The sequence below is a fragment of the Akebia trifoliata genome, chromosome 13 (genome assembly GCF_017979445.1).
Source record: "Akebia trifoliata isolate Shusen 1 chromosome 13, ASM1797944v1, whole genome shotgun sequence".
NCBI lineage: Eukaryota > Viridiplantae > Streptophyta > Magnoliopsida > Ranunculales > Lardizabalaceae > Akebia > Akebia trifoliata.
This window is the reverse complement of record NC_141387.1, coordinates 29631597-29698764: the sequence shown is the minus strand read 5'-3', so window position 1 is coordinate 29698764 and position 67168 is coordinate 29631597. Positions and strand designations below refer to the sequence as shown.

Genomic DNA, 67168 nt, shown 5'->3' with positions numbered 1-67168 from the left:
AGATCATCCTCCCCAAAAATCAGCCCATTCCGAAATGTTTAGCCTTATGTTTACACGTTGAAAAATCGTGGACCGTCCATTTTTTGTAAACCATTTTTGATGGGGTTAGAAGTTTTGGAATGAGCTGATTTTTGGTGAGGATGATCTCCTCACCATAGAGATCATCCTCACCAAAAATCAGCCCATTCCAAAACTTCTAACCCATATAAGACAAAACAAGTTTGTTAAAGTGTGTGGTAAAACTTAGGGTGCTGAACGGGACCCTATATATATATATATATATATATATGGGGTGGCGTTATTACGACCCCCATTACGACCCCCTTTGCGACACACCTTTTTGTCTTATATGGGCAAAAATGTTTGGAATGGGCTGATTTTTTGTGAGGATGATCTCTATGGTGAGGAGATCATCCTGGCAAAAAATCATCCCATTCCAAAACTTCTAGACCGTCCGATTTTTGTTGAAAAATTATAGACCGTCTAATTTTTGTAAATCAATTTTGATGGGGTTAGAAGTTTTGGAATGGGATGATTTTTTGCCAGGATGATCCCCTAATCACAGAGATCATCCTCACAAAAAATCAGCCCATTCCAAACATTTTTTCCCATATAAGACAAAATGGTGTGTCGCAAAGGGGGTCGTAATAACCCGACCCTAATTTATCAAAACATGCACAACATTTCGAATATTTATCAAAACGGTACACTATAGCAATTAATTCTGAAAACGATAAATTTATCATTTCGGAATTAATTTTTTTTTTACCAAATCGGTAGAAATAGTATTAAAATAATAATAATAATAATTCGAAAATACCATTTTCTTAATTTTGATTGAAATTACGAATCAATCCTTTTCTCTTTCATAAATATATCTTTGGTTTCATTTGTAATGGGTTTTCCTTCGAATAACTTCCGCAAGAGGTCAAAGAGGTATGCAACATCCCTCCCTCTCTCTCTCTCTCTCTCTCCTCTCTCTCTCTCTCTCCATTGGATTTGAGAGATGGAGAAGACAAAGTGTTGTCAAGCAAGATCCTTATGTCAACAGAGAAGACAAGTAAATCCAAGTTCAAATTTTATGGATTTGAGAGATGGAGAAATGAAGTTCAGATTTTCCCCTATTTTTACCGTCGACCAAGAGAGTGAATCCTAAAATTTTGTTGGATTTTTTTATGGATTTGAGAGATGGAGAAAATAAAGTTTAGATTTTTCCTTATTTTTATCGTCGACCAAGAGAGTGAATCCTAAAATTTTGTTGGATTTTGAGTTATTGTGAAGGTTATAATTGTAAATGCATACTTAAAATAAAAAATAGTATTTTCGGTACAAAAATTTACTTTTTTACTGTTTTGGTAAAAAAAATTAATTTCAAAAACGGTAAATTTACCATTTTTAGAATTAATTGCTACAGTGTGCCGTTTTGGTAAATTATTCATTGTATTACTTATATAAAAAGAGAATTGTTGGTACAAAAAAAAATTTTAACCAAAATATCATTTTTTGAAAAAATGTTCCTTTTATGTCCTAGAAAACCTCTTAATCTTCATTTGTTTCAGTAACTTCTCTTGCAACTCATTAAAAGACCTTTTATCTATTACTTATCTTCAATGCGCATAGATGTATCATCAACTCACCTCTAAGAAGATTAATCGGCCTGAGTTCATCATCTCCAAAATGATTTGGACCTTTGGCCTAGGCGTTGATGTGTCAATCTATGATCTTGTGTCGATGGAGGTAGGAAAGACCACAAAAAATGCTATAAGAAGACAAGAAGTGATTGGCAAGCCAGTCACTGGAGGGTCCACCAGTAGACACCTTGTTTTCCATAGCATCTAGACTAGGAACTAATTATATAAACTACAACCAAACAAATTCAGCATAGAAATGCAATATATCACAAACTATAAACAGAGTCTTCGAGAAAACATATTCGAAGTTAACTAAAATAAAGTTCCTCTAATATTCTACCATCAATCTAAAACGTCAGTCACTCTCAACCCATAGAATCCGCTATGGTTTGTCTACCTGATCCGTGATAAAGCACCAAGGAGCTGTGCAACTAAGTCTAGAAGCAGTCCTCACAAATCAACCAATGAAGGATAGTCAACCTGGCTAACAACCCTATGATTAAATATTGAGTTAACAAACTTTAATAAATGAAAATCCTAAGCTTATGCAAGATATACTGCATGGTTTTCTAGCCAAAAAATTAATAAAAAAATTTCATAAGAGTTCAGAATTCCTTTATTTCTTATATCTCTTCATGGATTCATCTTTTATATATTAGGCTTGTTAATGGATAGTTATTGAATCGAATATACCTCTAGGGCTCTATCCAAATTCAAATCTGGAAAAAAAAAAAAAAAATCACTGGTCTCCGAATTTAAATCCAATTAGATACTTATATTCAATATTTAAATTCGCATTCGAATTTTTGATAATTCGATTCGAATCCAATGCCATTGTTTTCAACCTCAACCCAAACCATAGATTTTGCACTAAAAAAGAGAAATGGATCCAAAGCTAATAGAGGTTTCGTAGTTGCTTGAGCGATTCAAAGGAGTTTTTATAAATAAATAAATAAACGATTTCAATACTTCCACGATTTCACGACCGACTGAATGGATTTATAGAGAAAAGAAAAAAAAAGCCTAGAAAAAGTTTAATCTTTTGGTTTTAGAGAGAGAGAGAGAGATGCATCCATTTCATTCGTCTTAACTTGAATCCCTAACCTTCCCATATTCAGATCTACAGTGAATCCCAATAGCCTAAAGAGAGAGAGAAATAGAGATAACTACCTGGAACATTTGTGCTGGAGAAGATGGTGCCGAACCTCACCTGGTCTCGTAACATCTTTGGATGAGAACAAAAACTTGTTAAAAACCTTACGTTAGGAGTGAAAAAGAGAAGATCGCAAGCCCGAAACTCTAAATGTGAAAGAGGAAAACGTGAGAAGAGATTGAAAATCCCGAACCCTAGAATCATGATAGAGGAAATCGAAAAAAAAAAAAAGAGTAAATGGGATTTGTGGTTTGAGATTTGAGATTCTAGGATATTTTAGAGAAAGAACACAAATTAAGTTTTAACATATATAAATGGTTACTACTGAAAGCGCCCTCGATCCGCCGGGTGCGCGGATCCGCTTTTGACCCTAGATTAAAAAAATAATAAAAAAAACCTTACCTTCGATCTGCAAAAGCACTATTCCCTCAGATCTGAAAAACAGTTCCTTGCACTATACTCCTTGCTTCGTTCGGATCTGATTTCTGATCTTCGAGGCAAGGTGTCTCCTTCTTGGATCTGAATGCTTTGAATTTGTGGTGGATTTTTGGGATGTTTTTGGGAGGTTTTTGGGTGTTTTTTAGGCTAAAATAGGAGTAAGGGTGTTAGGGAAGGAATTGGGGCTCCAAAATTAGGGTTTTGGAGGGGTTGTGGAGGCTTCTTCACCTACTTTTTCTAGGATTTTTTCTTTGATACGAAAATAGGGTGTGGAGGCTCCTATTTATAAAGTTTTTAGAAGCATTTAGGGTTTGATTATGGTTTCTTTTAGGGTTTCAATTAGGGTTTTGACTTAGTCTTTAGGGTTTTAGGGTTTTAACTTTAGTCTTATGAGATTGACTTGATTAGTTTTAGATTAGGGTTTGGATTTAGGGTTTGGATTTAGGGTTTTGACCTTAGTCTTATGAGATTGACTTGATTAGTTTAGATTAGGGTTTTGATTTAGGGTTTTGACCTTAGTCTTATGAGATTGACTCGATTAGTACCTTGACTTCAGTCTTACTTGATTGACTTTAATTTTGACTTCAGTCTCACTTGATTGACTTTAATACCTTGACTTCAGTCTTGCTTGATTTACTTTTAATTTTTGGAGAACCCCCTTCTATTATATCTTTAATTCTTTGGCCCCCCAAATGGAGGGGTCCTTAAAGAAATATCCCACGAACCCTTAACAATTTTGCCTGAGAGTCCAATTAATCGATTTTTTAGGTTCAACTTTTTAAATTAATTTCATTAATGTTTCACTTGTTTTATTTACTAATTTCGAATTTTTTAATTATAAAAATTGTGAAATTACCGTTTTGCCCTCGGAGAGGATTTTTTACGTTTTAAGTCGTTTTTCAATGTTCCAAGATGTTTTGGAATCAGTTTTTCGTAAGGAATTCAATGGGAATGTTGGTTTTTGTCATTTATGAAGTTTTTTGTATGAAATGATCGTGAACTTTATGAGGGGTATTTTCGTAATTTTGTCAAATTTTGTGAAAATTGGCGAAGTGGTTTACTTGGTTTCGATTTGTTGTTTTATGTGTTTGAACGGATTTTCCTAAGCGTAATGTAGTCTCTAAGGTTGTTTTGAGGTTAGGGGTATTTTGGTAATTTAATTATTTTTAGTGATTTTTATCTTGAAGCTTCTTTTTGATTTGCAAGATGATGATTTCTATGTTTCTGGGGTCGTATTTTCCTAGCGTAGCGTGGTTTCTAAGTTTTGTCAGTTCGAGATACCTCATCCGGATTTCTGAAACATATCTGGTAACAAAATAAAGCATTGGAATAGACATCCATCATTGGGAACCTTTGCGATCGGGTCGACGACTTGATTAATCAGGCGGATGCAAAAATGGGGTGCCTACAACTACCACCAAATTTTTATTAACGTCACACCAATCGGTGCAACATTAGTAAAAGTTGGTGCAGTAATAGTGGCTCTCTTATTCATTTAATGCAGATTAAATTAGTTGTTTATAATCGACTATTATAGACGTCGTTAAGGGTTAAACAACTGATAAAAATTGTCATATATAAACAACGGCTTTAGTTGTTTGTTTTTTGCGTTATATTTAGTCGTTTTTAATTGTTTGTGATGTAGTGTGAGTTAGTGTTATCGAAATAGATTTTGATCATGCCGGACGATTTGATGTGAGGGATTATCGAGTTTCGTTTTGGGATGAGAGGAGTGAAGACTAAAGAAGATAAAAAGGATTTTCTCCAAGCCATACTCGAAAAGTAGGGGTTCAAGAAATGCCACCAGCTCTGAAATTTTTCAAGAAATACAATATTGTTTATAATAAATAATATAATATAAAAAAATAAAAAGAGATGACTCGGAAATCTCATCTGAGTCATCTCGATTGTCTCTCGATAAATTATGAAGCCTGAGACGCATTGCAAATCCGTCTTGTTGGTGAGTCATCTTTGTCTCAGACAAGATTTGAAACCTTAATTAGGATTTGAACCTTAACATGAAACAAAAATAAATTGGATAAAAGAAAGAAGCCTTCTATCTCTATTATTTTATAATTTTGTTGGTATACTCGAATATCGCAACATTTTTTAATGTTAATTGTCATCTTGTTTGAGAAAAGTAATGCAGTTTCAAAAAATTTATAGCAAAATGATGCAACCAAATAAATGGTTAGGAAGAGTTATACATGAACACGAAATGTTGTTTCATGAATATCATGTTCAAGTGTTTTAATTAACAGAAAAGAAAAAGGCTAATAGTATGATCTATGAGGAACTGTCTTAAAACTTGTCGAGTCAACTAGATTGGATTTTGAGGTGACTCAACCCAATTCTCGGTGGAACCAAGTCATCAAGTCAACATAGCATATTATTGAATCAACCCAGCCGAGTCAATTCAAAAACAGAATCAAGTCAGGTAAAAAACTCGATGAGTTATTAGGCTATATGCTATATAATCTTATGTGGAGAGCAAGAAAAGTGTTTTTGTATATTTTAAGACATTAAAATTGTTTTTTTTAGATATTTGTTTATTTAATATATTTTCATTTGACACATCTAAGTTGGGGATTGAAGAACTTGAAAGTGACTGATTTTGGGAGGAGAAAGTTCAAGGTTTTAGGTTAGAGGTTAAAAAAGGACATTTAAATCATTTTTTTTTTTATTTTTTATTTTTTTATTTTTTATAGTGAATGTGAAAAAGTGGAAGGACTTGGACCATTGCATCTCTTTCTTTGATGATGCAAGCAAGCGCTTGTGCGTATTTTGTAAACAACATTATCAGTCCATACAACCTACATTCGATAAGTTTCATTGATTAATAATGGATAACTTTGTATTGAAGTAGAAGAAATTAGTGTCAACTATCTAAATTAGTGCCTATAACATAATTTCCAATGATTAGGTAACTATCATTAAGAGACTCCATTTGACATATATTTAATAAGAAGCCCAAATAAATTCCTCAGTAAAGTTTGATGTAATTATAACGATATCAAACTATCAAATCACTTTCAAATGCATCACCGAATTGCTTACAAATCTCAACTTACAAATGGTTAGACTTGAACTTGATTTACTCTTTCGTCGTGACCGTAATATGGGGTTTCCTATTCAAACCACAACATTTTCAGCAACTTTGACTATTTCAACTTAATAGATATAGATCACTTTTGCAGAACACTTTTGAATAATTGATGACGACTTGCAAAATACAATAACATTTGCATATTTTACGTTCTATTATTTTCTTGTGAAACAAATTTATTTAATATTCTTAATTCTGTTAATTTTCATGATAAAATTCATCAATTATGAGAAAAAGAAAAAGGACATGAATTATTCATTAATTCCTTACCATAAAAAAAAGAAGGTGGGTTATTCATTGGAATGGGAAGAAGTTCCAATCTTGGAGCTACACACATGCCCAAGGATAGGGGGTTATGTTGCAAGATAATAAATCCTCATTTTTTTTAATCAAGAAAGCATAGATCAGTAGAAGATACGAATAGTTTGAAGTCTAAGTTTAAAAGAAAATGACATCTTCTATGTTTTATTTCTATTGATTGAGAGTTTCGCTGTGTATAAATAATATTGGTTAACCTAAAAGCAGAAACAAGAAAAAAGAACCCAACACTATACAATGAACATAGTTGTGTTGTTCAAAGAGTTGTTTCAAATTTTAATATAAAAAAATGAACAAGAAAGAGATTGTCACCTCATAAATATTGGCAAAGAATCATCACGTTAACCAGAGTTTGCTATGCAGTCACATGTTCGAGCATGCCATTATTTTTAGCATTAACTACCACTCTAGCAAAACAATCATCTTTATTTGCTTCTACCACACCCACACCCGCATTAATGACTATAGGGCGTCCACACATTTGTTGTCTTGTCTTTGTCCTCCTTTGTCAGGATTTCTATAAATCATGATGTTGTAACATTGGCATTGATTGACCAATTTTTTCTTAAATAAATTTAAGTGAGAATAGATAGAAAAAAAAAAAAAAAGGCAAATTTACCAAAACATGCACAAAAGATCGAATAATTCCCAAAATGGAGCACTTTTGAACCTATTTCCCAAAATGATAATGTAGACACCCCATTTTTGCTTAGGCCGAGTCCGAAAATATTAAAAACATTTCGAAAATTGGCTTGACCCAAGAAATTTTTCAAAAAGTTGTAAAACCCAACTTTCAAGAAGTCAAATAGTCCAAAAGCCATTGTCAGAAGATATTTCAAGCTGGGTTTACCTTCGTTCAAGCCATATTTAATCAAAAATTCAAAGGACATTTTAAACCTAGTCGAACCTTACATTCGGTCAGGCCATATTTAATCTTGGATCTTAAGTTTGGCCAGGATTGAATTTTGATTAAATTTGGCTTGGCCGAACCTTTGGTTCAGTCAATTCTGTTGGACAGTTAAGACCCATATGTGCTTGAATTGTTTTTAGGGAAAATGCCCCATAATCCCTCTCCTTAATGACTTTTCCCTCAAGAAATCTATTATTTTACTATTTTATCCTTGCATTAATTCTTTGATAATTTCATCATTTTGATTTTTAAGTATTTTTTCAAGATCTTCTAAAAAGACTCTAAGTCTTGCTTGATCCCCACTCAAGGATAATTACCTACCTAACCCAAGTTTCTTATGACTCATTAAGGTGGATTCTCACTTTTATGCTTATAATCTTCTTCAAAATTCATATGACTCCCATGACATTCGATGTAAATTGATTATCTTTCAAAGCCTATGACTACTTTGTCATCCATAGAGAATTCTCTAAAATTTATGCCAACTTGCAACGCTAGTTTGTTGGAAACTCTATCAAAGGAAGTGACTAAAGATACAAAAACCTATCATCTAATTACATGTCATTTGGCTTGGTTCCCTCACAATTGACTCAGAGCCAAGGTCTTAGGACCACTCTACCCCTCCCAAATAATTTTATTGATTGAGTTTTTACCATTTTACCCATTGATGATCATGATTGATGAGACCCATAAGTAAGTAAAAGACCATCAAGATCAAGGAGAAGAAGAGTAATTTGGTTTCCATAGAGATTTTAATACAATTATCGGGAACTTGAAGAATTATGACCAATTCATCCCCAAGGTCTTCCCAAAATCTTATAAATATTATTTATCGTGAATGATTCCATCATTAAATATAGTATGTCCGGTCTTAATCAACATTTTTTTTTACTCCCCACAACTCTTCCTTAGTCAGGCTTGGGCTGAATAGCAAATCAAGTACAAGTATTAGTAGTATAGCAAAAATGCATTAACATAATCTATTAAATTATGGGATCACCCTCAATCAGGTAGTTTTTGTTGAGACTTCATCAACAAAAAAGGAGTCAAGCTTGCTTATTTTACCTTGATTGATATTGAATAAACCCAAGATTTTTTTCTTCCGTATTGTTATTTTATTTTTTCATCCACACTTTTATTTATTTATGTGGATCATCTATGTAGTGCCAATCTAACACAGGTCCTTTTTTTTCTATATTATTAAATTACATTTCTTTTGGTTTCTTAATGTTCATATTGACTTCCAAGGCAAATGGGAAGAATTCATTTGGTAATCCAAAAATCTCCCTAACCTCTCTAGCCTCCCATTCTCTTAAAACTTCTATCAAAACCTCTAAAAGAAAATTTTAAGAAGAAGTAAAAGGAAAAAAAAGAAGACCAAGGTAGGATTAAACCCTCCATTCCCCTATCTAATTTCCCCCTTCTTACTACTCCCCCTGCATTAATTTCAAGCAATTTCACTTTATTTATATGATTTCTAGTTTAATAATTTAGATTTACATTTCCTTAATTAGAGGCTTGGGAGAGAGAAAATAATTTCTCTTTGAGGTAATCTCCCCCAATAAGTCCTCAATAAACTCCTTGAGGGCATTAGATTAAGTTGTTTTACATTCTTTATTTCTATGCAATTTAAATTTCATAGTGTAAATATTTTACTTTCTTTATTTTTCTTGCACTTTAAGTTTTCTAGAAAAATAGTTCTTTATTTTATTTTTTCCTTAGATGGCAATAGAGCTAGAGAGTAAACCCTTTTACGAGATAATATTTTCTTGCTTAGTACATCCCATGCATATACTTTGCACACACCCACCTTTAAAATGACTACAAGTTAGGATGTACGTCTTCATAGGCTTATATCCAACCTTTAGAACCAACAAAAACAATCTAAAAATGGACAAAATCTCATTCATGTAGTCTTGATTCCTACATAGTGTGATTCAAATCATGAACCTCATTAAAAGATTAAACCAATAAACAAAACCTCCCAAGAGAGCACACAAGATAGTTTTGAAGCTTTGCGACCCCAAATGATGAAATTCATGTGGATTTCCATCAAAGTCTCAATCTCACAAAAAATCTAACAAACATCTACTTTTAACAGTGGCTTGCTCATTGTTTTAATTTGATCATTTTCTAAAATAAAACTATAGTCAATTTTTCTTAACTCTCTCTATAATTTTCATTATTTTCAAAATCCAACACTACAAGAATACGGTGAATTAGAAACAACATTGTAAAACGGATTTTAGCGGTTTCGAATTAAAAAATGCTTTAATCTGCTTCACCCTTAAAGGTCGTTTTAATGTGCACTTATAGACAGAAAAAATTGAGAGAAACCTTTCAGGGCTCTCATTCTAACAAGAACGATAATCTCTCACATCTCTCCCCTCTTATATTTCTTCCATGGATTTCAAAGATTTTTTTTATTCAAATTGATTTCAGCCCTATCCTTCTTTGATTTTGAGAAGGTGAAGTTCATTTCAACCCTATTCATATTCGATTATGAGATAGTGAAGCTCGTTTTTACCCTCGTCATCTTCAATTTGGAAAATGTCAAGCTCATTTCAACCTTATTCATCTTCAATTTCAATAAGGAACTCGACTAGCAAACATGTAAGATCTTAAACAAAAACCCTAGAATTGACATTTATTTTTCTTTGAGTTTTTGTTCTGAATCGAGTTGATCAGGGATTTTTTTTTCAAAATCTGCTCCTTTCGAGATATTTTTTTCGATTTTTTTTCTTGAAGCCAAATGATTCTATGAGATCTGATTGGTTTTGATCTCAATCAGTGTGACCTTTTAATCTTTTTAAAGTTGATATTTTAAAGATGAGTGTGTAGACATCAAAATTGAAATGGGTCTTCGTCGTTTTTTTCAAATTAATGAAAATCCCTTCAATTAAAATTGGGCCCATAAATTTAAATTGGGGCCATTGGTTGGAACAACCCACATATGGTTTGGATTTGGGCTTTCGCAGATAAAGCCCATGATTCAAATAAAATCAAGTAATCCATATGTTAAGTATTGGGCCCTATACCCAAATAAATGAGTTTGGCCCAATAATTATCCATTAAATCCTTAAAATGGGATTTGGACAAATTTAGCCTTCTAACTAAATCAATTAAACCTCTTTAAGTTGGGGTATAATTGGAAAGCTAAATTACCTTTAAGTCTATAAATACAAGAGTCTCTCTCATTAAGAGCGGATCTGGATCACTTTCTCTCAGAAGACAGAAGCTCTCCCTTTAGAGAAGAAGAAGCTCTCAAGCCCTCCTCCAGAGACAAAAGCAAGGTTCTTCAGAGATCCGGACTCCGACTAAAGAGAAGATCAAGCATAAAGTCCTTCTCCGGAATCCAAGCAACCTTCTCAGCCGATAAAGCGCGAAGCCCGGATAGAAGAAGATCTACAAAAGCCTCTACAGAAGATCAAACACAAAGTAAAGCCACCGTTCAAGCAACCTTCTCAGTCGATAAAGCGCGAAGCACGGAGAGAAGAAAAGCTACATACGTCATCATCACTATTTTTGTACTTGACTGTTAATCAGAGGAAACATTGAGATCTGTATCTACTTTTCATCAAAAATCAATAAAATTATTTGCGATCATATTTCATGAATCTCGAGGTAGATCCGTTGAAATTTATTGTCGACAAATTTCTGGCACGCCCGGTGGGACCATCTCAACCTCTCATCTTTCAGTCAACTGCAAGAACATCACCTAAAGCATCAATGGCATCTCGCAACGTCAACGCTATCGCATCTGTAATTACTGAGAAAGGTAAGAAAACCCTTTCTTCCAATCTTGAATCTGATCAAGTTACTAGTCGCGATCATCATGTGACACGAACAAAGACAAAGACTGGTGGAATCAAGCTAATGGAGCCTCTCCAGCATCACTCCAAGAAACGTGCCACGAAAACGGCACTTACCACGAAAGAATCGTGGGCGGACATGGTAGAAGACGACTCGTCAGATTCTGGATCTGATTCGAAGTCAAGCGAGGGATCATCTAGATCTTTATCGATCACTTCTCCGTCACAAACTCACACATCCATCAGAGCAGTAATGACAGCTGGCGCACTAACGATGGAGGAACAAGTTGCTCAGATGGCAGACACCATCAACAAGTTAACAAAAGCAATGGAAGAAAAAGATATTCAAATAGCAACTCTCGCCAGCCGTTTGGAGCAGAAAGACAAAGAGAATGAGTCGAGTGCTGGACCCTCACGTCCTCCAGGATTCACCCCTGAAGCATACATGGCTCCACACGAAGAGGAACAACGAGCAGACTATTCTGGTTCACGAAAAGCTACTCGAGATCCACCACAAGGCTCTGTTGCTTCGCTTTCCGTTCAACAACTGCAAGCAATGATTACTGACACCATTCGTACTCAGTATGGGGGCATGCCACAATCCTCATTGGTTTACTCCAAACCCTACACTCAACGCATCGAACAAATGCGTCTTCCGGCAGGATATCAACCACCAAAATTCCAACAGTTCGAAGGAAAAGGCAATCCAAAGCAGCATATTGCCCACTTCATCGAAACTTGCAATAACGCCGGTACATTCGGTGACTTCATGGTAAAACAATTCGTTCGCTCCCTCCGCGGCAATGCGTTCGATTGGTACACTGACTTGGAACCCAATTCAATAGATAGTTGGGATCAACTTGAAAGAGTATTTCTCGGCCGCTTCTACAGCACTAGAAGAACAGTAAGTATGGTGGAGCTCGCTGCAGTCAAACAAAGGAAGGATGAACCAGTCATTGAATACATAGAGCGATGGAGAAATCTTTCCCTCAACTGTATGGATCGACTCTCGCAATCTTCTGCTATCGAGATGTGTGTTCAAGGGATGCACTGGCAACTCCTTTACATCTTGAAAGGAATCAAGTCACACACTTTCGAAGAGCTTGCTACTCGAGCCCACGACATGGAGCAGAGTATAGCTGTGCATCAGACTCCACGACCAAGCGAGCCTCGAAGGCAAGAAAAGAAGGATGGCAAGTCCTTCAAAACTAAGGAAGTCTTATCCACCACTACCAGCAAACTTGTCAAAATCACAGGTAAAAGAAGAGAAGATCAGCCACGAGCTGATTCAACACAAGAAAAAGGAAAAGCCTGAAAAACTCTCAAAGAGCTTGAGGCAAAAGAATACCCTTTTCCCGATGCTGATGTCTTGGGCATGTTCGAAGAGCTACTGAAGTTAAAGCTCATCGAACTTCCAATACCCAAACGACCCGAAGAAGCAGGTCGCGACAATGATCCGAGGTATTGTCGTTATCACAGGGTGATTAGTCACCCAATTGAAAAATGTTTCGTCTTCAAGGAGAAAATCATGGATTTGGCACGTCAAGGGAAAATTGAACTTGACTGTGCCGAAAATGTTGCTACTTCCAACATGACATCTGTCACATTTGGATCTTTTGATCCAATATTCTTGACAAGTCAGTATGCTACGCAGATTCCATCTCCTCAGATCACCAAAATATTACCTAAACCATCACAACTCATGTCCGTACATTTTGATGTTGAAAAGGCCCATCCCACGCTGGGGGCAAGGCCACATCAAAGAAAAATCATCACCTTTCCCACTTCACTTCAACAAGGACTACAATCTCATTCGGCTTCAAAATCAAAGTCAGACATCTCAGAGTCTGCTTCAGCTGATGATGAAGGGTGGACAGTTGTCACTCGTCGAAAAAGACGTCCTACATATGTGCCGACTCCTTCTATTTCGAAGCCAAAGGGAAAGAGAAGAAAGTCAAAACCAAGTACATGGTCAAAGAAACGAAAGAGAGCAACAAAGAAGAAGGCTTTCCGAGTTCTGCCCGCAGACCCTGAAGACATCTTTCAACAACCTCCCCGTGTGCCGGTTACTCTTTTAGAATTCTTACCAAGGAAGCTCTTAAAGGAAGTCTGCACGGTTTCATGTCATCAAGTGGAAGCGGAGGTGCTTGAAGATGATATCGATAGTAGATCAGAAGAACATCCTGGATCTTTCTGTGATGAAGACCAGAAACTGGAGAAAGACAATAACACCTCGAAAACAGATGATTCGCAGGTCGACTTAGATTTGTCCAGTAAATTTCAAAAAGTTCAACTTACTTCAAAGCAAAGCTCAACTGAATCAAAGTAAGAAGTTCAACCCAACATAGATCTACCAGAAGATGATCTGTGCATGGCCACAATCACCTTTACTGACGAGGATCTCCAATTGGGGTCTCGACCTCACAATAGGCCGCTTTATGTTACAGGTTATGTGAGGGAAATTAAAATTCAAAGAATCTTCCTGGATTGTGGTTCTGCGGTCAATATCATGCCAATTCGTACTATGAAACAAGTTGGCATCTCATCGGATCAACTTGCTCGCAGTAAGTTGATGATTCAAGGCTTCAACTTGGGAGGTCAAAGAGCGATAGGCATGATAAGAGTCAAGCTCTCTATTGCAGATTTGGAGTCAACAGCGCTTTTCCACGTGATTGATTGTAAAACTTCATATCACTTACTTCTCGGTCGATCATGGTTACATGAAACTGGAGTAGTACCATCCACATTACATCAATGCTTCAAGTATTACCAAGATGGTGTGCAGAAGCGTGTAATAGCTGAAGATCAACCGTTTGACAAGGCAGAAACGTATTTTACAGATGCGAAATTCTATTTTGAAGGGGATGTCATTCAAGAAGCACTTCCAGTTTCGGTACCTCCTTCGAGTAAGCAAAAACCTGACAAAGGAAAGCATACTATGAATGACGCCGATAAGATTTCTCCCGGTCCTCTGCTTCAAAAAGAACGAAGTAAGAAGCAAGAACCAGAAACTCGACAGATGAAAGTGAGTCAATCAATGGTGGACGCGTCATCCACAGTTGTATCGCCAACCCCAATGCTTCGCTACGTGCCACAATCGAGACGGAAGCCGGGACAATCACCTTTCGAAGAGATTTCTTCAAAGACCAAACCTTCTGTCTCTAAAATCGAATTGGAGACGTTGAAAGAAGAGTTAACCTTTCCGGTTACATCTCTCCAAAAATCTTACGTAGTAAGGACACCCATGAAAAGTATTATCCCAGCTACATCAATCACGAACAGCATCGCGAAGGTTGAGTCTGAAAGTTGGTTCGGTCCTAAAACTTTAAAGTTATTCGAAATTCCTAGTTATGGAAAAGGTGAACCCGTACGATTGGGCGAACTACTACCAACTGATCAAATTCATGGTTTGACTGCAACACAAGTCAAACTCGTTCGAGCTGGAGAAAAAGTTTCATTCACACGAGCGGGACTAGGTTATACGTCAGAGGCTCCAATCAAAATTTCTAAGATGAAGACGGCTTCTTCACAACATACTACAGTAGAGGTCATCGATGAGTCTGTAGAAGAAACACCAATTTCACGAATATCGGTCTTTGATCGAATTGGTGGCCACATCTCGACCACGTCGGTATTTGATCGATTGGGTGCTTTAGATGATCGTCATGATGTAAAAATTCATAAATCTCATGCGTCTGCTCTATCTAGACTTGGTCAAAAGGTTGGAGTAAAAATACGAAGAAAATCACGACATCAACCGAAGCAAATGAATAAACATATGGAGCATAAAGATAGTAGTGGCTTGCATAGCGCTATTCCATCTCGCATGAAACGACAAGCAGCTTTAGAAGTCTCGATATCAGATGCATTGGTTGTGAAACGACGCACCATCATCCTCACAAACCAAACGAGCAACAGCAGAACTTCAACTGTTGAAACAGACAATTCCGAAGATGTCGTTTTGGTAAATCATATTACCATTGAGGAATTCCCTGAAGAAGATTCTACGTCGTCAGATGAAGAACTCGAAGATACTCCACCAGTTTTTGAAGAAGGCGGACAAGCCACTGTAGACGACTTGAAAGAAATAAATCTTGGGACAATTGAAGAGCCGCGACCCACGTTCGTCAGCACTCTTCTAAACCAGCATGAAGAATCCGAGTACCTCAAGTTGCTACAAGAATACAGAGATGTATTTGCTTGGACTTACAAAGAAATGCCAGGACTTGACCCGAAGATCGCTGTTCATCAGCTCGCAGTTAAACACGAAGTTCGCCCAATAAAACAGGCACAACGTCGTTTTCGACCAGAGTTGATACCACAGATTGAGACAGAGGTCAACAAGTTGATAGAAGCTAGCTTCATCCGAGAAGTAAAGTATCCAACCTAGATTTCTAACATAGTTCCAGTAAGAAAGAAGAATGGACAAATTCGATTATGTGTCGATTTTCGCGACTTGAATAATGCATGTCCAAAAGACGATTTTCCGCTCCCCAGCACGAGCCTAAACTGTTTGACAATGCTCCTCGGCACAAGCGTAAACTGTTTAGCAATGCTCATTATCGTACGAGTTTAAACTACATGATACTCCTGACCCGCATGAGTTAAAACTGTGAACGGTCCAAAAAAAAAAAAGAATTAAGCTCGCTAGATTGAAAACCCGAGAGGGCGATCTAGGCAAAACTTAGAGCATCCATCTGAACTACGTTATGGTTTGATCCCGTTTTTGGGTACGTAGGCAGCCTGTAAAGTTACTTCAGGTTCAACCACATCAACAAAAAAAAAATATACTCGTATAAGGAAAATGGGGAATTTTATTAATTTCAAATGAAATAAACAATGTTATAATTTCCTAAGTCCTATACAGTAAAAATAAATAAATAAATAAATAAAATAAACTTAATATAAAGAAGTAAGATTCCAAAACTTCTTCTTCAAAGACTCTCTCTCTGCTTCACAAGCAGTTATTTCATCATCATCAATGATTGGAGCATTAGATAGGCGAGTACACTCCGCTTCAACAGTAAGTAGAGCCTCCTCCTCTTCCTGAACTTGAGTACTAAGAGATTCTTTAAAAGCAACGATTTGTTGTCGCATTTCTCTGATCTGAGTCAACTCGTTTTCTAACTCAACTTCTCTTTTAGCCAGTTCAACTTCTTTATCTTTAACTTCAGTCAGTTGCGTACGTAAACCATCCACTGATTGACATTTTAGCTGAGCTTCCTGATCTAAGACAGATAGCTGAAGATCCCTATCATTTGCTGACAAAGATGACAAAGCCTTCTCTCGTCTTGAAAGATACGCTTCTACTCCAGTTATAAGTGATTCAAAGAAGTTAGCAAAAGGCATAGGATCAGTTCTGAAAGCATTCTTGAGAGAAGAGATGATGGCAGGCATATGAAGTGATTGCCATTCTCTTAGGTTGGAAAAGCCAATATTGAGCATCAACTCAACTCTAGATCGAAGGAATTCATCACGAGCTCTATGTAATGCTTGTTGAACGCATAAGTCGATGTCACTATCATGCAAAGAAGCTTGTCGAGTTTGGGTAGAAACAGTAAGCATTCCACGTGACTTCGGAACAATCACAGATGAATCAACCAACTTATTAGAAGTAGGTAAAGCCAATGCGATAGGAGCCATATGTGTAGTTGAAGTTGATGAAATGCCATGGGAATTTTGACGAGGACATGAAGAAACCTCGTCCCCATCACTCTTTGAGGGGTCTTCAGTATCAACCAATTTTGAAAGCCCTCTACTAAGATGACTGGCATTCCAAGCATCTTCCATACCCGAGAAGACAGGGAGGATTGGAAAATCTTCTGAAGCGAACAAATCGGCAATGGAATGTATATTGGTTAATGATTCTGCGAGATCAATTAAATCAACAAAAGATTATACATTTTTTTTTAAAAAAAAACATGAAATTTCTAAGAAAGGAAAAAAGTGTGTAAAATTACCTTTCCTAGGAGACACATCATTCTCAACTTCAGCTTCTTGCCTATCTGGAGTCACACTCGTATCTTTAGACTCAGTCTGAACAACAGGCTTCAAAGAACCCATTGGACTTGATTTATGAACAGCTTGTTCTACATTTACCCCAACAATGTTGGCCTGTTCCATCTGAGTAGTCGCTGGGGTTGGTAATAGTTTTTTGAAACGCAATTTCAATCTAGAATCCGTAATGACATTCTGCGTTTCGTCAATATGTGTATGTTCTATTCTTCTTTTTCGAGAAGGTTTTGGCGTGGCAAGCAAAGTACGACGTGCCTTACGATCTTCAAATCCTTTTCTTTCATCAAAATTAAAGTTCGGAACGGAGACACTATCTTCAAGAAGACGGAAATCAAGGGCATCCAAGTGAGGTAGTACATCTTGAACCCACCAATCCTTATAACTCTTATCAAATTGCAGGTTCATGTCTTGCACTTTTGGAGGAATAAAAAAGTTGACTCGACTTTTGGTCTGAGTCAAAGACAACCATAAACTATATAACTCTATCCCATCTACGGATCTTGTGAAAGGAATCGGAGTTCCGGGGATACGTTGACAAAAGCCTTGTTGACGAGCAAACCTGTGAGGGCTATACATTTCCACCTCACAAACATCACCATATCGAAACATAACAAATCCAGGATGACAGCTTATCATGAAAGCTTGAACTTCAGAAGGATCATCACCATCATCAGTCCGCATCCTTCTATGACCTTTTGGCGACCAAATCTCTTCCGGATACCATTTAAAATCACTAGAATCCATGGTGCTGATCAGATTCCTTGCATCTTTAACACTATCTTCCCAATAAAAGTATGAGTTGGAAACACCAGCTGTGCGAACCAAATACGGAGGTCCAAAGTCAGCATCAATGCTACTAAATACTCCCCGAGGAAAATGAAGTCCAACCCACCCAAACAAGTAATGAAGAGGACAATAACTCGTGGAAGCACCTACAACACTTTGTGTTTTCATACCCCAATAGGTCTAAGTTAGACCCTTGTACAAACAACACAGAAGTGGAGGTACCAAACTGAAGGTAGTACCTCGAGTCATCAATGCTGCTATCTTGAAAGTACCTGGACGAATAACATCATCATTCTCACAAGGGAGAACAAAACGACACAACCACAAGGAGAGGTATGCAGCTGTCATAGCTTCATCTTCAACATTCTGATTTGCAAGAAAACCGAGCCTGATAAATGGATTTTCTCCCTCTTTACGACCCCCCTTAGCCAAAGTAACTCGAGAAGAAAAGGGTCTTTGTAATTTTGTTCTAGGATACTGACGGCCATTACGATTAATGTAGAACGATTTTACCCTTTCTTTATACTCTACTGTCAGACGAGGATTAGAAATTCGTTCAGCTTTAACATACCAGAAATCAAGCCACTCACTGTGACTAACACAATCACTCCCTTTTTCAAGAATCAGTAAAGCATATGCCTTGAACAGATACTGACAGGAAAGAGGAAGTCCTGAAACACCGTTGCAACCCATGAGTTCATTGAGACTGGGTACTACTTCTTCATAATACTCACCGGTGATAGAAAGCCCAGAAATCTTCTGCATTTCCCATAAAGAAATGCCAACTTCCCCACGACCTGTCACAAAAGTATTGGTTTCGGGACACCAAAACTCACACAAAGCCCGGTACATACCATTAGGACGACTGTACTCCTTACTAGCTGCAAATATAGCTTCACCAAGGGAAGCTGTCGACTTTCTGCTTTGTAGTTTATGGCTCACGTCCAAACTCCAGTCCCAAAAACCACTGAGATATCGAATGTCGCCTCGAGGTTCAATATCTAAACCCTATCGAGTGAAACGTTGCATGATTTTCTGTGCCAAAACAGCCTGTGGACAATTACGAGTTCGATCATGATGTGGAGGATGGCATAAAGATGGCTGATGCTCCGTATCAATCTCATCTCTAGGAAGTAGGTCAACCGTTGAAGGATATTCATTCAAAGCTGTCAAATCAAGTGATGTGTCCCTTTCTGTATCATGTGCCTTCAAAGGACCAGTCATCGGTGTGTGCACTGCAAGTTTCAGCTCCATAGATGAAATATTTCCTCCTTTTGAATGACCAGATATCATAACATGGGGAAAACAAAGCCATTTTCCTTTCTGAGAAGGATCTGCATGGTCATCTACCCAACCTTCACGCGGTAAGCTTCGTTTGGAACGATTCTTATTCCTTAAACCTTTGGAAAGGGTGTCCCTAGCCATCTCTGCGAAATTTCAATGAAAAAGAAAAGAATAAACACATTTATTCAAAAAAAAAAAAAGTCTTACTAAGTACTAGTGTCACATTGACTAAAAGTATATAAGAGTATGAATAAAAATCCATCATGTTCAATAGTGCTATAGCGCTAGAGATTAGCCAATTGACGTTTGTCCACTCTTAAGCACTAATGATAAATGACTACTTTAGAGCTTGACCAACTAACTGGCCAAATAGATCGTCGCATGGTTCTTCTACTTGAACAAATCCTGCTTCAAGTAATTTTTCTAGCCAATTGACGTTTGTCAGCCAGTTGACGTTGTCACCTCTTAAGCAGTACTGATGAACAGCTATGCTAGAGATTGGCCAACCGGTTGGACAAATAGCTCGTCGCATGGTTCTTCTATATGAACAAATCTTACTTCAAGTGATTCTTTAACCAATTGACGTTTGTCAACCGATTGACATTGTCCACTCTTAAGCATTATTGATGAACAATTGCTTTAGAGATTAGTCAATTAGTTGGACAAATAGCTCGTCGCATGGTTCTTCTGTATGAACAAATCTTACTTCAAGTGATTCTTTAGCCAATTGACGTTTGTCAACCGATTGACATTGTCCACTCTTAAGCATTATTGATGAACAATTGCTTTAGAGATTAGTCAATTAGTTGGACAAATGGATCGTCGCATGGTTCTTCTGTTTGAACAAATCTTGCTTCAAGTAATTTTTCTAGCCAATTGACGTTTGTTAGCCAGTTAACGTTGTCACCTCCTAAGCACTACTGATGAACAGCTATGCTAGAGATTGGCCAACTAGCTGGACAAATAGATCGTCGCATGGTTCTTCTTTTTGAACAAATCCTGCTTCAAGTAATTTTTCTAGCCAATTGACGTTTGTCAGCCAGTTGACGTTGTCACCTTCTAAGCACTACTGATGAACAGCTATGCTAGAGATTGGCCAACTAGCTGGACAAATGGATCGTCGCATGGTTCTTCGGTTTGAACAAATCCTGCTTCAAGTAATTTTTCTGGCCAGTTGACGTTTGTCAGCCAGTTAACGTTGTCACCTCCTAAGCACTACTGATGAATAGCTATGCTAGAGATTGGCCAACTAGCTGGACAAATGGATCGTCGCATGGTTCTTCGGTTTGAACAAATCCTGCTTCAAGTAATTTTTCTAGCCAATTGACGTTTGTCAGCCAGTTGACGTTGTCACCTCTTAAGCACTACTGATGAACAGCTATGCTAGAGATTGGCCAACCGGCTGGACAAATAGCTCGTCGCATGGTTCTTCTACGGGTACATATCTCATTATGCAATTCTTTTGACAAATCAACAATGTTCGCCCCAAACATGATTAATGTACCATGTTGCAAATCATTGTATACAAGAGCAAAAGGTATTAAAAATTTCAAGTCTGGGATATTACTTTGTTTTGGTAATGACAGAGACTAAAGCTTTAAGTTGCCGAGAAACTCTAAGTGACTGAGAAGCAATAACAAGGATTAAAGCTTTTAGTTGCCGCTCACGTTCCAAAAATCAAGAGAGAACCTGAATAAAAAAAAAAATTCGATGAGGAATTTTGAAAAAAAAAATCTTTGGTTTGTTGCAAGCAAAAATCGATGTGCAAATAGACATCCCTTTTTGGTGTGTTACAAATAAAGGCCGGTCCATTAATAGAACTTCTAAAAAAAAAAAAAAAACCTTCTGTTGAGGGATTTGTAGAGTTCACTCCTCATCTTCTTCAATCGATCACTCGGATAAAAGTGGATGAAAATCATGGATCATCGTAATCGGTAGAAGATGACGTTGTTCAGGCTATTGAAAAAAAGAAGACTTCTTTCTTTCTTAAATTTTTATTCAAGACGAGTTCTTCTCTCTCTGTCCTGGAAGAACAGAAAGGATGAGTTTTATGAGGTGTGGAAGCAAAATCTGAAGAGCTTGAAAAGTGGAACCAAGAGTTTGATTCTAATTAAATGTCTGATAAGACAGACACTTGATTTACATAAATCTGAACCTCAACCAACGCATGGATACGCTGATAGTTCTACAACCTTTAAAAAAAAACAGAGAAAGGACACTGGCTACTTCCAATTCTTTTCAGTAAAAAAAAGCAGAGAAAAGAATACCCCTTTAGTATATCTTGTAAATATCAAGATTCTTTGCTTGAAAAATTCGACAAAATTAAAATTCCTTGAATCCTTACATACAGTGATTATATATATAATCCAAAACGTGCAGACGACTCACTTTTAATGATAAAAAGATTTTTTTTTTATCTTCTCTTTCTGCTTAAAAAAAAAAAAGAAAAAGAGAGAGAGGACCTGTGAAAATGTACAACATGTACATATACATCTGCGTATCAGTGGATGCGATGTGGGCTATGCGTACATGTATGTGTTGCAGTGTGAATACAAGATGCAGAGTCTGTTTTGGTAAATAAAAAAATTTAGAAAAGAAGAAGGAGAAAGAGAAGAAGTACCTGCCAGCATATGTCACTCCAAGGTTATTGCTGAAACGTTGGAGAAGTTCCCAACGTCGGCTGTTGGGAATGACTCTGTTCGAGAATCGAACGGAAAAAAGAAAAAGAAGAGATTGAACGAAGGAGAGAAGCCTTCAACACATAAACAAACCCATCCAGTCTCTGCGATTTATTTATATAAGGTTAGAGTCCAACTCCTCTTTAAACTCGTTGTCGAGTTTGGGTGCAACAAAAACTCTAGTTTTAAAGAAGACGAAGAGGACAGAGGACATACCTGCTGATATTCTTTCCTCAAAATCTGAAACTTGCCGAAGGTAAACCTGTTGCAGCCATTTTGGATCGTTTATAAAGAAAAGATACGTGGAGTTTTGTAACTCTATGTTAGTGTTTGGGTTGAAGTGGAAGAACTAATCAAAGTCGGACTCTTTGATACGTTGGAAAGCAAGGGAAATTTGGGTTCTTCAAGTAAATAATTTTCTAAATTTAAAATCCAATCTTCCGACGTAAACAATGGCGATCTCAACCACAATTCCGTTAAAACAGGGCCTTAAACGAGTTGAACTCTCTTTAAAATAGAGTTTTAAATGAGTTGAATTTACTATCGAAGGTAGATTTGTTTGATCGGGCTGACCATCAACAGCAGCCGCGCATTCTGTTTGTTAGAAGAAGAATCCTTCTTAAAACCGTAGTTGGTGTTTAAGACGGAATGGAAAAGCTTCCGTGGCTGTTAAAAAGAAGAAAAATGCTGAAATGAGTTTCATTAAAACATGGGATGTGCACATAACCATAGATGTGCTTCCTCGCGATACGAGTAAACCCATCAACGGTTATGTATGCATGTCCACGTCATAATTGTGAGAATTACAGTAATTCTGTGTCACCCCAGCACTACTCAAAAAGGAAGATGCTGAAATCAGTTTTATTCGGACTCTTCGTGGGTAAAGACTAGCCTTACCAACTTGTAAGATTCCTTATCTTACTAAGATCGTTGAGTTCGCCTAGCGACAACCAAGTACATGATCTGATCTAATAGGGCCGCAGAAGGCAAAATTCTTCGAATTAAAAAAAAAAGGAAATCGGGCTGATATTCAACCAATTTGAAGCCCATTGCGAGTCAATTCTTTTCAGCCCAGTTGGATATTGAAATAACTCGGTCATAACTCATGTGTAAAGAATTTTATGACTCAACTCGGATTTTTGGACAAACTCAACGCGACATCTTCGTCATGGGTAAACATGAGTTGAATATGACTGTACAGACGTTTTTGACAAATCTTTGGCTTGCTAAGGTTAAAAAAAAAGGTGGGGAAGAATGGGGTTTTGATTCCATACATCTCACATACACAAATCATATATGTAACATTGTAATAGTGTTAATGTGGTTGGATCAAGAAAATGATGAGATGAGGGATTGACCCCATACATCTCAATACACCAAGACTTTATGGGCAAGGGTGTTATGATAGAAGGAAATGAGAAAATGGGGGTTTGATCCCATACATCTCAAAGGTCCTAAGTTGCAAATCAAGAACACAATTTCTGAGTTTGAATATTCGGAGTGTTTATCCCATGCACCTCAGAGACACTACTTTATGAAATTGGATATCGTGAGGTCCATAAATCATCACTTTTATTCCAAACTCATGGGCCGAAAAGAATTCTAATTTCCAAGGCCCATACTTAAATCTACAGCAAATCTTTGAAAGATGCATGCTCACAATGATCTTCAAATTTTGACACTCATAATTTTCAAGTTCAAGTCCTATACAAAGTAAATATAATTAATAGCTACGGAAGTGGACCCAAGTTCTCAATGGAAAAATGGAGGCATCAAATATATCTATATTTGTCAATAGTGGCACCCTCATCAAAAGAATTAAGGATACATTATCGTCCGATATACTTCCGACAAAGCACCCTTGAGGGGGCATTTGTAGACATCAAAATTGAAATGGGTCTTCGTCGTTTTTTTCAAATTAATGAAAATCCCTTCAATTAAAATTGGGCCCATAAATTTAAATTGGGGCCATTGGTTGGAACAACCCACATATGGTTTGGATTTGGGCTTTCGCAGATAAAGCCCATGATTCAAATAAAATCAAGTGATCCATATGTTAAGTATTGGGCCCTATACCCAAATAAATGAGTTTGGCCCAATAATTATCCATTAAATCCTTAAAATGGGATTTGGACAAATTTAGCCTTCTAACTAAATCAATTAAACATCTTTAAGTTGGGGTATAATTGGAAAGCTAAATTACCTTTAAGTCTATACATACAAGAGTCTCTCTCATTGAGAGGGGATCTGGATCACTTTCTCTCAGAAGACAGAAGCTCTCCCTCTAGAGAAGAAAAAGCTCTCAAGCCCTCCTCCAGAGACAAAAGCAAGGTTCTTCAGAGATCCGGACTCTGACTAAAGAGAAGATCAAGCATAAAGCCCTTCTCCGGAATCCAAGCAACCTTCTCAGCCGATAAAGCGCGAAGCCCGGAGAGAAGAAGATCTACAGAAGCCTCTACAGAAGATCAAGCACAAAGCAAAGCCACCGTTCAAGCAACCTTCTCAGCCGATAAAGCGCGAAGCACGGAGAGAAGAAAAGCTACATACGTCATCATCACTATTTTTGTACTTGACTGTTAATCAGAGGAAACATTGAGATCTGTATCTACTTTTCATCAAAAATCAATAAAATTATTTGCGATCATATTTCACGAATCTCGAGGTAGATCCGTTGAAATTTATTGTCGACAGAGTGATCTCTCTATTATTTTTAGGGATTTTGAGACCTAGATTCAGATAATCACTTTAGAACTTTCGCTGATATTTCGATAGAGGTTGTTAGATTTGAAGTGTGCTTTGGTTGCTTTGATTCGTAAAAGAAGAAATCTAGTTTTGCTTGATCTATTTGTGATGTTCTGGTTGATTTTGTTTCTCTCTTAACATTTGCAGTTTTGTTATCAAAATTTTCAATCTGTTAGATTTGCATGTTGATGGACACACTAACATTTTCAAAAAGCTAAACCTGAATTTAAAACCCATGTTTTTTATAAATCTAGTCTCATTACATTCATAAGTCAGGGATTCAATAAGCTATCAAACAGTTTGTAAGGGATTCAAAGTTTAAAGAAGTCCTTAAAATATTTCTATAAATTAACCACAGATGAATATGTTAGTGTTTGGTTTAGAAGAAAGCATTTGTATTTGGTCTCCACTGCTTTGCTAGAAAGTAGGAATTTCTTCTTCATTACATCATCCAAAATAAGTGGGAATTTATTCGAAGATAAATGTTTCTATGAATTATCTAAGAACAAATGCATTAGATAGTTGGGTTGGATACGACTGCTAATTCTCATATAAGTAGAGGATCACTTGATTTTTATCATGCACACTTTGTTTTGGTAGGTAAGCTATATTAAGGGGGCATCACACACAAGAACCTTAGAATCCAAGCTTGGGGCACCACTCCATAAGAGGTTGTTCACAGCTTAGACACACATTTGGTTGTAGAGTATGTATATCCATATTTGTTTTTAAGCACTAAAACATTTGGTTGTTCACATCTTTTTGTACGTGCGGTAAACAATCCCATGTACATCACTCTTAGGTGTATCTTAATAGTATTTACAATGATTATAGAATATGGTCTGATAGGTCAGAAGTATTCATATAGCGTTATTGGCAGGTAAGTAGCTCTTTCTCAACACATCTCTCTCTTAGCTCATACTTTTGTTCTGTCTTTAATCACTACTCATTGATTGATTCATCAAATGTTGGTACTTGGTATTAGGTATCAAAACATTTCGCAAGAATAATTACAAACTTTAAGTTGTTAAGTAATGTTGTTGTAATTTTTATTTTAAATTTATGAGATCTTGATTTATTTTTTATACGTCTCTTGGGTTGATGGAAACCTCTGCATTTATGTTGTAATTGTAAAGTTAGTCCATCTAAGTTTGTCTTACCCCTTTCGAAGTATGATAAAGCTGTATTTCACACTCTCTATCTATTGGGATGCATTTACGGATGCTCTCTGAGGCTAAAGAATCAAGTTTCGCTGGTATAACCATATAGTTTAGTAGTATGACAACAGACTTTTTATCAACTTAATGCCCTCTTGAATTCTGTGTGAACTGTACATGAACTTTTGAAGTCAATATAGAACTATGCATGTATCAGTAAAATTTCCAACTAACTTTTTGTATTATGTTGGGCTTATATTTGAGGGAACTTATTACTTCTGAACTTGCATTGAGGCTCATTTCCATCTTAAGTGAAGATCAATCAATGCCAAACATGGTCACAAAATTTCTAAACAATACACTCTAGAAGTTTGTGATTAAGGTAACAGTGTGGGATAAAATTAGGAATGGGTTCAATGGCTGGTATCTTGGCTTGATTATACTTACAATGTATAAAGAAATCATTTTCAAACATATTTATAGACTTCACTTCTTCCCTACTAGCAGCCTATAGGTACCAAAATGGGTTTCATACAGTTGCTCTATTATATTAGAGCATAGTATGAGAGACTTGTTTTTTTTTTATGAGTGGTCTTCCAGCAAAAGAATCTGACCAAATTAGTCCCATAAAGTTTTGGAAGCAGAACCTGACTTTTTTTTTTGAGTCACTATTGTGTAACATAATAAGAAACCTTACAAATAAACGTGTTATTGGAAGTTCAAGTTTGTTGTATTTTGGGTATTGGATATTCAAATTCTTAAAATTAACTTCTACATTCTAACATTCAATTAGAAATCAATGTACTTGTTGGGGGTAGGAGTTGGCCCTTTATACTTTTCATGCTTGTTGATTGATATCCTATGTTACTTGGATATTATGTGTTTATTTTTATTTTTTTATGGGTAAGCTGGACTTGAATCCACGACCTTGGAGTTTTTTTGCAATGTGTCTAACCAACTGAGCTATGGGTCTACACCTATCTGAGTGTTAAGGGACCAGTATTCATAAATGAAGGAAAAATAAAATCAAGATGTCATATTTCTTTAGAATCTTAATATGAGCATATGGTTTTTAATTGGTAGGTGGATTATAATCCATATGAAGAGAATCTATCTGGGAAATGCTCCTTTTAGTGAACCTACTCTCCAAATCATTTGATCCACATATATGGGTCAATGTGCACTCCAGAATGGAGGTAAGTGTCATTCATATTGTTAAGAATTTTAGGTGGTGTGCTCCTTTCTTGTTTTTGCCCTCAATCGCTTGTGTGACACTAAATCTAGTCAAAGCACCCTGTGCATTTTCAATACAGGAACACTTAAAGAGTTTAAGTTTATTTAGTCCAAATAATTTTTTTATTTTTCTGCATATTACCAGCACTGCTATTGATTTTCTAGCTTCTCTTTTTAACTTTCTCCTAATAACCCTCCATTTTCCCTTGTTTTCTTTTCTTTTATAAATATCATCTCTTATCCTTTCCATCATATTTCACTCTTACATTGATATTGGTTCAATCAGGCTTTGATTATGCCATGTGATCACAAGTACACAACCCCAGATGGACTGGCATCACATATAATGAAGACGATGCTCAAAGACGTGAACTATCTTCACTACAACGACCAATGCTTAGTTGGGTCTGGTGGTAGCTCTATTGGGTTTGTATTCTATTATATACTGAAAATAAAAGAAAGCCATGGACATGAGGTTCCCATAATTCAGAAGACCGGCAATTATTTTACAACTAATTACAGTAAACCCAAATATGGAAATCATTGTTTGGCATTTTTATAAAAAGAAATTGGCATTAAGAAGCCTAGAATGCATTTTTAGTGAATCACAGTAAAGTCCCCTAAAAAGCTTTTTTTCTTTATTCCAAGAAATAAGGGATATACATGAAAAACCCCGAATTTTCAATTCGTATCTCGAGAAAAAATAAATAGTGGAATTTTGAGAAAATCGTGAAAGTGGGACTTAACGATAAAATTTTAGGAGGTTTTTTATCATTTTTAAGAAAATATAACCTTACAATTGGATTCAAAATGATTGAAAAACATATTTTAGTCTGTAAACACGCTCAAATGCGAATCCTAATATAAAAGTCGCAAAATCCTCGATTATCGAATCAGACAAGGCTAAAATAGTGACTTTTTGTTAGAGCAAAATTTTTTAAGATTTGATCAAACCATTGGATTCGTAATGAAAAATTATTGAACATTAACTAGTTATTTGTCATTTTTAAAGCATAGAAAGTCGAATTATCATCAAAAACGAAAATAATGTCAATTTTAGGGGTCATCTCAGGCCAAAAATGTAAAATTTTGTTAGAGATAGAATTTGTAGAAATTGACTACACCATTAGATCCAGAATGAAAAATTAGGCGAAATAGAGTATTCATTCATCACTTTTGGAGTCCGGACGGTCAAGTTATCCTCGATCGAAAGAATAGGTAAAATATCGATTTCGTCCCAAGATATATATAAATAAATTTTTTTAATTTTTTTCACTTTCACCTTCGTTTTAAATGACCCAAAATCAGCCAACCTTTTAAAAAAAAATTTCTCCGATTTTCAACCTCAGATTCATTGCGAATGGCCCGCTTTCGATGATCGACGATCGACGCAAAAGGAAAAAAGGTCCGCAGCCTCGACATCTACAAAATCCACCCAAGATCTCTTCATTTCATCTTCTCTTTCACCCCATATCATTAAAAATCAGTCGTATATATATACGGGGATTTCAAAACTTCGACCTCGGATTTCGCCTATTTCGGGGTCAAACTGTCTTCCGTCATAGAAGGAAAAAAGGACGACGGCATCGAGATCTTCAAAACGACCGGGTCATATTCAAAAATCAATCACTTTGAAATTCGATCTATCTTGATTTTCGCGTCGATCACTTCGATTTTCAGCACACACTTCAATCCTTCCGCACAGAGATTGTAAGGAACTTTCAATTTCTATTAGTAATCGTAGATTGTAAAAATTGCATTTAGGATTTTATTAAAATTTTATGATGAGTTTTTAAAACTATAGAATTCAATTGGGTATTTCAAATTCACGTCAGAACTTTCATATTTGATATGTTTAATTTTATTTTATGATAAATTATATGTGGGTAGGATATTTCAACGAGTTATTTCTTTCAATTGGGTCCTGTGCACCGTTCGGACCCCGTTTTGATCTAAGTTTTGTATTTTTTCAATGTTATTGGTAAAAATGAATTTCATTATTGAAAAAATAATTTAATATTCAATTAACTTATATTGAGTTGATGAATATCAGAAAGTGGATATTTTGTTTGAGAGATTGAAAATTGTAAAATTCGAAAAAAAGCAAAAAGGGTATGAAAACAGTAAAATGTCATAATCACACCCAAGGGGTGATGTCTGCATTTTACATTGTTATGTTGTGTGTAGATTGATGAACAGGTATCCAGGGATAATATTACTGGTTGCATGTTTATTTACTTTTTGTTAGCACGAGGCGCTATTTACTTTTTTATTATGTTGTTTATTTTAGGCCGGGTGGCCACAGTTGCATGGTAAGAAACTAGATATCCATTCTCAACCTTGTATTGTTAATTTCTATTTTATTTTTAAATGAAAATAATATATATATATATATATATTATATATATATATATGTAGTTACTTTGTGAGCTGTTAAAGACTCTGTGAATGCCTAAAGGGAGTGTGTCATATCATCCGGAGTGGTGTACTATCCTGGGATGTACGGTAGGGACCACCAAGCTCATACGTGGTATGGGACACGTATGAGAGTGAAGTCACAATTTGAATCCAGGTTATTTCTCTCTATCTTTACTAGTGAACTTGTAATGTAAAGGTGGTCGTATACGAATAGTTTGTATATTTGGAAATGACATGCATGCCTGATAGGCATAGACGAAGATGATTAGTCAGTGATCACTAACAATCTATAGTAGTCGAACGTTCTGACACATCGAAAAGAAACCAATTTCTTATAGTCATCTCAAACAGTCAGCCTGAACCGGATAAATGGTCCCACAAGTGTGGTAAACAGCGACCAATCACAAAATCAAGAACTAATACCTTAGTATGAAACATCATGTCCTGATTAGGAACGATCCAGTCGTAAATCCCAACTTTCTAATTCTACTACTTCACCATTGTGTATTATGTATCTATTGCCTTATTTTGATATGTAAAATGAAATGCATGTTTAATGTTTCCATTTAGTCAATTAGATTTGTATAAAAAGAAAAATATTTCCATTTGGTTAATTAACTTTGTATAAAAATAGAATGTTATAGTAGGTACTGTTGATTGATGTAATATGAGTTTTAAAATATTTAGTTGCTCATCCCTGATTATATGTACCAGTTAATCGTAGTTTCTTCTATAAAATTTTACATATTTTAAAATAATTTAATATGTTTATTCGTTCATGTTAGGAAAGGTTACTGACAAAAATTGTTGGCTTCCCTACTAGGTAATAATTGTTACTCACCCTTTCTTTCTCCATTTTTTTAATTTCAAATTCAGAGCTTGGTTAAGCAGGTATAAAGTTTGAGTGAGGATCATCTGGTGGGTCAGATAGACAACTAGAGTTCGTCACCTAGTGAGTACTGGGGTTATTACCCCTAGTAGTGTCAATTAGACCAAAAGAATAAAAAATTTGATCTGAACGTTATGACTTTTGTTAGAGTTAGGAATTTATGTATAATCATGTATATAAATTTCTTCTTTCGTACTCTGATCTATCGTACATTATTAGATATATATAGGTTTCCGCTAGTATTATATTTTAAATGTATATATGCAGGAATGTGTGTTGTTTATCAGGTGCAGATTGAACGCCTTGGAATGTTAACATAAACAGAAGAGACCATGCCGAAATTTCGAGGTGTCACCTAGTACCTCGAGATCTAACATGGGGATTTGTGTTAGCGTTTGGCAGGGCACCACAATACAAGAGTGACTTATTGATGCTCCAATGATGTTTCGTCTTCTTCATATGTCAGAATTTTGAAGTCTTTTCCTAATTATATGCATTTTACACAAATTTTATTCTTACCTAAGAACCTTAAAAAATATAGTCCATAAAGATCACTTTTCTCAACATCTGCATTGGTCGAACCTCAAATTACATAGTCTCAGGGGTGTCAACACCAAGGATTCCTCAATACCCTTTGTTTGAACCATGTTGATGTGATCAACCAAAATGTGTAGTGTTTTCACCATTTATACCGTGGTATTCTAAATCAAAAAGGTTCTAGGTATGGGTTCACGACAATCGGTAGATCAGAAGGGTTCTTGGTTCTGGCGGTTGTTTCTCTGGGAGATCAAAATCACTGAGATTACAAGCCCACCCAAGGTAAGTTTATATTTTTGAAAAGTTCATGAGTAATCTAGGGCCATTGTTAAGGAAATATTCAACTAGTATGACTCAGGTTACTGAATGTCTATGATTTTTTCGTTTGTATGTTCAATTATGGGGAAAAGTTAATTTTTCTTAGAAAAAAGATGCATGGGGTTCATTTTGGTTTGTTACCCGCACCTCACACTTGTGCTTGTTAGCCATTTTACTGATAGATGAACACCATGAAAGGAATACCTGGGCAATGAATAGAAGCATCACTTCATTGGATAAAATATAGGCTCATTTTCTATGTAAATATGATGTCCCAACCGACAAAAACATGAGACAATATTGTTCATTCTTCGAGAATTTAGGAGTGTAGCACTGAGGAGCTTAGATAACCCCTCTACCCAAAATCAGCTTTTGATTCATCTCCATTTATGGTAAGTGAGACTCTTTTTTTTTTCTTTTTCTTTTTTTTCGTCAGGTACCATATGTACTACTATCTTTGGTGAGGGCATAAGGGATAAAGGCATTGGATTGGGCTAAGGAGATCGTTTCATTGATTCCATCAACAGCTGTGACTGAGGTGGAGCGATCAAGATTTCTGCAACCCTTATCTAAGGCGGCAATAGGGGGTGATATTTCTATTTTAACAGTTCTAGTTGAGGAGCTATCAGATGATTGCCATCGCAATATAGGAGTTCCAGAGATTGTTCAAGGAGCTTTGAGGCCACATGAATTGAATTTTGTACCTATAACTCATTGTAACCTTTTTTTTGTATAAATTAATGTGATAGAGAACCTCAATGTTTTCTGTTTGGGTCTATTTTGACCACGGGTAATAGGTGTGTAGAAAAAAAATTAAAAATTAATTTTTTTTTTTTAAATTTAGATATTAGTTTATGACCACTTTAGATATCAGTTTGTAACGGATGCCTTAAGTCTTAAGACTTAGGACATCACTCTTATAAACATCGGATTTTAAATCAATGTCTCAGATAATTTTTTTTTGTTATATAAATGCAAATTTGGAACGGTTTTTAGTCGTTCTAAATCCTAAGATCTAGAATGACTTCTAACCGTTTAAATTCATTAATGACGGCTCAATTAGAGATCGTCTGTAAACTGTTTCATACTGGCTTACGAACGATTTATAACCGTTCCTAATTGCGATATTTGTTGTAATGCAAAAAAATGAGTTTCTAATTTCACATTTGATCAATCTATTGGTAACCATCTTAGGATGGAAGAGGTAAGGTGCTTAACACATTTTTTGTCCCTCAATCGAAACTCATTAACTTAATTCTCTAGGTAGATCAAAATCCCTTATCCTTTGGATATATAAATCATTATAAATCAAGAAAAAATAAATTTCAAAACTATTTTTATAGTGCCCATTCACACCTTAATTGAATGGTGGCGACTCCTAAACATATGTAGATTATTTCAAACCCCCAAAGGTTTCGAACCCTACGTATCTATAGGTAATTTATCGTTTTCGAAAATATTTTATTTTACCAAAATGGTATAAACAATAATTTTCAGAATTTTAGTACAGAAAGTACATTTTTTCATAAATAAGTTCAGTGTCAATGAAATCCTTTTGACACTATACAAAATAAATTTTAATCTCATGTCAAAGGGATCATGTTGACATTGAATATTTTTATTTAAAAAAAAAATTCAGTGACAACGGGATCCTTTTGATATTGTAAAAAAATAAATTCTGATCTCATGTCAAAAGGATCATATTGACGTTGATTCTTTTTTGTTTTAGGTTCTTTGTCAATGAGATCCTTTTGATACTATTCAAAAATATCACTTATATTTCTTTGTGTTAGCCAATTCATTAAGAATCACTAACCTGCAACTCTACCATTTCAGAATTGCAAGTTAATTTATATAGCAAATCTAGTACCAGTAGGATTGAAGAGCATAAATGGAGCAATTACAACCCATGGTAGAGCTTCCAACGATGAAAACACTGGATTCACATTCGTGAACTGCACCATAGGAGGAATAGGCCAGGTATGGCTAGGTCAGGAATGTCGGCCATTTTCTTGAGCTGTTTTTGCCTACATATCCATGTCGGAGATCATCTCACCTGAAGGATGGAATGACTTCAATGATACAACTCGAGGTCAGTAAGGATTCAAATTTTATCATTCTTTAATTGCTTAGGCATCATTTAGTGCCATGGTTTCAAATCTTATCTGAAATGGAGATGACTCACCTAAGTCATCTCAGTATCATTCACTAACGAGACAGATTTGCAAAGCGTCTTGGGCTTCATACCATCTCACAAGACAAACAAGATGACTCATACAATATTTTGAAAATCTCAATCTTGTGATTAATGATCTTATAATCTACCTTATTTTATAATAAAAAAATGTAAATATTTATTTGTAAATATATTTTAATAAATAACTCCACTACGTGAAAATTTGATGGGCCAAGGCCCACGAATTTTAAAAACTGAATTTTATGTTCCATGTCTGTTGAAATTTTGATGTTCCCCAGATTTGATGGGAGTCGTCGAATTTCTCCTATTCTCCATTAATTTGATAGTTTCGGCCCGTTGAAAAAAAATTGACAATGAAAAATTTAACGCCTTAGTCCATCAATAAATATGGGGTTTTACATGTTGTGGTTAAACGGTTTATCTTGTCCAAGACAAGATGATTCATTCAAGATAACTCGGTTTTGTCCATGAATGAGACGATTGTCAAACTGAGATTTGAAAACATGTTTAGTGCAGCCTTACTTTCAAGTGCTTCTATAGAGTCAATTCTATATGGAGCAATCACAATTGCTACATAGATTGTTTGGTGATAGTGTGAAATGAACTAAGGGTGGCCTTATTTGTGAAACAAGACTACCTTCTATGGAGATTACATGTGCAGTGGTAGAGGAGCAAATATGGCTATGAGGGTGCCTTGTGCTCAAATACTAAATAACACCCAAGCTTCTCCTTTCCTGAATTTATCTTTCATTGATGGAGATCAATGGTTGCAACCCTTTTAATTGAGGGACTTTTTCTCTTTCTTTCCATTTTCTTGTTTCTTCTTACCAAGTGTCCCTCTAAATGTGTTTTTGGGTTTTTATTATTTGTCTGACAATAAGCAATAGTCTCAAGTAGATCATGTATCCATTAATTGCGATTGATTATCGTAACCATATGATAAAGTGTATTATTTAAACACTAAAAGGACAATTCATGCAGAAAGTAAAGGTACTAAGACATTGATTTCGACAATAATTTCACTTTATACATCGTCATCTAATTAGCAAGCAAAACAAAAAATACTTTAATCAATCAGACTTATATTTCTCTAGGGAAATATTAGAAGGAATTTCTTTTCGAATATGAATTCCTCGGGAAATTAGTCATGGAAGTGGGAAAATCATTTCTTGGGAGGTGAGATAGAAAAACATTTTCCCCGCAAACGGTGAACAATTCATTAGGGCGTATTATGTTTGTGTCTTGTGCTCTGCTTGTGGAATTATATTAGGGGAATGGATTGTACACCAAGAAAATTGCTTCGTGTAATCTTTTTCACCTTCCGTAACTTTTTTTTCATAGGAGCAATTCCGTCTCATGTACGGACTATAAATTTGTAGCCAACTCACTCTAGGATTTCTACGAGGGAAATTTTCATCTTTAGTGAGAAAGTCAGATTGTATAACATTGGTTTTCGTGGAAATAGTGGATCTCATCTTCGCCTATGGACCAAAGTAATCTTGCCAAACCTCATAAATTATGTGTTCTGGTGTTATGTTTTTTTTTTTTGGTATGCATTTTTTTATTGTTATCGCTGGTTCTTGTGCCCGGATTTTCTACAAGACGAGAAAATGAACTTCGTGACAATTTCGCAATTATACACCTACTGGGAATTGTTTTATTTCCATGTGCAATCATATAAATCCCAAGTGATTATGTGCTTGAGGTATGTAAGTAAAGACCATTGAAAACAATCACATGTGGTGTTGAATAATGAGGAAACACGTGAAGTTTGTGTCTGCATGCTTCGAACATACATATGAGCACATGACCCGTTTTATTAGCTACCTCAATCATAGAAAACAGGCAAACTTTCTTACCGAACTCTAAAGGTGTTTCCTTTCTAAATACCCCCAACTTTTTGTGTGGTAACTCAACGATCTAAGTTTACCAGTCTAGTTACTAAACCTTTTTCAATTAAATGCCACATTGAGAAAAGATATTATACCCAAAATAATCCTTCAACACACCTTCACTCATAAAATCTGTGTGTTCCCAACAATGAGATTGGGACAAGTAGATTGTTCCCTACTAAAAATGATTATTGAAAAGGTTGAAGGCAAGCGTCCCTACATGTCTCAAGGCAATGGTGGGACATATCGTCATCTAGAAAGGGAGTAGTTGTTTAGGTGAAAAATGTTCGGGGCGGATTTACATTGGGGGCTGTGGAGGCACTTGCCCCCACAAGAATTTTCAAAGTCTATGGATTACTGAGCTATAGCAACAGATTTTAGCAGTGGATTAAAAAAAATCTGCCACTGCTACCCCCCAAAAAAAAAAAAATCCACTCTTAGTTGCCCCCACAAATTTTCTTTCACTCTTAGTTGTCCCCACAAAAATTTTTATACTCTTGGTTGCTCCCATATGGGCAAAATCCTGACTCCGCCCCTGAAAATGTTATTAAATACTAACAAAGCATGCGTCACCTCGAAATCCCAAATGAGTTTAATTGGATCCAGGGAAGGAAAGTGCAATACCTTGGCTTGAGACATATGATAATACTTAAATTTTGCTTATTTTCACATAATTATCTTAGCATTATCATTTTTTTTATCAGTAAGTTTGGGCTATAATAGTGACCCCCATCCTATTGCTTTAAAAGGGTTGAAATATTTGGTACATCCCAGAAATATCCTTCAAACCAATCAACAATAAATCAAGAGGGATATTTGAGGATTCAAGAGAAATACATAAACCATTACACAACACTCCTTCCTTTCCAAGAAAATCTGCCACATCATTTATTTTAAAAAAAAAAAAAAAATCATTTTCCTATGAACATTTTCTTAAAGAATTCATATTCCCTTGAAAATGAATTCCCTACAATCACATGGACATAAAATGTTGGGTATTTTAGAATCTCCCCCTGTAAAATTGGTGATATTAGGTTAACCCCCTTGAAAAATGCAAGATTCCCCTTTGACCACAAGTCAACATTTCTTTTCTTGATGATTTAACGGTGAAATTATGATTTTTTTACAAAATACTCTTTAAATATTTAAATTACTAGATCAAAATTTCACTATTAAATCATCAAGAATAAGCAATCTTGACTAACTATTAAGGGAAGTAAACCTAGTATTGCATTTTACAAGGGAGTAAACCAAATATCATTAATTTTACAGGGAATTAATGTTTTTAAAATACCCTAAAATGTTTGGTAAAGAAAACAAATCTACTAAATGGGTAATAACCCAAAACATACGAATTGAAAAATTATGCACATCAAGGAAGAGAAAGACATAAGACAAGTGATATATGATTTTAAAGGATTGATAGGCTAATTGATGCATGGTTAATCATCACCATTAACTTAAGTAATATTACATTTAAAAGAAATAGGCATAATGACAAACTGTCCAATGGATGGAGGACCAAGATTAGCATTCAACGATTGGATTGTTGGAGAATATCGATCGATGAAATAATGAATGATAATTGACTACAAAACAATCAATGAAGTGGTGAATGTTGTGGAAAAAAATTCTACAAATTATTCATTTAATTCCTTCATTACATACATTATTGGAATTGAAAAGCAATAAAAAAAATGATGGTGATGGAAAAAACCTCAAGACTAAGACCCAAATAAGGAAACAAGAATAAGGCCAACACAACCTACACGTTTAAAGTGCAAGTTAGGTGCCAAAAATTGCCCTTACATCTCTAATAAATTACAATTGTACCCATCACAACAAAAAAGGAAAATTTTAGTTATTTGGTATCAATTTGATTTTGAAATGTGGGCCCTGCTTGATACACAAATGTTTTGCAATGAAAAATTTGTTATTACATGGTAACTACCAAGGAATCTCTAGCAAAAAAAAAAATTCATTTTTTTTTTATTGATATATTTTATGCAAACTTTTGCAGTGATTCCTCGGTAAAATAAAACATGAAAACAATTTTAAGGTAAACGAAAACATCAAAAAATTATTCAAATTACAAAAATACCCTACATTAACATACATATGAATTTACAAAAATATCCTTATATTTTAATATTGTAACATGGATATTCAAATTTTAAAAATACTTATCATTAACGAAATCATTAAAATTACAAAATACCTTCCACACTTGGCACAATAACATGCATATGAATTTACAAAATACTCTCATGAAAAAGGATATTTTTGTAATAAAATTAATTATGGGTATTTTTGTAACTTTCATATGCAAATAAATATATTTTTGAAATCATATGTATGCTATTGTACCGAGTATTGTGGGTTATTTTTATAATTTTAAAATTCCTTTGATAAGAGGTAATTCTATAATTTTGAAATAGAATTTAATTCATTTTGATGAGGGTATATGTGTGTGTGTGTGTGTGTAGTGCTCCATAGACAGTCTTAGGGGGGACAACATTGGGAGAAAAAAAAATTCCTATATGGCTTAAAAGTTTCGGATTGGGATGAATTTATGTGAGGGTGATCTCTATGGTAAAGAGATCATCCTCACAAAAAATCAACCCAATCTAAAACTTCTAACCCCATCAAAAGTAATTTATAAATTAATGATAAAATCGATGGTCCACAATTCTTCAACTTTGTAAATCACTTTTAATGGGGTTAGATGTTTTAAGCCATATAAGACAAATTTTGTCTCCCAACGTTTTCCCCCTAAGATTGTCTGCCAAACGCGAGAGAGAAAGAGAGAGGGGGTTCAACAGCCAAAGTTTTGTCTTATCTGGACTAAAAGTTTCAGAATGGGCTGATTTTTTGTGAGGATGATCTCCTCTCCATAGAGATCATTCTTACAAAACATCAGCCCCTTCCAAAACTTCTATCCCCATCAAAAGTTATTTATAAACTAAAAATAAAAATTGCGGTCCACAATTCTTCAATTTATAAAATGGGGTTAGAAGTTCCTGAATTGGCTGATTTTTTGTGAGGATCATCTCATCACCATAGAGATCATCCTCACAAAAAATCAGCCCATTACTAAACTTTTAGCCCATATAGGACAAAACACTTTAGCTAGGACTTTAGCAATCGAACGCTACCCTGTATATATTGTTGTGATAAGTGCAAGGAGTATTTTAGTAATTTGATTAATTTCTTTGATAAGGAGTATTTTAGTAATTTTGATATGCATAGGTTGGGATTGAATAATTTTGCAAATGATTTGTGTTACTTTTGCACCGCAAATCATTTACTGAAATTTCTTTAAGAATTTATCACATTCAACCATTTTTTTTTTTTTTTTTTGCAATGCTAATCATTGGCATTATGTAACCAAGCATTATAAAATTTCAAAAAATTATTTTCATTTGCAAATGATTTGCAAGTATGGCCGCAGAGGTAACTATTTTGAAAGAAGCTTAAACATTAACTAATCGAACCTAACTCTATATATAGCCAATGTGTTTTGTCCTATATAGGATAGAAATTTCGGAATGAGATGATTTTTTTGTGAGGATGATCTATATGGTGAGTGATTAGGGCATAGAAAGTTGATTCTATTTATAGAGAATTTAAGGTTGAAAAATGCATAAAACCACCTAAATAGACAAAATATGATGATAGTACATAATTATTACTACTTTTGAATAAATTGTGTATTTTCGGATTAATTATGGTTATTTACGTATATAGGTCAAAATCACCAAAGCCAAAAGGATAAATCATGACAAATGAAGAGGTGCACTGCAATCTAAGACCCAAGAAAAAGTTGTAGACCAAAATTCAGGTCTATTGGGCCCACAAGCATCATGGCACCATGAACCCCTTGGGTGGTGCAGTAATGTCAGCATGATTTTCCTCGAGATTCATACATCACTAAGGCAGTGTGATTTATATCAAAACAAATTAGGTTTTTTAGTTTTTGTAAAACATAGAAGTAATTTGAATTCTAGATAAACCCTAATCTGATCTCTATAAATAAGAGACCAGGCTAGAACCAAATCTCATATCATCTCCTTTGAGATCATCTTCGAATTCGCTCTCTTTTCTCAATTTATAATTTTTAGGTTACTTTGTGTGGAAAGCTTTGTAAACAGAAAGAGTACTCTGCTAGATTGAATTCAAGATTAATAAAAAGATATTTTTTCTCTTCCCTAATTTCCTATTCTTTTATTTCTATTTTTTTTTTTTTATTATGATTGATATGATTTGTGATTAAACCTCTGATAGAAAGGTCGATGAAGCCCAAATAAAATCATATTAGATAGTCATTTATTTCGATTGTGTGTGAATGTTTCATTATGATGTCAGTTTCTTAAGTAGTAATCATTGAATATAGTAAGTAGTCTCATGATTTTGATAGTTTAATCTTAGATAAGTTCAAGATAAACTATGCTTAGTTAGAGATTTGATATTTTACCTTGGATTTTGTCTTATTAAATATTATCATAAATTTTTGGGATTGATATTTGGATTAACAGATTTCATCTTTCAATCCAATGACATTAACTTTGTTAATTTGATTGAAATAATAAGAAATAAATAAATTGATAAGCTGACTTGTTTAAATGGATTTGACTGATCTAGTTTTTACATTGTGAATAACGTTCCTATTTATTTTAGATTAGTTTAATTTAGTTTTCTTAGATAATTTGAACCTGATTGATTGTTTTAAGTCAAAATAAATTGTTAGGTCAACGTTGTCTCTGTGGATCGATCCTTATTTGCCAAGGTTTTATATATTTTTGTTGTGCTATTTTTATTAATAATTTACACCAAACAAATTCACCACAGAGCCTATATTACCTTGGACAGCGCGATGAAACCTCAAGATACGTGAACATTCTTCTTCATAGAAAATTTCTTCATTGATTCTAAAATCAAATGAAATCATTAATTTGCAATATGTTAATGTCATATTTGTCTATTATTTTCAGGACGAAAAATTAACATGAAATGTTAATTGCAGTTTTATTTGGTCACCCAGATCAAATTCTTCAACCAAGAAGCAAAATCATTTTTTTCTTTTCTCTTCTTTTTCTTTTCAAGGTCAGAATTATAGTAGGATTTTAATTTAGTTTTAAATAATTTTTTTATTTATCTGAGAAGGCTCGAAGTATAATAGTTTTAAGGAAGGACGATAGTGGGACATAAGTGTTTTGACCCATCGAGTTCGTACACTTAGATTGGTGTCGATAGTCCGAGTCAACTTAACTAGTACATCCCTTGTCTAAAATGGCAAGTAAAACTCGTTCCCCCCACAAAACTACTGCTAGTGGGTTTCTACACTGCTTTTATTTGATTATTCCTGCACACTTGAATTTGTACTTAGTAGAAAGGGCATCCTTACGAGGATGGCACCATAAGATAAGAATCGGATTTCATCACCAATCACTTATCTTGTTAGGTTAATTGAATCCACATAACAATCCTAAATAATTTAAAATTGGATAGACTTGACTTCAAGTCATATCGAGCTCAATAGGCAAAGTTAGTTTAAGTTGCACCAATTGCACTTCTTAATTAAGGTCAGTACCTAATGTAAACACCCCATTTTTGCACTTGCCTGATTAATCAACTCGTTAACCCTGATTTCAACAGTTCCCAATGATGGATGATCATTCTAATGCTTTATTTTGTTACCAGATATGTTTCAGAAATCCAGATGAGGTATCTCGAACTAACAAACTGTAGAAACCGCACTACGATAGGAAAATATAATCTCAAAAGCTTAGAAATCATAATTTTTCAAACAAAAAGAAGCCTCACGATAAAAATCACTAAAAAATGAATAAATTACTAAAATACTCTTAACCTTAAAATAGCCCTAGATCCTACGTTACGCTTAGGAAAATCCATTCAAACACATAAAACAACAAATCAAAACCAAATAAATCATTTCGCCAATTTTCATAAGAATTCAATAAAATTACGAAAATACCCCGCATAAAGTTCACAACCATTCCACACAAAAAATTTCATAAATGACACAAACCAATATTTGCATTGAATTCCTTACCAAAAATCGATTCTAACACATCCTAGAACATCAAAAACTAACTTGAAACACAAAAAGTCCTCTCCGATGGCAAAACGATAATTTTACAATTTTTATAATTAAAATTTTTGAAATTAATAAATAAAATATTAAATAATTAAAGTGAAATATTAATAAAATTAATTTAAAATTTTGAACCAAAAAAATCGATCAATCATGCTCTCAGGCAAAATTGTTGATGGTTGCCAAGATATTTATTCAAGGACCCTTCCATTTTGGGGTCCAAAGAATTAAAGATATAATAGAGGGGGGTTCTTCAAAAAATTAAAGTCAATCAAGTAAGACTAAAGTCAAGATATTAAAGTCAATCAAGTAAGACTAAAGTCAAAATCTTAAAGTCAATCAAATAAGACCAAAAGTCAAAATCCTAATAGAGTTCTAATTAAATAATAATTCTATTTAATAATCCTAATTAAATAATAACTCTATTTAATAGAATTCTAACTAAAATATAACTCTACCTAAAACAATTCTAATTAAAATATAACTCTAACTAAAAGAATTATAATTAAATATTAATTCTATCTAAACAAACACTTAAAGAATCTATAAATAGGGGTCCTCACAACCTATTTTCGTATCAAAAAATAAATCCTAGAAAAAGTATGTCAAAAAACTTCCCTAACCTCCCATAAACCCTAATTTTGAAGTCCCAACTCCTTACCTAACTTCCCTACCCCAACTTTAACTCAAAAAACACCCAAAAAGCCTTCTAAAATACCTTAGAATCCATAAAAAAAAAAAAAAAAACTTACAAATTCAATAAGAAGATACCTCAACTAGGAGATCAAAAATCAGATCTGAAAATAGAACGAAGCAAGGAATTATGTACAAGGAGTTGTTCTATCAGATCTGAGGGAACAAAATCGTTGCGTTCGGAAAAGGTAATCATTTTTATTTTTTTTATTATTATTTAGGTCTTATTAGCAATATAATTTTATTTGGGAATTAGTAGAGACCGGCGTTTACCGGGCAGGGTTGGTGCTTAACACCTTCCAACCCCGTAACTTGATCCCCGAACTTAATTTGTTTTGGTAGATTAGTTGTTTTATCTTTTTAGAGTCAATGTTCGGTTCCTAGACCGTAATAACTAGGTGGCGACTCCCAAACCTCAAAGGTCAAAAGCGAATCCGTGCACCCCGTGGATCGAGGACGCTTTCACCTAAGTAAAATCCTGACCCGTTGTACCCCGTTGTACGAAGGGAATAGATTATATTTATTCTAAAAAAGAAGGTGATTTATGAGTGTCCTTGCTTAGCATTATGCGCCACCTCTTATCTAGGAATTGAACTGGTTAACTTTGATTTCAGATAACTGGGTTGAAGACTTAGACTATCATTTTAAAACAATTAGGAGTTGTCTAAAGTTAGGCACCCTACTTAGGTTTAGTCTTTTTTTGTGATTTTTAGATTTCCTATGTGTGTGCATATTTGATAAGTAATAGTAGAGATAGAAACTATATTTTAGGGAGATCAAATAGAATTTATGTCATCATGGAGTTTAGAAGAAAATCATGGATCTCGTGCATCTTGTGTAATAATTATGGTCATTTTTTTAGTATTGTCTAAGTCTGTCCATGCTTCTTGTTACGCAGACCAATATGTGTCATTCTCAAAATTCTTATTGGATACGGACACCTAGTTTATTCGATCAACCATATCATATAGATAATTGATTTTCATCAGATGTCATACCTATACAGAATGAGTTTACTTAGAGTAGTCACTTTGGTAACCATGAGAATTTATATATGTATGCTCGATGATGAATAAAATTATAATTCCCCAACAATTCTACGATTCTCAATAATTATTCAAATATAGAGTTGTAGAGTCAGACTTAGCATCAAATCACTCATATTTGCCCTTTCTTCCATCTTCGTCATTAGAGTCTTTGATGACTGAGTTGTCAAATCAACAACAATAGCTCATCTAACAACAACAACAACAGGACATTGGTCAAGCCTTTGTCAAAATGGAGACTCAATTAAGTCATTTAACATTATCTTCAGAAGAAGGAAAATTTGATTAATTCAAAAATAAGAATATTTCAATTCTAGAAAATTCACCATTCTCTAAAAATACCCTTAGTGGCCAGAACCACTTGTGTAAGGAATTTGATGATTGTCTATCAATGACTGATTACCATTTATCAATTGAAATTCAAACACAAATCGATGAGGTTACAGATCTAATCATAGCAATGATGGAAGTCCAACCAAGTTAGTTAACATTGCCCTTGAAAAAAAAAAAGAATGATCGATTTTCAAATGAGATAGCTTCCAAGAGTCAAGCTGTGTTTCAAAGAAGAATGTTGTCGAAAAGGAATTGAGGAACTACTTTGATTTGTTAGTCACACCAATTCCTAAAATTCTAACCACTACCAAGTATGAAACCTTTTTGGAGGTCAGTAAAACAGCTCAAACTTTGTATCTATCCAACAAATAGTTTTACAAGATTATAAAGACCTTGGTTGTCTTACAGTTTTCATTTTCTTCGAGAACACGATAGTTAAAAATTATCTAAAAAATATTATGATTGAAGACATACGTAGGATATTGATCATTTCGCAAAATAATGTTCATGTTATCATAACAATACAAATATGTTTGATTAACATCTGGGGTAGAAAATCAATTGAAGTATTCATCAAATTAGATGTTAGGAAAATTCCCAGGAATCAAACTTTTTAATAGGTTTGGCTGAAGATGTTAAACTTAGCGCTTCTGATAAGCAACCTAGTCTTCTTTTTTTTAAGGTAAGTAGTGTACTTAAGATTTCTTTGTTTTCTTGTAATTATAGGCTTCCACGTAAGACCTTAGTTTATCTTTTTTTCTCTCAATTTGAACTCACCAAAAATGGGTACAAAGGTTGAAAATTTTAAGAATTTTTCTTTAAAAATTATCTTAGCAAATTTATTTTCTTAGAATTTCCAAGGGAAAAAATTTATTTTCTTGGAAAAATGTCTACTTAAAAATCCTCAAACCCTAATCTCTTTCTTTTTTTCCCAACTCAGCTCTCAACCAAACTAATCAACCAGCACTAGTAGGATCTACAGACTGGTTAGCATTTGTTGATTGAGCAGCAGAGGCAGATGGTGGCTTATATTAAGGAGAAGACTAGTTAGGTGCTTGAGATGCTCAAAGTTCAGATTGAGATTAAGATGTCTTTCTTTCTTAATTAGGATGTCATTTTAGTTAAATTACTTTTTCTATTCTTAGGTAGGATTTCTTTTATGTAAAATTTTTTTAGAAATTATCATTGTTATAAATTTCACTCTTTTCAAATTAGTTGTAATAATATTTTGCATATTAATGCCCAATCTGTTTCAAGTGTGATTTAAAATTTTTCTTTATTTTCTTACTATTTTCATATTAAGGACAATATTTCATTTAGGTTTAGGAGTACTAAGTTGGCTCACAATTGCATTGTTAATTTATTTTCAAGTTTTCAAAAAATTTTAAAATAAAAAAAAAAATCAAAATATATATATAACACTTTTAAAACATTTTCTTCAAAATCTTTGTATATACTTTTTATTTATGAATTTCAAATCTCAATCTCATGTCCTAAATTTGTGATCACAAGTCCTTTTTAGTATTCCTCATTAGAAAATCATAAATAAATAAAAGATTGCTTTGAAAAATCCCTGTCACTTTTGATTTCAACTACTTTCAAAATTAGATTCCATAGAACAAAAGTTTACCCTCTTCTCTGTCTAGAGTGTTAAGGAAAACCTAGTCTAGTGAACTTTGACTTCTTTATCCTTTGATTGGTTGGTTAGAAGAAAAATAGAACTGGAGTTAATATGACTTGGACAACAACCATAGGATTAGACTGGGTACTTTGAAAATGGTTACCTACATTTTGAAAAAAAAAAAATTTTAAAATAGTTATATATGAAAAAAAAACACACACAAAAATTCAAAAAATTCAAAAAAGACCAAAGCAAAGCAAAAAATAGTATAACTGAAAAAATGCAAAAAGAAAATAATCTAATGAGGTCAAATACAGTGTTTTTAGTTGGGTGAAAGTCTTTAATGGTAAAAATATGAATAAGTTGAAATATCACCTATAAAGCTCCTCAGAGATATTAAAGTGAACATCCACACCTCTCATTATAGGTAGAACCAACCATTCACAGCAGCTAAGAGGTAAAATCTTGTTCTGAAAAAGTTTTTATTCTTAAAAGTCAAAAATTTGCATACGTACTCAAGCTATTTCTGGAATTTTCTAAAGTAAGAAATGGAAACTTAGAGCTCTTTTCAAACGTAAAGGACCTTTGTCCGATTTGTAAAATATCGTTATGTTTTCATTGCTTACGTCGATTTTGATTTTTGTTAGTTTTATAAAGTGTTCGAATTTTATGGTTATATTCATTGAAAACCCTCATGAATCAAACTTGTCCATTCGGAGTTTAAGGGCTTACTGTATTCATTAAATGTAGTTGCGTAACCTACGAAAATCGAATTTTAATTTTAATTTTTCTTTATTTTTACTTGGGACAAAATAAATTTAGGTTCGGGTGTGATAAAAGCCCAAAAAGTTGATTTTATAGTCCTATTTACAGAGAATTTAAAGTTGAAAAATGTATAAAATCCCCTAAGTAGATAAAATATGTTGATATTCCATATTTTTTTTTTTTTTAATAAATTGTGTATTTTCAAACCAATTATTATTATTTACGTGTAATAGATCAAAATCGCAATAGCCAAAAGGATAAACCAAGACGAATGGAGAAGTGCATTACAATCCAAAACCCAAGACAAAGTTGTAAACCAAAATTTAGGTATATTGGGCCCACAAGCACCGCGGCACCATGAACCCCTTGGACAACGCAATGATGTCTGCATGATTTTCCTCAAGATTCATATATCAATAGGATGGTGTGATTTCTATCGAAACAAATTAGGTTTTTATGTTTTTTTAAAACATGGAACTAATTCGAATTCCAAATAAACCCTAATCTGATCTCTATAAATAAGACATCAGGCCATAGCCAAATCTCAACGCATCTCCTTTGAGATCATCTTCCAATTCTCTCTCTTTCTCAGTTTATAACTTTTAGGTTACTTTATATGGAAAGCTTTGTAAAAAGAATGAGTATTCTACCAGATTCGATTCAAGATTAATAAAAAGATATTCTTTCTCTTTCCTAACCTCCTATTCTTTTATTTCTATTTTTATTATGATTGATATGATTTGTGACTAGACCTCCATTAGAAAGGTCGATGAAGCCCAGACAAGATCATTTTAAAATGGTCATTTATTTCGATTGTGCGTGAATGTTTCATTATGATGCTAGTTTCTTAAATAGCAATCATTGAATATAATAAGTAGTCTCATGATTTTGATAGTTTAATCTCAGATAAGTTCAAGTTAAATTATGTTTGATTAAAGATCGATATTTTACCTTTGATTTCGTCTTATAAAATATAATCATAGAATTTGGGATTGATATTTGGATTAACAGATTCCATCTTTCGATCCAATGACATTAGTTTTGTTAATTTGATCGAGATAATAAGAAATAAATAAATTGATAAGGTGACTTGTTTAGGTGGATTTGACTGATCTAGTTTTTACATTGTGAATCACATTCTTGTTTATTTTAGATTAGTTTAATTTAATTTTCTTGAATATTTTGAACCTAATTAATTATTTTAAGTCAAAAGAAATTTGTTAGATCAACGTTGTTTCTATGGATCGATCATTGATTGTCAAGATTTTATATATTTTTGTTCTGCTATTTTATTGATAATTTACACCGAACAAATTCACCACGACGCCTATAGTACCTTGGGCGATGTGGTGAAACCTCGAGATACGTGAATATTTTTTTTCGTATAAAATTTCTTCATTGATTCTGAAATCAAATGAAATAATTAATTTACAATATTTTGATTTCGGATTTGTCTGTTGTTTTCAGGACAAAGAGTTAACATGGAATGTTGATTGAAGCTTTATTCGGTCACCTAAATAAAATTCTTCAACCAAGAAGCGGCATCACTTTTTTATTTTCTCTTTTTTTCTTTTCAAGGTCAAACAGTCCACAATTACATGCTCACAAAATATCAGCCTAATCTGAAATTTCTAACCTCATCAAAAGTAATTTACAAATTAATGATAAAAATCAACGATCCACAATTCTTCAACTTTGTAAACCACTTTTAATGGGTTTGGAAGTTTTAAGTCATAAGGGAAAAATTTTTTCTCCTAACGTTGTCCCCCTAAGATTGTCTGTCAAACACTCCCATATATATATGGGAAATGTTCAGCAACAAACATTTGGCAAAACATTTTTCAAAACATGGGTTAGAGGTTTTGGAATGGGCTGATTTTTGCTGAGGATGATCTCTACAGTGAGGAGATCATCATCACCAAAATCAGCCCATTCCAAAACATCTAACCCCATCAAAAATGGTTTACAAAAAATGGACGGTCCACGGTTTTTCAACTTGTAAACATGGGGCTAGAAGTTTTGGAATGGGCTGATTTTTTATGAAGATGATCTCCACGCCTCTAACCCATGCTTTGAAAGTTGCTGAACGGGACCATATCTATATATATATATATATATATATATATATATATATATGGGAAATGTTCAGCACCCAACCATTTGCCCAACATGTTTTTTTCCTACATGGGTTACAAGTTTTGGAATGGTCTGATTTTTGGTGAGGATGGCTAATTTTTGGTGAGGATGATCTCTACGGTTAGAAGATCATCCTCACCAAAAATCAGCCCATTCCAAAACTTCTAACCCCATGTTTACAAGTTGAAAAATCGTGGACCGTCCATTTTTTGTAAACCATTTGTGATGGGGTTAGAAGTTTTGTAATGGGCTGATTTTTTGTGAGGATGATCTCCTCACCATAGAGATCATCCTCATCAAAAATCAACCATAGAGATCATCCTCACAAAAAATCAGCCTATTCTAAAACTTCTAACTTATCTAGGACAAAACATGTTGGGCAAATTGTTGGGTAAATGATTGGGTACCGAACGGGGCCCTATATATATATATATATATATAAAGAGAGAGAGAGGGGGGGGTTCAACAGCCAAAGTTTTGTCTTACCTGGACTAAAAGTTTCAGAATGGGCTGATTTTTTGTGAGGATGATCTCTATGGTGAGGAAATGATCACCCCATTCAAAAACTTCTAACCTCATAAAAAGTGGTTTATAAAATCATCGGTAAAAACTAACAGTCTATGATTCTTCAACTTAAAAACTGGATTAGAAGTTTTAGAATTTGTTGATTTTTTGTGAGAATGATCTCTTTACTAAATAGAACATCCTCAAAAAAAAATATGCGTACACCGAAAGTTTTAGCCCATATAGAACAAAACACTTTAGTTAGGAATTTGGCAACCGAATGCTACCTATATAGGTTCAACATCCAAAGTTTTTTCTTATATGGGTTAAAAGTCTCCAAATGGGATGATTTTTTGTGAGGATCATCTCCTCACCATGGAGATCATTCTTACAAAACATCAGCCCCTTCCAAAACTTCTATCCCCATCAAAAGTTGTTTATAAATTAAAGATAAAAATTGACAGTCCACAATTCTTCAATTTATAAAATGGGGTTAGAAGCTCCTGAATTTGTTGATTTTTTGTGTGAGGGTCATCTCATTACCATAGAGATCATCCTCACAAAAAGTCAGCCCATTCTTAAACTTTTAGCCCATATAGGACAAAACACTTTGGCTAGGACTTTGGCAATAGAAAACTACCCTATATATATTGTTATGATAAGTGCAAAGAGTATTTCTGTAGTTTGATTATTTTTTTTTATAAGGAGTATTTTAGTAATTTTGATATGCATAGGTTGGGATTGAATAATTTCGCAAATGATTTACGTTACTTTTTTTGCTGCAAATCTTTACTGAAATTTCTTTAAGAATTTATTACATTCAAGCAAAATATTTTGCAATGCTAATCATTTGCATTCTGTAATCAAGCACTATAAAATTGATTTTCAAAAAATTATTTTCATTTGCAAATGATTTGCAAGTATGGCTGCGGAGGTAAATCTTTTGAAAGAAGCTTAAAGATTAGCTAACCCAGCCTATAATATGTTTTTTCTTGTCGCACGCCACGCAACTTGCTACTTATTACCAAACACCCCCCAAAAGCCTATATATATAGCCAACGTTAGGGAGCTAACACATTTGTCCTATATGACTTAAAAGTTTCGGAATAAGTTGACTTTTTGTTAGGATGATCTTTAGGGTGAGGAGATTATCCTCACAAAAACTCAGCTGAATATGAAACTTCTAAATCCATCAAAAGTGATTTACAAATTATCGGTAAAAAATCGACGGTCTACAATTATAAACTACTTTTGATGGGATTAGAAGTTTCAGATTGGGTTGATTTTTAGTGAGAATGATCTCCCCACTCACTAAAAGTCATCCCAATCCAAAACTTTTAAGCCATATAAGACACATGCGTTGGTTCCCTAACGTTGGATGTCAAACCTGACTCTATATACTGCCAATGCTTTTTGTCTTATATGGGCAAGAAATTTCAGAGTGTGGTGCTTTTTTTTATGAGGATGATCTCTATGGTGAGAAAATAAACCTCTCAAAAACTTCAACAGATTCTTCAACTTTAACTCCAATTTACAAATTGAAGAATCGCGGATCATCAATTTTATCGTTAATTTGTAAACCACTTTTGACAGGGCTAGAAGATTCGGAATGGGCTGATTTTTTGTGAGGATGATCTCCTCACCATATATATATATATGGGTGGTGCTATATTGAATGGTGGATATACCAACCATAGTTTTTTAACTCTGAAACTTGAATTTACTCGTCTGGCCATCGAATTGAGTCAACTCAAAAACTCACAAATTGACTTGGATGAATATTTTGTTAATCTTATGAAGATTTTTTGATTGACCTTTTTTTTCACTAAATGGATCAACCCTTTTTTATAAGAATTTTATATCTATAAATAAAATAGGACGTTGCCTCTCCCACTTATCCACGTACAAAGAGGGGTTGGGATTTAATCTCGCCATGAATCTCAAGAACAACTTTCAATTTTATTGTCTTTTCCTTTTTTTTCCCCTTTCATATAGTGCCCCTCCAACCTTGTTGTATTTCCTCTTCTAACCCACCCATACCCCTCATTCCAAGATTACTCCTCCAACAATATATATTTCATTTCTTCTTCTCCCCTTTTTTCGGTAATAGTCCTCTGTCTTTATTCCATTTCCTTTTGTGCCTCTTTTACCTAGCTCAAGGAGGATGCTCGTGCCTATAAGCGCACAAAAACTCGAGTGTGTGTATGTGTGTGTGTAGAGGTGAGGGGATGACGACATTGAAGACCTCATGGAGAAGTTAATTAACATTCTCCATAATTTCGGATTTCTCAAAATGCATTTAGATTTTGTTTTCTAGTACGAAAAGATAAGGGAATTTTAGTACTCTAAGGGTAGGAATTTTGGTACTATTAGTGTAGTATTTTTGTTAATATCACTATTGGGTGCAAATCAATTTTATTAAGAAAATAAATTAAGTACAGAATTAAATGAAAACTTAAGTTGAATACAAATTAAATATTAGAAGAAAAATTTTAAAAGAATTTATAAGTTTTGTAGATACGTGATTCTCGATTACGATGGCCACATCTACTAAGGATTGGAGTCGTCACCATTCATATGATAAATGGGTGTGAATGGTCACTCGATGTATATTTTTTGAAAAATTGACATTTTGGTGTTTAGTAACTCACGATGGATAAGGTACTAATCAAACCTTGAGATCAAGGTAAGTGACTCGTTTGGAGAAAAGAGAAGGTGTTAGACACCATTTTCTCCCCGTCAAGTGATGGTAACCTCAACTCAACTCAATCATTTTAATTGAAAAAAATAAATAAAATGAATTACCACGTGTTGGGGGCTTATACCCTAAGTAGGGATTTAATGTTGGCTAAGGCTATAGGGAATATCGCATTGAAAGAGATGACCCATATAGAATTGTAGCATTTACATGCCATACTTTCGAAAAGTGTTGGCTAATGGATAGGGTTCATTCTCATGGATTGAGAAGGATCCAAATCCAATTGCCTCAAAACAGTTTTTGGGATTAAAATTGATTTTGTTTTAAAAAGGATTACAACCCTTATACTTTTGACCAGACCGAAGTCCAATCTACCGGAGATAGGAGAGGGAAACATTAGATCCTAAGTCCTTTTCAAAATAAAATAAAGAGATGAGGGGGATTATAGAAGCGGGGATGAGGAGAGGGTAAAAACAATGAGGGAGGGTGATCCTTTTGACCCACCTTGAAGCTTAAATTTTGTTTTTCTTTCTCTTCTTTTTTCTTCTTCTATGTCTTCCTCTTGATGGAGGAGGAGATTATATATTTTTTTAAAGATTGATGTGAAAATGTGAGAATAGAGGAGAGATGAGTGAAAAGTTGGATTGAGAGATGATTTTTTTTATGTGAGACTTGGTAACCTTTTTTGGAAGGGAATGATGGGTATTTATAGGTGGTTCTAGGATATTTTAGGGATATAATAGGGTGAAGGGTTGAAAAAGAGTAGAATGATTTGGGATTGAGTGTGAAGGGTATGTAATTTTGAGTGGATAGGAGGATAATTTTGAGTGGATAGGTAGGGTGTTTGGTGAGATGAGATGAGTGATGGAGAATGGTGGTGTAAGAGGTTAGGTGTTTGTTTGAGTGTTGGGTTGATAGAAAAGGTAAGGTGTTTAGATTTGGGGGAATGGGTAGTGTAAGAGGTTGGTTGGTTGGGTTTTGGGAGAATTGAGAGGATGATGACATGTGGCAAATGAAAATATAATAGTGAGATGATGAGATTGGTTAATTGGTGATAGTAGTTGTTTGATTAGAGAAAAGTGTGAGTTGGTTTTGTGAGAATGGTTTTGTAAAAAATGATGAGGGGGTTTGAGTTATGATGTGAGTTGGTGGAGTGGGTTAGGGTATAAAGGATATGAGTTGTGATATGGGTGGTTGATTGTATTAGAGAAGGTGAGGTGGGTAGGTTAGGGAAGGGTATGGGTTGAGGTGATTTTTGGAGAGAAATGAGAGGTTAAATGGATTGTTTAGAGAAAGGTGGTAGGGGTAGGTGATTGGATGAGGTAAGTGAGATGGGGTAATGACATGTGTCATTTTTTATGATCAAAATGATAATTAGTTGATGTTGATAATGGTTAGTGGGTTAGGATTATGGGTATGAAGGTGCATTGGATATAGATAATAGTTTGTAGGCTTTTAATGTATTGGTTTGGGTTTTAGGAGGGTTGTAGGTTATTTTGGATTGGGTAGGGTTTGTTTTGGATTGGATTTTTTAGGGTGGGTAGGTTTTAGGGTTTAGGTGATATGGGATTAATTTTATGTTAGGGGGTAAGGTGAGAAATTAGTTTTTGGAAAGTTGAGGGTTCATGAGCTTTAGGTGGGCTTAGGATAATTCGATTCGGGAGCAGAGTAGTGAAGGTTATGGAGGGTAGTGGATATCCCAAGTCTCATTTTGTATCATTTATCTTTTTAGAAATTTTGGAGATCATTGGATTGATCAAAATGCCACGTGTTAGCAAATTGGGCTTTTTAGGCTCGTTGGTGACTTTTATTGAAATACAGTATTGTTGCTTTCGAAAGCGAAGCGGTGAAAATGAAGTATACCAAATCTTTTTGGGTGGGTCCACTAGACCCTTAGGGGGTCTTAGGATACTTCAAATTGATCAAAATGTCGCATTTTATTGATTTGGGCCTTTGAGGCATGATAGCAAATTTTGTTGTCGTTAGTAAATTTTGTTGAAAAATTGGTAGTTTTGGCCAATTTCGAGTGGGGGCCTGTTCAAATTGGGGTGTCTAAAAGTTTGTATAAGCAAATTAAAATCAATGCTTTATGTTGAACGCAATGTCTTTAAGACAGATTTCACCCTTGCTTCGGTGCCAACAGTTCGTAAACATCTATCTCCCAGGATACAATGGTCTATAATATAGAAGGTAGCACTCCAATATTTGTTTATGGCAAACTCAAAATATTTGGTACTCTCTTTTTAATATCTCACAAATAATAATAAAAAAAGAATAATTTAAGCGTAATCGATTGAATGATTTTAGACTCAAGAATTTCACAATATTCTTTTTAGAATAAATCGGAAAAAACAAAATTAATTGATCTCCTTGGATTAACTCCACTAAACAAACTATGGGGGGTTCCCATTGTTTCAAAGATTTGTGAAGAAGAAGTGTCAAAAATTGGGGTGCCAATAGGCAAAATTTGAACCAACACATTAGTTTGAAAATGACGTCCCAAATAAGAAGACGTTGGAAGAGTTAAAAGAAGTTATAACTTCTTAAGGAATGATCCCATGATTAGAATGTAATTTATTAAGTTACTTTCATCCAATAAAACAAAATTTTGATTTTCTAATTCATTTTTATTAATTTATTTTACAAAAAATTCAACAATCCCTCGCATGAATGCAGAAAATAAAATAAAAATCAATAAAATTAAAAAGTATATTTATATAGAGAGTATACAATGAAAATCATTTGCAACAGAATAGGTGTCTTTTGAACTTGAATTTTCCCTAGTGATTGGATTTACTTGGTTATTCAGTGAACATGATGTTTTGAACTAACTAACAGTCCTTATAAATCTATACAATAGGTTTCACACAAAGCCTTTTCAATACAACAGGTTCTTACGTTTGTGTTCATTACGGTCATAAACAACTCCTAGATTCATAAGTGCTTTAGAGAATTTAGCCTTTAAAAAATAATTCTCATAGAAACGACTACACTTCTTCACTCATATAGATAACACCTATTAGGAGTATCCTATTATACTCCACTTAAATTAATAAGATAGGCATCATTAAAATAACCATTATTAACATTATATAATTGCAGATAGTACTTTTACATCATAGAATTTAGGTATAAAGATTTTTCTCTACTTAGTATCATCTTGGAATTACTTATAACTTAGTTGTCCTATTGAACCTAGATCTTGGGATCTCCAGTCAACTAGGTTAGATTTTCATTAAGGTAATTTATTTATAAGCTTTAAATCCATTCTCCTCGATGTATTATAAACTTGCTCTCTAGATAATCCTTTAGTAAAATGATCTACTAAGTTATCTTAAGATCTCACAAAATCAATAGAAATAATTCCATTGGAGAACAGTTACATCACAATATTATGTCTTCGACGTATATGTCAAGACTTTTCATTATATACATTATTATGTGCTCTAGAGATTGCTGCTTGACAATCACAATGTATACAGATTGCAAGCATTATACTTGGTCAAAGAGGGATATCCTCCAAAAAATGTCTTAGTCATTCAACTTCTTCACCAGTCTTATCTAATGCAATAAACTCTAATTTCATAGTGAATCGAGCAATACAAATTTGTTTGGAAGATTTCTAAGAAACAACTGCACTCCCAAGAGAAAATACATACCCATTGGTGGATTTAGACTCTTTTGAGTCTGATATCTAATTAGCATCATTGTAACCTTCAATTACAATGGGATACCTTGAATAATGTAAATCATAATCAAGAGTATATTTTAAATATGTTAATACTCTTATTAAAGTTTCTCAATGATCATATCCTAGGTTACTAATGCACATACTTAATTTATTAACAGAATAAGCTATATTAGGCCGAGTACAATTCATAATATACATTAAGCTACCAATCACACGGGAATATGTTAATTGTGATACATTATTTCTAATATTTTTCTTAAGATTATAATTTGTATCAAATAGAGTTCTAACAGGTTTACAATCAAATTAATTAAATTTCTTAAGTATCTTTTCAATATAATGAGATTGTGATAAAACAAGACCATTAATATTTTTAGATATTTTAATACCTAAAATAATATCTACAAGACCTAAATCTTTCTTATCAAATTTTTTTGATAAAATTCTTTTAGTAAATTGAATAATATCAAAATTAGTATCTATTATTAACACGTCATCTATGTATAAACAAATAATCACATGTGAATTATTTATACTTTTTACATATATACATATATCACACCCATTTATATTAAAACCATTAATTAACAATACATTGTTACACTTTTCATGCCATTGTTTAGGAATCTATTTTAGACCATCAAAGATTTAACTAGTCTACAAATTTTATGTTCTTGACTTTTAGTCACAAACCCTTCAGGTTGATCTATGTATATTTTTTCATTTAATTCGTCGTTTAAGAAAATGATTTTAATATCTATTTGATGAATTTTTAAATTATACAATACCGCTATTGCTATTAACATTCTAATTGATGTTATTCTAGTTAATAATGAATATATGTCAAAAAAATCTAGTCATTCTTTTTGTCTATACCCTTTAACTGTTAGTTTAGCCTTATATTTATCAATAGACCCATCTAATTTTAATTTCTTTTTAAAGATCCATTTACATCCTATTGTTTTACTATCAGGAAGTAAATCCACTAATTCCTAATAATTATTTTGCATTATAGATTCAATTTCACTATTAATGACTTCTTTCCAATAAGGTGTTTCTGAATTAGACATAGTTTCTTTAAATATTTGGGAATTATTTTTAGTTAAGTAAGTTAAAACATCAAGTCCAAATGAAATTTCTATTCTAGCCCTTTTACTTTTTCTAGGTTCTAAGTTATTTGATTGTTATTTGAACCTTCTTCTAATTTTCTTTTAGGAATAAGTTTAAAATTATCTTTCTTTAAAGGAAACATATTTTAAAAAAATTCAGCATCTCTAGATTCAAGAATAATATTTTTCTCAATACTTAATACATTAGATTTGAAAACAAGAAATTTGTAAGCACTACTATTGTTAGCATAACCCATAAACACACAATCAATAGTTTTAAGTCCAAATTTAGTTCTTTTAGGTAATGGGACTATAACTTTGCTAAACACCCTCACGCTTTCAAGTATTTAAAAGATGAAATTTTTCTTTTTCAAAGTTCATAAGGTGTTTTATCTAACTTCTTTAGAGAAATTTCATTCAAAAGATAATTTATTGATAAAACTGATTCACCCCAAAAATTATGAGAAAATCATGAATTATTTAACATTGCATTTAATATGTTTTCTAGAGTTCTATTATTTCTTTTCGCTATGCCATTTTGTTGGGGAGTATAGGGTGCAGAAGTTTGGTAAATTATTTTATGATTTTCACAAAATTCATTTACAAAATTAGAGTCATATTCTCCACCCCTATCTGATTTAAGAATTTTAATTTTTCTTAAAAGTTGATTTTCTACTTCATTTTTATAAATTTAAAATTTATCTCGTGCTTCATCTTTACTACTTTGTAAATAAACATAACAAAATCTAGTGTTATCATTAATAAAAGTAATAATATATTTTCTACCGCCTCTAGTTTGAGTAAATTTAAAATCATAAAAATCACTAGAAATTAATTTAAGATGTTCGCTAGTTATTTCAATAGAATGAAAATATTTTTTTTGAAATTTTGATTCTATGTAAATTTTAAATTTATGTTTTCTATTTATTTAAAACTTAAGTAAAAGTTTTAAATGAATCATTATTTGCAAAGATCCAAAATTCACATATCCTAATCTAACATGTCAAATATTAAATAACTTATGAATAAAGTAAAAGAAACAATTTTTTTATTTATTTTAATAGATACATTTAGTTTAAACAATCCATCACTTTCCCACAAACATCTTATTCTTGGTTAAGACAAATTTGTCTGACTCAAACACTAATCTAAAGCCTTTCGTATTCAGTGATGACCTAGACATTAGATTTTTTTGGAATCTCTGGTACATTTACAACATCATTCTATATGAGAATTTTTCCTGAAGTAAACTCCAGCATAATCTTTTCATGTCTTACAACTAAGGAAGCAGAAGAGTTTCCCATGTATAATTATCAGAGCAGATGTGTCTAGTGGCCCCAATGTCCACCCACCAATCTTTATTTTCATTCAAAAAGTTTACTTCTGAAATAACTGCTACAAGATTTGTAGTGCCCTGCCGAACGCTAACACAAATCCCCATGTCAAAACTCGAGGTACTAGGTGGTACATCGAAATTTCGGCATGGTATCCTCTATTTATGTTAGCATTCCAAGGCGTTTAACCTGCACCTGATAAACAACATACAATCCTGCATACATATAGAAAATATAATACTAGCGGAAGCTTATATACGTCTAATAACGTACGAAAGATCAGAGTGCGGAAGAAGAAAAATTATATACAGGATTATATAAAATTTCTCACTCTAACAGAAATCCTAACACTCAAGACAGAATCCATAAAACTACCTGGAGAAACTAACACCACTAGGGGTATAGCCCTAATACTTACCAGGTGACGGACTCTGGTTGTCTATCTGACCAATCAGATGATCATCATTCGTGCTCTATACTTGCTTCGCCAAGCTCTGAATCTGAAACTAAACAAATAGAGAAGGAAAGGGTGAGTAACAATGGTTACTCAGTAGGGAAACAAACAATTTCTGCCAATAACCCCTCCTAGCATGAACTAATAAGCATACTGAATCATTTTAAAATAATCAAAGTTTTACATAATAAACTACGATTAACTGGTACATATAGCCAGGGATGAGCAACTAAACATTTTAAAACTGACATTACATCAATCAACAGTACTCACTATACCATTTTCTTTATGTACAAATCTAATTGATCAAATGGAAACATTAAACATGCATTTCATTTTATATATCAAAGTAAAGCAACAGATACATAATACACAATGGTGGAGTATTGGAATTAGAGTGTTGGGATTCACGACTGGATTGCTCCCAGTTGGGACATGATGTTACAATTTCTCTCTGGCTTTTAGTTCCTAATTTTGTGGTCGGTCGCTGCACTTACTACATTTGGTTGACCATTTATCCGGCTCAGGCTGACCGTTTGACGTGACCGTAAGCAATGGGTCTCTTTTCGATGTGTCAGAACGTTCGACTACTATAGATTGTTAGTGATCACTGACTAATCATCTTCGTCTATGCCTATCAGGCATGCATGTGATTCCCAAATATACAAACCATTCGTATACGACCACCTTTACATTACAAGTTCACTGGTAAAGATAGAGAGGAATATCCCGGATTCCAGTTGTGACTCCACTCTCATACGCGTCCCATACCACGTATGAGCTTGGTGGTCCCTACCGTACATCCCAGGATAATACACCACTCCGGATGATATATATATATATATATATTATTTTCATTTGAAAACAAAAGAGAAATTAATAATACAAGGTTGAGAATAGATATCCAATTTCCTACCATGCAAGTGTGGCCACCCGGCCTAAAATAAATAACATAACGGAGCGCCTCGCGCTAACAGAAATTTAAATAAACATGCAACCAACAATATTATCCCTGAATATCCGTTCACCAACCTGCACACAACACAACAAAGTAAAATGCAGACATCACCCCTCGAGTGTGACTTTGACATTTTACCGTTTCATACCTTTTTTCCTTTTTTCCTTTTTTCCGATTTTTACAGTTTTCAATCTCTTCATAAAATATCCATTTTCTGATATTCATTAACTCAATATGAGTTCATTGAATATTAAATTACATTTTTCAACTATAGAATTTATTTCTATCAATAATATAAAAAAAATAAAAATTTCATATCAAAACGGGATCCGAGCAGTGCACAAGACCCAATTTATAGAAATAACCCGTTAAAATACCCTACCCACGTATAATTTATTAAAAGTACAATTAAATATATCAAACATGTAATTTCTGACGTGAATTTTTGAAATAACAAAAGAATTCTATATTTTAGAAATACATCCAAATTTTTTCGATAAAATCCTAAATGTAATTTTCACAATCTACGATTACTAATAGAAATTGAGAGTTCCTTACAATGTCTAGGCAAAAGGATCAAAGCACGTGCACGGAAATCAAGGCAATTAGCACGGAACTCGAGATAGATCGAACTTCAAAGCGGCTGATTTTCGAAACCGATCCGATGGTTTCGAAGATCTCGATGTGCTCGTCTCTTCTCCCTTCTACAGCGAAAGACGGTTTGACCCCGAAACTGATGAAAATCGAGGTCGAAGTTACGAAATCTCCATATAAAAATACGACTGATTTTTGACTATACGGGGTAAAAAACACGAGAAAACGGAAGGAATTTGGGTGGGTTATGTAGAGAATGAGGCTGTGAACGTTTCTCCCTTCTACGTCGGAAGACGATTTTACCCAGAAATGGACGAAATCCGAGGTCAAAGTTTCGAAATTTTCGTATCCAAATACGGCTGATTTTTGATGATATTGGATGAAATAGAAAGTGAAACGAAGAAAGGTTGGGTGGATTTTGTAGAGAACGTAGCTGCGGACATTTCTCCCTTCTACGTCGATCGTCGACGGCGAGCCATTTGTGAGAGATCTGAGGTAGAAGATCGAAGAGAGAAAAAAAAATTCATTTTTATATGTCTCAGCTGTATGGATGCGTTGGGGAAGATGAGTTAAAAAAAATAAAAAATTTATTTATATAAAATTTGGGACGAAATCGGTATTTCGTTTATTGTTTCGATCGACGATAACTTGACTGTCCGGATTCCAAAAATGACGAATGAATACTCTATTTCGCCTAATTTTTCATTTCGAATCTAATGGTGTAGTCAATTTCTATAAATTATATCTCTATCAAAAATTTACATTTTTTACCTGAGGTGACCCCTAAACTTGATGTCGTTTTCGTTTTTGACGATAATTCGACTTCCTAATCTCCAAAAATGAAAAATAAATAGTAAATGTTGAATAATTTTTCGTTATGAACCCAATGGTATAATCGAATTTTAAAAATTATTACTCTAACAAAAAGTCACTGTTTTAGCCTGGTCCGACCCGGTAATCGAGGATTTTGCAACTTTTATATTCGGACTCGTATTTGAGCGTGCTTATAGGCTAAACTATGTTTTTTGATCATTTTGAATCTAATGGTGAGGTCAGATTCCATTAAAAATGATCAGAAACATCCTAAAATTTTATCCCTAAATCCCACTTTCAAGATTTTCTTAAAATTCCACTATTTATTTTCCTCGAGATACGAATAAAAAATTCGGGGTGTTACAAGATTCTTTGTTTCGGTCACATTCACTTGAACAGGCTTGTTAGTTTTGAACGAATCGTGTCCCTTGCGCTTTTGGCAATCTTTTGCTCGATGTCCAGGTTTCCTACACACAAAGTATTTTCCTAACATTTTCTTGAAATTCTTATTTTTGGGACCATTATTCTTCCATTTTTTATTTTTATGAGAATTGGGTTTGAGTTTGGATGAATCTTTTTCCACAACATTTACTTTGGATTCCATGGATGAAATCATAGTTTTCTTCTCATTATTTCTATTATCTTCTTCAATTCTTAACCTCATAATTAAATCCATCATAGACATCTCTTTACATTTATGCTTAAGGTAATTTTTGAAATCTTTCCAAGTTGGTGGAAGTTTTTCAATTATAGATGCAACTTGGAAAGATTCACTGATTGACATACCTTCGACATGAATATCATGAATTAAAATTGGAAGATCTTGGATTTGATTTTCAACTGTTTTGGAATCCACCATTTTAAAATCTAAGAAACTATCAACAACAAATTTCTTTGTTCTGACATCTTCCGTTTTGTATTTTTTTGTCTAGGAATTCTCAAAGTAGTTTTGCCGTTTGAATTTGTGAGTACACTTTGTACAACACATTATTTAGCTCATTCAAAATATAATTTCTACATAAGAAGTTTGAATGATTCCAGACTTCTAATGTGGCAATTGTAATTTCATCTCCCACATTCTTATTAGGAATAGGAAGATATGTTTTAAGGAGATAAGCCAGATTCAAGGTAGTAAGATAAAACAACATTTTTTGTTGTCATCTTTTAAAGTCACCATCAAATTTTTTTGGCTTTTCTTGATGATTAATTTTCTTAAAAAACACTAATTTACACTTAAAGAAATCTATCTGAAGATTGTTGGGTACAAATCAGTTTTATTAAGAAAATAAATCAAGTACATAATTAAATGAGAAGTTAAATTGAATTCAAATTAAATATAAGGAGAAAAATTTAAAAATATAAACTTTAAAAGAATTTATCAGTTTATAGAAGCAAATTAAGATCAAGGCCTCACGTTGAAAACGGTGTCCTTAAGACAGATTTTGCCCCTGATTCGGTGCCAACAGTTCGTAGACGTCTGTATCCCTAGATACAATGAACTATAACAGAGAGGGTAGTACTCCAATCTCTATTTATGGCGAACCCGAAAATATTTGGTACTCTCTTTTAAATATATCTCACAAATAATAAATAAATAAAAAAGAACAATTTAAGCGTAACCGATTGGATGATTTTAGACTCCAGAATTTCACAATATTCTCTTCAAAATAAATTAGAAAAAACCAATTTAATTGATCTCCTTGAATTAACTCCAATAAATAAATAATGAGGAGTTCTCATTGTTTCAAAGAGGTGTCAAAAATTAAAGTGCCAATAAGCAAAATTCGAACCAACGCATTGGTTTGAAAATGACGTCCCAAATAAGAAGACGTTGGAAGAGTTAAAAGAAGTTATAACTTCTTAGGGAATGATCTCATGGTTAGAATGTAATTTATTAAGTTACTTCCATCCAATAAAACAAAACTTTGATTTTCTAATTCATTTTAATTTATTTATTTTACAAAAAAATCAATAATCACAAATCTTAATTATATTTAATCTATGTGCAATTGATAATTTTTTAAAGAATATCATTGAGATTTATGATATTTACAAAAATATCAATCTAAAAAGACCAAAATGCCTTTATCTTTTGCTAGTACAAGATAAAATTCTAAGGGCATTTTAAATCCAAAGTCATGAAGAATGCCACCATCCGGAGGTCTTGGAGGTTAGCATATATTTCAAACACATAAAAGGGTCAAGGCTTTCTCAGATCAAAAAATTGATCCAAGAAGTTATCAAACCTGATTTTATCGAATCCTTATTGAAACCCAAATATTTTATCTTGACTCATAGTTATGATATAAAAATGTATTAGATTTTGAGTATGATCCGATCCATTAACAACCCTAAAACGATTTGTATGAGTTGCAGTTCATCCTTTATTAATTCATTATTTGTCTAGAAAAAGAAAAAAGACAATTTAAAGGCTCAAAAGTAAATATTTTAGTAGAAACACATGATTTAAGCAGGTAAGTCTGCCAAACTTCTAAAAAGAGTGAGGTTTTTATAATTAAATGATTATTTTATTTGCGGAGACATAATATAGGTTGAAAGTCAAAATTAATATTAATTTATAATTAAATTAATATTTGTGGGTAGCTTCATTTCAATTGATGCCCTCTCAATCATTTTAAGGCTACTTAGGGAACGGGCACTATGTTATGCAGGTGGTACCATGGTCAGGGGCAAAGCCAAGATTTTGCCCAATTGAAAATGTTTTGTGAGGACAACAAAGAGTAAAAAAAAAAAAAAATTGTGGGGAGGGCAACTAAAAGTGGAACTTTTTTGTGGAGGCAATAGTGACATAATTTTTTATCCGTCATCAAAATCTTTCGCAATAACTTACTAATCAAAAGGCTTTGAAAATTCATGTAAGGGCAAGTGCCTCCAATGTAAATCCACCCCTAAGTCCGTGGTACCATGGTAGACACTCGCAAACACTTAAGCACTTACCCGTCACATTTTATTACTTATTTTCTATGGAATTTAAAATTGGAAAAATTACTTATTAGACCCTATGGAAGGGCTTTCTTTCTAAATAATCTCTGACTTTTAGGCGGTATCTTAATAGTCCATTTAATGAACTTTTTTATATTTAAATGGTATTGCAAACCTATCACCCCTTATAATATTTTTGGAGTACCCAAACTATGTTTCTCTCATCTTTTTTACTTAGGTTTTCCAACCGCGACTGCAATCATTTTAAAGGTTTTTTTTACGGTGAATGAAGAATGATATAGTCCTAAATTTTAATATTTAGATGTATTTTTAACTATACCTGTAATAAATAAATAATTTTTGGGTTATGTCTTCTATTCTTGTATATGGAAAGTTGTCATGGATTCAACCCAGATCTTTTGATGATCCGTTAAGAGCCCGTATGACTCGTTGGTTTGGATTTGGATCCGACATGTTTAACCTCTTTATTACCCTAAGTATATAAAAGGTAAAAAATGAAGCCCTAAGGGGTGTAAGAGATATACTAGAGGCAAAGAGAAAATTGTAACTTAGTTCTTCTTTGGTTAATATAGTGAAATTATCGTTTTCGCCAATGGACGTAGGTGGATGCTTTAATCGAATCACATATATCTTATGTCGAGTGAGATTCTTGTGTTCTTGTTGATCTATACTTTGAATCATAGGATTCTTTCTAACAAACTAGTATCAAAGCTATGGTTGTAAAGCATGATATCGAGAAATTCGACAGAATAAACGATTTTAATTTATGGAGGATTCGAATGAAAGTTTTGCTTGTTCAACAAGGTTTATTGAAGGCAATGTTGGAAAGCAATAATTTGCTTGAATCGTTGAAACCAGAATAGAAAGAGGAGATCATGGATAAGGCACACAGTGCGATTATGTTGTTTTTGGGGAATGAGGTCATGTGAGAGGTTAGTAATTCAGACAGGGTGAATCTATTATGGACAAAGTTGAAAACTCGATATATGACAAAATCTCTCACAAATCAGTGGTATCTAAAAAATGATTTTACACCCTGTGGATGCAAAAAAGTACTTCTATTCCTAATCATCTTGATGAATTTAATAGTACTCTTTTGGATTTAGAGAATGTTGGTATTAAAATTGATAAAGAATATCAGGCCATACTTTTGGTCTGTTCTCTACCACCCTCCTATGAGAATTTTGTTGATACCCTAATGTATGGAAAAACTACTATTTTAATTGAGGAGATTAAATCTACTTTAAATTTTAAGGAATTGAAGAAGAAAATATATAGAATTACAGAGAACTTAGGCGAAGGTTTGTTTGTTAGGGGGAAATCAAATCATAAATGGAACCATAATGAAAGAGGACGGTTTAGATCAAAATCAAATACTAGAAAGTTAAAGTGTTTCAATTGTCATCAAGAATGACATTTTAAAAGAAATTGTATGGGGCGTAAAGGAAAGGGAAAAAAATTATAATGATCATGATGCTAGCGATGCAGCAGTGGCAGATGAAAACAGTAATAACGGTGATGTACTCTCAATTTTTACCAATCTCTCAAGTGAGAAATGGATTTTTGATTCAACGTGCACTTATTATACATATCCCAATAATGACTGGTTCACAACCTATCGACCTTTTGATGGGGGTGAAGTTCTCATGGTAAGCAATGCTGCTTGTAAGGTAGTGGGGATAAGTACAGTTCGGGTGAAGATGTTTGACAATATTATGAGGACATTATCATATGTCAGGCACGTTCCCGATTTGAAGAAAATTTTGATTTCCTTGGGTATGCTAGACTCAACTGGCTATTATTACTAGGTAAAGGGTGGAGTTATTCGGATTTCTAATGGTGTTCTTGTCATAATAAAAGGGCTAAAGAAGAATGGGTTGTATGCATTGCAAGGACAGACAATTATAGGTACGGCGTCAATATCAACAGCAAATTTAGACACAACCAGATTGTGGCATATACGCCTCAAGCATATGAGTAAAAGATGGATGCCAGTATTGAGCAAACAAGGTTCACTTGATGGAAAGAAAATTAGACTTCTATGAGCATTGTGTTTTCAGGAAGCAGTGTAGAGTAAAGTTCAGTACGGGTATTCACAGAACCAATGGTATTGTGAATTATATCCATTCTGATTTATGAGGTCCAACTCATGTTATATCACATGGTGGAGGTAGATACATGTTAATGTTCATCGATGATTTTTAGAGAAAAGTCTGGATATTTATTTTCAAGAGTAAAGATGAAGTTTTTGTCAAATTCAAGTAATGGAAGACAATGATAGAAAAACAAACTAGAAAACAAATCAAGAGATTGAGGATTGATATCAATTTAGAATTTTGCTCTAAAGAGTTCGACGAGTTTTGTAAAAATAAGGGTATTGTGCGGCATCACACAGTACGGAAGACTCCGCAATAGAATGGGATTGCAGAATAAATGAACAAGACTTTATTGGAAAATACGTGATGCATGCAATGAAATTCTGGTTTGCTAAAATAGTTTTGGATTGAAACTGTTAACATAACTTATTATCTAGTGAACAGATCTTCTAACAATGTTATTGAGTTCAAAACGTTAGGGGAGGTAAGGTCGGGGTTTCTTGCTACATATTTTGGGTTGAGAATATTTAGGTGTCCAGCATATGCTCATGTAAATTATGGTAAGCTTGAACCGAGGGCAAAGAAATGTATATTTTTTGAATATCAGGCTGGAATGAAAGGTTACAGATTGTGGAACCCAGATGCAATAAGGAAAAAATTTCTCATCAGTAGGGATTTGTTATTCGATGAGTCTTTCATGTTTAGTGCGAATAAGATACTCAATACTAAGAGACCTCATGGTGTCATTGAATAGGTGGAGCTAGAGGATCTTGTTTTGAAAAATAATGGTATAGATGATCTAGATGAAGAGGATAAAAAATCACGATAGGATCCTAATATCGGGTATGATGTTCAGTTACAATAATACAACTTGACTAGAGATAGACAAAGGAGGTAGGTTAGGCCACCTTAGAGATTTACTCATGCAGATTTGGTGGCTTATGTACTCGGTGTGGCAAAGACTATGGATGATAAAGAGCCATGTACCTATCAAAAGGCCATCACATGCGAGGAGTAAACACAGTAGTGTGTTGCCATGAGTGAGGAGATCGAGTCTCTTCAGAAGAACCAAAATAGGAGATTGTTGAGAAGCCAAAAGGTCAGAAGATTGTGGGATTCAAATAGGTCTTCAAGAAAAAAGAAGGAATTCCAGGAGTTGAAGTGCTAGGTTCAAAGCACAATTGGTAGCAAAAGGGTATACGCAACGGGAAGGTGTGGATTTCACTGAGGTTTTCTCACTTATGGTGAAACATACTTCTATCAATGTACTCCTTATATAATTTGGAACTTAAACAACTTAATGTAAAAACTACTTTTTCACATGGTGAGTTAGACAGATTTATATACATCAACCAAAGGGATTCATTATTCAGTAAAAAGAATATCATATATGTTTTTTGAAAAAATCTTTATACGGCCTGAAGTAGTCTCCTAGATAGTGGTATAAGAGGTTTGATACTTTTATGGTAGGAAACAACTATACGAGGAGTAAATACGACAATTGTGTTTATCATCGGAAGCTCACAGATTGTTCGTTTATGTACTTACTATTATGCGTAGATGACATGCTAATTGCATACAGAAATACATCTGAGATTAGGAGACTGAAGGCTTAACTCAATAGTGAGTTTGAGATGAAAGACTTAGGGGCTACAAAGAAGATTTTGGGTATTAAGATTCATAGGAATAGAGGAGCGGGTAGATTGCATGTATCACAAATGAAATACACT

General features: G+C 33.9%; 2 long non-coding RNA genes across 4 annotated transcripts; one reads left to right on the top strand and one right to left on the bottom strand.

Moving 5' to 3' along the window:
- The first annotated feature begins 9841 nt into the window (after positions 1–9841).
- LOC147388240 (uncharacterized) lies at positions 9842–32155 on the top strand. Of its 3 annotated transcripts, XR_015171497.1 has the most exons (5): positions 9842–10169; positions 27114–27226; positions 27550–27689; positions 31292–31389; positions 31862–32155. It is a non-coding gene; the product is annotated as an uncharacterized LOC147388240 (long non-coding RNA). The 3 variants fall into 3 exon arrangements; XR_015171496.1 differs by having other exon boundaries at positions 9843–10169; positions 31292–32155; XR_015171498.1 differs by lacking the exon at positions 31292–31389 and having other exon boundaries at positions 9844–10169.
- On the bottom strand, positions 19337–22417 carry LOC147388241 (uncharacterized). Its single transcript, XR_015171364.1, has 4 exons — positions 22348–22417; positions 22074–22235; positions 21021–21142; positions 19337–19596 (listed from the first exon to the last, which is right to left on the bottom strand). It is a non-coding gene; the product is annotated as an uncharacterized LOC147388241 (long non-coding RNA).
- Positions 32156–67168: the final 35013 nt, after the last annotated feature.